The 72,089-nt window shown below is 38.4% G+C and overlaps 2 protein-coding genes across 2 annotated transcripts; one reads left to right on the top strand and one right to left on the bottom strand.

The window, feature by feature from the left end:
* Positions 1-29,753: 29,753 nt before the first annotated feature.
* Positions 29,754-49,784, top strand: LOC139719449 (alpha-N-acetylgalactosaminide alpha-2,6-sialyltransferase 5-like). Its single transcript, XM_071630863.1, has 4 exons — positions 29,754-29,999; positions 41,721-42,148; positions 43,394-43,501; positions 49,280-49,784. The coding sequence occupies exons 1-4, from the start codon at positions 29,754-29,756 to the stop codon at positions 49,782-49,784; spliced, it is 1,287 nt and encodes a 428-aa protein (XP_071486964.1).
* Positions 49,785-57,613: 7,829 nt separating this feature from the next.
* On the bottom strand, positions 57,614-60,231 carry LOC139719448 (uncharacterized). The gene is made up of 3 exons (XM_071630862.1): positions 58,922-60,231; positions 58,408-58,528; positions 57,614-57,667 (listed from the first exon to the last, which is right to left on the bottom strand). The coding sequence occupies exons 1-3, from the start codon at positions 60,229-60,231 to the stop codon at positions 57,614-57,616; spliced, it is 1,485 nt and encodes a 494-aa protein (XP_071486963.1).
* Between the last annotated feature and the right edge of the window lie 11,858 nt (positions 60,232-72,089).

Genomic DNA, 72,089 nt, shown 5'->3' with positions numbered 1-72,089 from the left:
ATCACATTAAGGATAATGACGGAAGAAGTCTGCAATGAGCATGTGTTGAATAAGAAACGGAAAAGTTTCAAAAGGACGTGGAAGCAGTTGAATGAAAATGACTGAGAAACAGAGAAGGGATCGAGCTCCAACACACAGAGAAAAGAAATGCCAGTGCACTCCCGTTATACCAAATTCCCCTGGAGAAGTTTTTGTTTGTTTGTTTATGTTTTTTATTCATCGAAATGCCGTCACAAGCGAACAAAAATCATGCAGTATACAATTGTCTGATGAAAACACACAAATCCTCCGCTTAACATCACATTGTGTTGTTTTATACTCATCAATGAAAAGCAGTATTCATTTGTAATTTTTTCAAAGATTTTTTTTTCTTCATTTCACATTTAAGAGACAGAGAGATCGTCAATTTGTTTGTGCTTTTGTGCTTACTTTGAAAACACATGTTAAAAAAATTAATGATTAAGAATAGGTTTAAGGTTGCACTTTGATACGTTCGCTCTTCCAAAGATTCGTTACTCCGATGTCCAAAGGTTTGTTATTCCAAAATGAAAAAAAAAAATGTAGTTAATTCAGGAGGTTTGTTATTAGAAATGTTCTTCGAAAAATAGATATTAAGGATCATTATTTTTAGGTCCGTTCTTCTAAAAGTGGAATGGGCCTGATATTCGTTTAGGTGAAAACGGTTATTATGAGGTTTTGAAATTGGAGGATTTTAGTTGTTAACTTGTTTCCCCACATTTGGATAAGCGAACATAATTTTTCATGTTCCAATTGATAAACCTTTCGGTTAACCTTCGGAGATTCCTATCATTTACCAAATAAAAAAGCTTCATAATTATACGAACTCTATCAATTTTCGTATTGACAAACTGTATGAATAACGAGCCTCCGAAATGACGCGCTACAAAAGGTTTGTTATAACAAACCATATTGTATAATATCGAAGTCACAAACATCCATCCAAGTTATATGGACTTATTGTGTCTTGTTATGACGAAACTTCGCAGTATCGATCCTATTATCATGTCTGACTAAAATAATAACACAAATTCTTCTCGGTAACAGTGTGTTACACAAGGAGCAAACACAGAGGGATTTCTTCCCAACGTATTCGTTTGCCCTCCCCAGCTAAACTTCGTATTTCTATATAACGGAGCACATTTCTGTTGTTTTTCTATATTAATTCTTTGTCATAACTTTAGCTGTGACCATGTTCGTTATATAAAAAGCAAATTTTGCATTGTAGACTTTATATAACAAGTTCAGGACCTGAATATTTACTTCATGATAACGAAATTTTGATAAATATATTCGTTCTCAAGGATGGACTACGTCACTGAGATTACACGTACGTTTGTACGTTCATTTACGAGAGATGGAAAAATTCTTTTCTTTGATTTCTCAGTATGAGAAGATAAACAAGCTTATATAATTGAGAATTGGTAATATCTATTCAGGATTTTGCAGAGGAGTTTGTTCTTGACATGAAATTGCTGTTTGTTGTGAGCAGAATGCGTTTCCAACTCAAGAGAGCTGCATTGTTCAATATCTTGTTTGTTCCGAACGTCCGTGAGCTACATGCGAACCTCCGTGATGAAAACTATGCTATGTTTGTTGGGTTATAGAGACTGCCCAGATGAGATACATTTTAAAAAGGTATATTATTATTTGGGAGTGAAGATTGAAGTATGGGATAGTGAAATAAGAGGTGAAAATATTGAGTTTCTGTAAAATGCGCGTAAAGTTAAGAAAGTGTTTAGCGGAAGAGCAATATTTCCACAGAAATGACGAATTTAGTTAAATCATCAGTTGTCTACCATTACGTACAGGTTAAGAGTACAAGCTTAATATTCTGCAATTACGTACACATGTCCCTTAAGATATTTCGTTAGGATTTTGAACTGAATCAGATCTTTGGAAACTATGTTAAATGGTATTCAAATGTATGTGCAGTACTATTCCTCACGGACGTTCGCTGCTCTGGACATGGTAAACTTCAGCGGTGAATAAAAACTTGTTCCTGTGGGAAAATCCTAGTATAATTGGGTTCATATTAAAGCTTGAGTTATACTCTTTTAGGTAAGATGAATGATTTGGAGAATTTCCTACTTTTTAAATTTTGCCTTGTTTTGGCTCAATTGTACATCGTTCAAAATTCTGACCCATATACGGTCATTTCACATCTACCCCAGAAGTGCTGAAAGTGGACGCATATATAGTATTATACATAGTAGTAGTAGTAGTAGTAGTAATAATAATGATAATGATGATGATAATAATAATAATAATAACAACAATAATAATAATAATAATAGTAATAATGATACTAATAATACTAATGCTAATACTAATACTAATAATACTACTAATAATGATGACAATGATATTGCTAACTATTTTAATGATGATAATAATAATAATAAGAAATATATCTCGTATGTTGTTTATTACTACACCCTATTGGAACATTATAGGTCAACGATGTCGTAAATTTGACTGAGTTTATGACGTCTTTTATCTTCCCTTTAGTGGTTACAGAGACCAACCACTGAAAACTTCTGCCAAGTAAATGTCCCAGTAAGTCTAAGATCTCAAACAATCATATCATTCCAAAGGTAAGGCAGATTTTTATAGAAGAATAGGAATAGTATGAGTCTATACTCGCTTCATTTTATGCCTACCCACGGAAGAAATAAAGGATTCTTGCCAATATGTTGCGATGAGTACACTTTCAACCTGCGCAGCCTTGATTTCATTCGGGCGTATCCCAAGCACAAACAACAATTTGTTTCATATCAAACATCGTCGCTTTCCGAAAGTTGTTTTTCGAGGATATCGCTGGAGGGAGCACGATACAAATACGAACTTCATCTACTGGAAATTGCGATTTACATCATCGCCAAACAAGTCAGAACGACAAACATGCACACAATAAGATCCAGGTGCGGAAAAGTGATGGAGCTTTCAAGAATACCTTGAGATGCGAGTCCGTGTAGTATTGCACTGAAGCAAAATCGAGCAATTTAAAGTATGCACAAAACAAAATGAGAATGTTGTGTTGCAATCTCCCGCTTCCATGGGAAATCTCTCAACTTAGCAGCCTCCTCCTCCCCCCCCCCTCCCTCTCAGTTTACATGACTTTATATCGCCTAAAGCCCCTCTCAGTTTTCATGACTTTATATCGCCTAAAGCCATTTCAAGTCCCATCGTTATATTCTTGGAGGCAGAGAAAATTACTTTCCTCCCATGAGGTTATACCGAATTCCGCCATGCTTCTAACTATGAACTACCGAGTGTTTTCTGACTATAAACATGTTGTCGTGACCTTGTGTGCATGGTACCTTCTGCAAATGGAATACGATGCGAAGAATAAAAAAAAAACGTTTACACCTAGCTAAACTGACCGTTTAGAGAGGCCAAGAGACAATCGTTATGATTTAATTACCTTTTATATGTCGTAATGAAATAATCTGTGTTTCGCAAAACCCTCACATCATCTATATGAATGCAATTCTTTAACTCCTTTTTTATGATCATAATATGAAAAATTCAATTAAGCTATCTCTTGTCGCCATCACATCCTTATTTTGGTGATTTCCAATTTCTTTTGTGGAAATTCTTTACATTTTCCCCCCGTAGTAAGTCTAACTGCCTATAGTTAGGTGTTTTACACGGCACCAAACATAGGAATGACAACAAGCATGACAAGGCTGAACTCATGCAAGGGAAAATTATCGACATAGCCAGCTATAAAAAAAGTGTAATTTTGATTCTTGAACACTTGTCATTTTCACCTTCGTTTTGTTAAGGGTCTTCTAGCTAACTTTGATGTATTACCTTTATGTCTTTATATAGAACAAACACTTTGGTCCGGAAATGGTACGCTACGTATAACCTTCAACTGGAAAGGGAAATGAATATCAATAATTTGATCGCATCACATAATGAAATGATTACCTACATTTAAGAGAAAAAATACATGAAATCACAATACCTCCGACGACGTATCTTAAAGAGAAACTCACTTATCCATCCGCTTGTTACCACTAGTTGATATAGCTTGTAATAGTATTAGATGGCAACAATTCACATTGATTGGCTGGATACACAAGATAGGGAATGTATCTCCAGTGAAGGGCTGAATCTCAGGTTGGGTAGAAATAATTACCGGCTCGAACAGCTCAGCTTACGATCTAAAAGCGAGTGAACCCTGCGACATAGCGATACGACTTGGCTTTAGACGATAAATGGAACACCTTGTGGCAAGAGCTAGAAAGATGAAGAGAATGTCTTGCTATGACCTTCATGAAGTCTTCGAACCAGCAAACACTAGTGTCTACGTCAAGGACGTGAGAACTTATATTTCTAATATCTAGATAAGAAATTGGAACTCTCTATCACGGCAGAATCATCAAATGATCAAGAGACTTAAAGTTTGCCAATTTGATTTAATGACCTCGAAAATAGACAAAAAAAGAAGAATACCTATTTTGTAGATTAGTGTGGGGGTAACAATCAGAAAAAAAAAGAAATCAAAAGATAGACTTAATCCAAGTTTGTGTGGGTGTATGTGTGTGTGTGTGTGTTTTGTTGTTGTTGTTGTTGTCGTTGTTTTGCAGTGAATGTTTGTGTGAGTAATGACTGCGATGAATAGAAATTTACAAATGAGTGAAAAAAAAAAACTTCCTAGATACAGATTCACTGATCGCATAACAAATTAGAAGACACATACGTCAGCTGACTTGATATAACATTCATCAACCAACAACAAGAGCAACAAATTGTTTTTTAAGTCCACAATAAAACTCAGATACGATCATTAACAAACAGTCTATTTATCTGTAATTTATTTGTATAAATCAATTTTAAATAATTTGTATTTATCTATATTTCCTCGATTAGGTCACACGCGACGCTTTCCCAAATAATGCCGATTTATGTCATAATCTTAAGGTTATTATGCATCTTACAATTATCGTCAAGTTTTGATCGGAAGTCAGTAAATGTTATTATAAAAGTGATTACAACTCACACCGGTAGTCGTGCTTCCTAAGATAAGTCTGTCCCCCCCCCCCCCCCTCTCTCTCTCTCTCTCTCTCTCTTTCTGCTAAAAAAAAAATGCGCAACCAATTAAATGACAAACAGTCACGGAGCTTGGAAGCTTCCACGTGCCCTTGTTGATGCAACTGATAATGAAACAATTTAGTAAGTCATTATAATGGATTATTCTCACCACAGATGTATTTCTGAGGATCCCCTCTTTCTTTGTTTCGACGGCAGACTCTTTTTTACTTTTAGAACAGTATGTCCCAGCTTGCTGAATTGAGATTAATGTTCCAAATCGCACGAAGGAGCTCACTGACGACAAAGATGATAACAATAGCTGACCGATAAACCTTCAGTAGACAAAATCTCCCAGTTCCAAAAAGCAGGGTAAATGTCTCCACCTCATTTAAGAATGGAAAACTTTACACGGCTTTCAGATCCTTCACTCTCCTGCGTCAGCTCTGTACAAACACAAGCCTCAGAATGGACGTAAGGTTTAAATGCATCCGGAGGAACCGCATTTCACAGCACGTGACAGACTGAATGCGGCAAAAAATGCCTCTGTCTTCAGGGAGTCAGCCGCCAATATGCTCGGTACATCGTACATTGCGATTTCCGTCGACTCGTGAAGGGGAGCGCCAGGTTACACGCGTGCTTCTATTGAACACGTGACGAGCTCTGGTGTACAAGCCATCGTATTTCATTATCTACTGCTGAGCTAATGACAATGTTAGCTTTTGTCTTCTTTCTTCCGAAAAGGCTCGTTTACCGACCATCTCTTTATGTTTTCATGCTGAGAATTAATCGCCTAGTCTAATAATGTACGAGTTTTTGTCTGCTTATACTTGGGAATTGATAAACGTTCGTCTTGTCAATTATGGTACCGGGGTCCCGTCATCAACGTATCACCGTATAACCGGGAAATAAGACGATTTTGTAGCTCCCAACATAAAACATCAATCTGTAACTTTGCTCTTTTTCAAATATATCATGAGAAACACAGGGACTGTTATATCACAATTCCAGTCACATGATCAAAAAGGTCATACCGACTAACTTTGTCAGGAGATCATTCATGAACTCTTTGTAGAGCAGTAATCAGTCATGGGTATAGCCAACACCGAGCTTCAATCACTAATAAACATTAAGAGGGGGAGTGATGGAGAGAAAGGGACTCAAGTCAAGTTAAGGTACCTCAAGACCTGACGATTGAAGGAACTTTGGAGAGAAAGGGACTCAAATCAAGTTAAGGTACCTCAAGGCCTGACGATTGAGGGAACTTTGGAGAGAAAGGGACTCAAATCAAGTTAAGGTACCTCAAGGCCTGACGATTGAGGGAACTTTGGAGAGAAAGGGACTCAAATCAAGTTAAGGTACCTCAAGACCTGACGATTGAGGGAACTTTGGAGAGAAAGGGACCCAAGTCAAGTTAAGGTACCTCAAGGCCTGACGATTGAGGGAACTTTGGAGAGAAAGGGACTCAAGTCAAGTTAAGGTACCTCAAGACCTGACGATTGAGGGAACTTTGGAGAGAAAGGGACCCAAATCAAGTTAAGGTACCTCAAGGCCTGACGATTGAGGGAACTTTGGAGAGAAAGGGACTCAAATCAAGTTAAGGTACCTCAAGGCCTGACGATTGAGGGAACTTTGGAGAGAAAGGGACTCAAATCAAGTTAAGGTACCTCAAGGCCTGACGATTGAGGGAACTTTGGAGAGAAAGGGACCCAAGTCAAGTTAAGGTACCTCAAGGCCTGACGATTGAGGGAACTTTGGAGAGAAAGGGACTCAAATCAAGTTAAGGTACCTCAAGACCTGACGATTGAGGGAACTTTGGAGAGAAAGGGACCCAAGTCAAGTTAAGGTACCTCAAGGCCTGACGATTGAGGGAACTTTGGAGAGAAAGGGACTCAAGTCAAGTTAAGGTACCTCAAGACCTGACGATTGAGGGAACTTTGGAGAGAAAGGGACCCAAATCAAGTTAAGGTACCTCAAGGCCTGACGATTGAGGGAACTTTGGAGAGAAAGGGACTCAAATCAAGTTAAGGTACCTCAAGGCCTGACGATTGAGGGAACTTTGGAGAGAAAGGGACTCAAATCAAGTTAAGGTACCTCAAGGCCTGACGATTGAGGGAACTTTGGAGAGAAAGGGACCCAAGTCAAGTTAAGGTACCTCAAGGCCTGACGATTGAGGGAACTTTGGAGAGAAAGGGACTCAAATCAAGTTAAGGTACCTCAAGACCTGACGATTGAGGGAACTTTGGAGAGAAAGGGACCCAAGTCAAGTTAAGGTACCTCAAGGCCTGACGATTGAGGGAACTTTGGAGAGAAAGGGACTCAAGTCAAGTTAAGGTACCTCAAGACCTGACGATTGAGGGAACTTTGGAGAGAAAGGGACCCAAATCAAGTTAAGGTACCTCAAGGCCTGACGATTGAGGGAACTTTGGAGAGAAAGGGACTCAAATCAAGTTAAGGTACCTCAAGGCCTGACGATTGAGGGAACTTTGGAGAGAAAGGGACTCAAATCAAGTTAAGGTACCTCAAGGCCTGACGATTGAGGGAACTTTGGAGAGAAAGGGACCCAAGTCAAGTTAAGGTACCTCAAGGCCTGACGATTGAGGGAACTTTGGAGAGAAAGGGACTCAAATCAAGTTAAGGTACCTCAAGACCTGACGATTGAGGGAACTTTGGAGAGAAAGGGACCCAAGTCAAGTTAAGGTACCTCAAGGCCTGACGATTGAGGGAACTTTGGAGAGAAAGGGACTCAAGTCAAGTTAAGGTACCTCAAGACCTGACGATTGAGGGAACTTTGGAGAGAAAGGGACCCAAATCAAGTTAAGGTACCTCAAGGCCTGACGATTGAGGGAACTTTGGAGAGAAAGGGACTCAAATCAAGTTAAGGTACCTCAAGGCCTGACGATTGAGGGAACTTTGGAGAGAAAGGGACTCAAATCAAGTTAAGGTACCTCAAGGCCTGACGATTGAGGGAACTTTGGAGAGAAAGGGACTCAAGTCAAGTTAAGGTACCTCAAGGCCTGACGATTGAGGGAACTTTGGAGAGAAAGGGACCCAAGTCAAGTTAAGGTACCTCAAGGCCTGACGATTGAGGGAACTTTAGAGAGAAAGGGACCCAAGTCAAGTTAAGGTACCTCAAGGCCTGACGATTGAGGGAACTTTGGAGAGAAAGGGACCCAAGTCAAGTTAAGGTACCTCAAGGCCTGACGATTGAGGGAACTTTGGAGAGAAAGGGACTCAAATCAAGTTAAGGTACCTCAAGGCCTGACGATTGAGGGAACTTTGGAGAGAAAGGGACTCAAATCAAGTTAAGGTACCTCAAGGCCTGACGATTGAGGGAACTTCGGAGAGAAAGGGACCCAAGTCAAGTTAAGGTACCTCAAGGCCTGACGATTTAGGGAACTTTGGAGAGAAAGGGACTCAAATCAAGTTAAGGTACCTCAAGGCCTGACGATTGAGGGAACTTTGGAGAGAAAGGGACTCAAATCAAGTTAAGGTACCTCAAGGCCTGACGATTGAGGGAACTTTGGAAAGAAAGGGACCCAAGTCAAGTTAAGGTACCTCAAGGCCTGACGATTGAGGGAAGTTTGGAGAGAAGGGGACCCAAGTCAAGTTAAGGTACTTCAAGGCCTGACGATTCAGCACTCATACGTGTTCAGTTACAACAACCTTAATCTTCTAACTAAAGGGAAAATATTGGGAGACAGAAACTTTATAATTATCTATTAACAAAGAAAAATGTCTGAAAATGCAAATAAAAGTCAATATTTCAGCTGCTAAGAATGCCGCTCACGAAGAACATTGCAAATGATTCCTGTGACTAACGTCAGCACTCGAATAGGAAACACTCATGGGAGTCTGCCTTTTTTTTTTTTTTTAAATCTATTCTAGAGACTCCTTTTCTCTCGGTTCTAAAATTCTGATCGTATGAATATTTTGGACAGAATTTTAGCAGCTGTTTATCACATATCAGTTCAGAAGAGAGAGGGAGAGAATGAAAAAACAAACAAACAGGATTTTGATTAGAAAACCATAATGTGGTTCTAAATGTCTTTATAGATTGCGATTCTGAGATGATTTATTGAACACATTCCTTAACAACAATATTCTGATCTGGAAAGGGCAGAGAGATACATGGAAAGCCAATCATATGATGCAGGATAGAAAAGAAATAGAAACAATATGGTGAGAGGAGGGAACCTGAGCAGAGAGAGGAGGAAGAAGAAGGTGTGAAGGGGAGTGAGAGATGGTACAAGCTGAGATTGAATGATGAATAAATGAAAAGACAAGATTAGAAAGCATGGTGGAAAGAGAGGAAAAGAACAGAGAGGAAGAAATGTTTCACTCATTTTTTTTTCTCCTTTCAATGGCAGATGAGTTAATTGATCATTGCACACTGATATTTTGCCATAACCGGGTTAGAAAACATGGATAGTAATCGAGCAGAAAAATGCATTAATGGTAACTGATTTAGCCTTTATTAGCAAAGCTGTCTGGATTGAAAATAAAATCTAACTGCATTGTGTGTGTTTGTGTGTGATATTCATTTCATTCTAATGTTTGATAAACCTCGTGTTGTATCACTGCGATTTGGCTCGGCTTATGATAATCAAAACGTTCCAAGAGTTCGTAGTGTGAACGAAACTGGACAAGTGCTTTCGGAGAGGGTATCAGTGTCAGAATAAGTAGCTTTAGTGATATCAATGGTAGACTACTGTCGCCCTGCTGGAACCCGGCCGGAACGTGTCTAGCAAGCGAATGGCCAGACTTGCTGAAAGCAGATGTAGATAGAAAAAAAAAGGGAGACACACCAAAAGAGCCAAAACCGAACAAAAAAATTCATGTGATAATAAAAGATAAAGCAAAGGAACATCACGTCGAGAAATTAATGAGAAGATAGACACACTTCACCTTTGAAATCAATCTTATTCCCACTTTCCGAAAAGAAGGTCTATGTATAGCCCCTCCTAAATGCCTATCAAATCTAGTGTAAAGATGGCAATTATTACATGACGTAAGAACAGCGTGTGTCAAAGTTCAAAGTAAACTACTGAGTACCTTAATTTTAGGCAGAACGAGCTGCTCGTAAGGTCTTCCATTGCCATTAAAATCCTGCATTCATGTCAAGAAATAAACTTCCATCCTTTAATAGAGGCATGTCTATTTGTTTTGTTTGTTAATTTCCTTGTTTGTTTTGGGTATTTCTTTTTTTTTTATGTGTCATTATGCCTACAACTGAATATACTAGAATTAGTGGAACGTTTTGATCAAGAAAATTGTGTGATTTTTTGAACGACACAAGCATAAAGGTTATTTTCGTCACCTCATGCAATTTTCCATCGCCAGTCGCTTCCAATTTTGAGCCGCATTTCCTCCAACCAATATATTTCCGGTCCAAGCTGCCATGCAGCAACTGCTTTCAGTGATGAGTAGTGAGGGTCCGCATGTTTTGAGGTTGAATTATTGAACATAGGCCCGTGCATCCCAACGAATTCTCTTGCTAGCGATTCTTAAGTCTTTTGACCCTAAAAATCTGATGCCATGAATATTGTGCACACAATCATTTTACCATAATTCATACCTACATAACGGCTTATTTTGAGAGATGAAAAAAAAAAACCAAGAAGAACAGGATTTTTGACTAGGGAACCTTAACACGGTCGTACATTACTCTTGCACTTTCAAGATTCAAGAACAACGTAATCAGGTGTCCAGGATGCGCGTACGAGCACACACAAAACACACCCACACACCCACACACACACACACACACACACACACACACACACACACACACACACACACATAACACATTCATATACATCTTGTATTATGTAGAATATAAGCAGTGTTGCATGAGAGTAATCAAAGATTCTACCTTACCTTATCACGTGTTTTCCATTGCACTCAACTCAACGAAATACGTCCTTGCCAAGCAGATTCATATACCACTTCCTTTATGCAGCACTTCCTGTGTTTAATATGCATAAAGAAAACAGTAAACCCAAATATTCATGGATCAATATGCGCATCTCTTACTGACGTCTGAAAGGCAGGGAAAAAAGAAACGCCTTCCTTAATAAGAAACAGGCGTTGTTATGTTTCGAGGCCACTATAGGGTAAGGACATTTTTATCATCATCGGGACATTCTTAAGATTAAATACTCTCTTCAGTGAAGATCTACATCGACTGTTTTGTCCAAAAACTCGAAGTGAATTAGTGACTGTGTAGCAAGCAAGGACTTTAATGAATTTCCCACCTCATAAATGTGTTACTTCACCAGGCCATTTTAAGGAATGCGCTGAAAATGCATCTCTTTCCACATTCATAATGACAGTAAGACTGTTTGCGTTCAAGTAGTCATATTTTGTTAACGCTATCACAGCTTTACTATGTAAAGTACGTGATAGATAAATGATGTTGGCGATGATGATGATAACATTAATGATGACAGTAAAATAAATGTTAAAATGACACCATTTTCCAGCTATTGCTATAACACTTTTAGTATAGTTAAATAGTACAAACGATATTTGTAATTACAATCATCCTCAGTCCCATCATGATGATGATCATCAGATTCTCTTTTTGTTAGAAGATCATCTATAACAGACAATGCGAGGACTCTTTCACCCAGAGAGAGAGATAGAAAAAAAAAGAGAAACCAAGATATTACTTTCTGCTCATTTTAGAAGGGTGGGGTGTTCGGAAGTGGCTCACCTCTTTCTCAAGTGTGAGATCTTATCTCATTTAAGGCAGACGTTTTCTATAATGGATAAAACTCTCAATATGCGTGGCACATGGAAGATCAGAGGGATGCAAACCTCCTGCCAGCTCCCATATCCCCACCCCCCCGTCTCTTTTTTTTTTTTGGGTGCACTACGCTTTTATAATCTACAATGTTGCTAACATTCGTTCTCTGTGCAAATACAACATTGTGGACGGCCTGGGATATTCACGTACTCCCTTGGCACCTGTCCCGTTCATACAGAAACAGAAATCGTCAGTGCAAAGGAATGAAAAACACTCAACACAAAATGTAATGAAATACTGCCAACATTACTGCCATAATCACTGTCCTCATCTTTAGCATCATGTTTATAGATAGACAAACAAAATGACTAAACCATGAAGACTGAAATCTTAAGACAAGTGATTTAGAAAAACAAAGGCTTGAAAAAAATGAGAATGTTGAGATAATAGAATCTCTCTATGACTCTTGGAATAGGCCTTGTCAACAAACAGCTGTGTTTTGATGACAATTGGATGTTGAGAAAGACGATGATGTACAAAGGCGAGATAAGAAGAAAAGATGAGACAAGAGAGATGAGGAGAGAGGAGAAAGAGAAGAGAGTTTGAAATAAGGAGAGAAATGAAGGGAGAGAAAGGAAAATCAAGTGTGCAGAGCATAGAAAAAAAAACAGAGAGAGCGGTGTTCCCCTGATTTAATTCACAACCCACTGATGGCACGCAGAACGATTGACAAGACCTGATCGATGTAGAATAATGTGACTCGAAGCAATGTCGCCTTCTTACAGACATAAAGGGAAAGCTTTAGCTTTAGGAATCTTTCACATTCAGGAAAGCCGCAAAAAAGGCGGTGGAGGCTTGTAGTCGTGATATGTACGGGACAAAAAAAAATAGAGAGAAAAAATGGAACAATACCCTGTGGGAGTTCGATTTTGAGCAGTTTGAGACGACCCTGCCAGCAAATTATCATCAGGGTTCACTGTGTTTTTTCCATTCCTGACTAAGCCTGTTGGTGAGATGAAAGCAAGAAAATTGATTGATAATTTGTCTACCCCTACTCTGTCCTCAACTTTCTCTTCATCTTTAATAATGTTCCTCTCTCCCCCTCTCTCTATCTTTTTCTATCCATCTCTCTCTATCTTCATATTTATGTAGTTATGTCTGTCTGTCTGTCTCTTTCTTTTTCCCTACAATTCCTTTTACATATGTATTTGTTTCTTTCTATCGCCTCTGTGTATTTCATCTCTATCTCTCTTTTTCTACGTATCTATCTTTATCTATTTTTCTACGTATCTATCTTTATCTATTTTTCTCTGTTTGTCTATCTCTTTCTATGTATGTATTTATAACTATCTCTTTATCTGTCTGTCTGTTTATCTTCCCATCGGTCTATCTATCTATTTACCTATCCATCTATCTTTCTATCTACTTATTTGTTTGTTTATCTATCAATCTATCAATCTATCTATCTGTCTATCTATCTATCTATCTACGCATCTATCTATCTATCTATCTATCTACCTCTATCTATCTATCTCTCTTAGTGTCCTCGCCGTGCTTTCATTTTATATGTCGTTGGCTGTCAATGCATACATACCTTCTTTCTACCGACACATTCATTTGTTGTATGTATCTGGTCATTTATCCATGTTCCCAAATATCTTCGTATCGATTCAAGCGTCCTGTATGTTAACTCATCTTTCTTTCTTATCAATATTCCTTTCTGTCAATATATCCATGCTGTCATCTGTTTGTTTGATATTTTTATTGTGATATGATACAACCGTTACCAATCATATTTTCGACAGTTTGGAACGATCTCGGATGCTCAGCAACTGCTCAGCGCCGATGATTTTGTCTTGCGGCTAAAACTTTACTTAGTGGTCATTAGAGTCCCGGATGTCACTTTAGATGAATTTTCACAGCAATCGACTAGAAGGAAGATGATGTCTTAAAGCTGTTAGCATGGATGGGATGTGTAGAAAACGTAAAAGAAGTTTAGTGCTTTCTCCATAGTATGTTGATGTAAAATGGAAACATCGAGGCCAAACCAACCAACAAGGAAAATGGGTTACAAAAACAAGAACAGATCACTGTGGAATTGGACTTCACTAAAAGATTTTTGCTTTATGCACTGATATATGAAATGTGCAAAATATGTACAAGATTATTGAGTGACAAAATCTAGGGGAATCCAAGCAAAATCTATTCACACAAACAAATTAATGAATATTTAAATTCCAAATCGGAGCATGAATGATCTTAAACTGAAGTGATATGGGTGGTAATGGCCAGATAGTATGTTTTTCGTAGTGCTATTCTTCAGCACTGTAACAATGCTCAATTCAAGAGTTTTACAACACCTCATCATGCTTGGGGTCACTGCAATCAAGACAGACCCGCATGTATACTTATGTAACATACCGGCACCCTTTGGTCGGTAAACTATCTGATGTATAAAATCACAATGTTTGCATTACTTTACATGTCTCGTCTTTTGGAATCAAAGCTACGAAAATCAACAGGAGATTTTTATTCTTTTTTTTTCTCTGATTGCATGTCCCGAGGTCTGACAAAGCTTCTGGTCATTCAAAATTAAATTTTGAATGACTCTTTGGAAAAGAAAAATAAAGCAACAATCTTTTAAATCGAAAACTGATTTTTTTTTTTAAATGGCATTTATACAAATTGAGACAGAAGCAAAGAAATCTGCTCTTTCGAGCCTTATTTACTGGGCAAATTGCAAGGATTCTTCTTTTCTTCTGTAACTTTTTGTACTTTTTTGTAACTTTCTGTAATTTTTGTGATATTTACGTAATTATGAATGAAGGTCATGAATTCGTGTGGTTCAAGTTAAGTCATTGATGATTACACTGCCAGTGTGCTATATGATTTCCTTTTAAACAAGGCATTAGAAAATTATCAATCAATGTCATACTTTGTGATCACAGCTCCCCTGCACATCATCCCTGTCATGTTAATTACCCTTCTCTCTCAGGTTATTATTGTTCTCTCAAAGGAGAATCACTTCTTTCTTTCTGTCCCGAGAAGCAATTTCATGTTTGTATTAAAATGTACAAAAGCAGAGATGACAAGAGTGCCCTGTCTATCCGCTCTTGGCAAGATGTCAGTCGTTATGACTCGTGACGCTGTTGGCGCGAACTCAGTCGGTGCAATAACCTCTCCATTGTCACTTCACCTTCCCTCTCCATCCCGGATGAAAAATTCATCAAGCGGTTTGAGTGACAGCTAATCTGAGAATCTTTCTCCCAGAATCGACCTCCCCCCCCCCCTCCTTTGACGAAAAAAAAAACGACACCATAAAAACAAACATTAAAGAATTTGTCAGACTGTCGATTGTACAAACATGAGGAATAACGGCAAACCCACACAAGAAACGTTCATATTTCTATCAAATAATATGAGTGAATAACCTGAAATCAACAATTGACAGTTTCCATTTAAACTAAATTTGTAAGAAAGAGAATGGAATATGTATATTTATATTGAATGATGGTGAAAGAGGACGGAGATGATAATGACAAGGAGAAGAGAAATGAATGGTGACAAGAAGACTGAAAGAGACTAAGAAACTATTCAAAGAGAAGTGTATCCATGCCTATGGTGTACCCTACACTGATCGGCGTGGACGATGATATGATTATTTTTTTCAACTGAAGTGGCCCATCGCCACACACCCTCAGTAAACGTCTAATGGAGAAGCACAACTCGACACGGACAGACGGAGGCGTCTCATTTCTCCCCTTGACCCCCCCCCCCAGCGTCTCTAGTCCCTGACGCCACATTCTCCCCTCATTCAACCTGAGTCCCGATGACATTTACGCCTAATGTCATCACTTATGTTACACACAGCACCTACAGTCTTATCCGTTTTAACTGTGTGTTCACTGTAATAACATTGAAAAACTATATTGATGTCGATGACAATGACCAGGGAGAGATATATCAGTAGTGTTTTTGTTTGTTAGTTTGTTTGTTTGTTTGTTTGTTTCTTTCTTTTCTTTTCTTTCTTTCTTTGTTTTTAATGAAGACAAGGATTATTCTAATCGGTATTTAGTCTTTAACTTTTGTACCAAATATGACTATATTCTTCGCGAAAGGTTTAGGAGTACACGTACCTCCAGGTGAGGAAAAGCTTCAACAGTTCAACATGGAATGAAAACGGGATTTTTTTTTTGTTTTGTATTTTTACCATATGACACGTGGTACAGTAAAGTGAAGCATTGTATGTTAATACAAAAATAGTTATTATCTATACCATGATCAACTGCAATATCACGAAAGAATAAACACATTTTTTCTCACTTCTCAATATGTTCTCGACGACTTTCTCATTTCCCTACAGTTAATGTCACACTATACTCGGTGTTTTCTTTCTTGTCCTTTCGGCATCACCCTTTTGGCTACAATGACCAGTTTGTCCTGTTTATTTCTTGGTTATACATGTTATTTTTTTTACTTTCCATTTCGGCAATACAAGACGATAGAGTGAAGAATCATGATTTCACTAGAATGTGACTATCATTTACAACGACCAATCAGCTAGAATTATTTCTTTGACTAGATGTAGGCTGCTAAAGTATATTTACCCATGTCAAGGTATAGATTTGGCCTATATGCATCAAGCGTGCCTCACTATTTCACCAATTCAATTTAATAACTCGATTTTGAACCGGGTACGTGCTAAAAACGGTAAGAGTGTTGAACACTGAATGTTAATACTAATCGTATTCTCTTATCTCTTTATCCCATCCCCCTCTACCCCCCCCCATGTCTCTGTCCCTCTGTCCGTCTGTCTGTCTCTCTCTAACTCTCTCTCTCTCTCTCTCTCTCTCTCTCTCTCTCTCTCTATATATATATATATATATATATATATATATATATATATATATATATATATATATATATATATATCTTTCACTCATTCTGTTATCTTCTTCCATACAGTATATATAGAGAAAACAAAGAGACAAAATTGTCATCCACGGTTAAAAGCTGGCATAGCAATCTTTGATGTGATTATGACAAAGCAGCACATGGCACGGCAGGGACCCTATATTACCACAGAGCTAGCTCCACGGCATATTACATTTTGTGGCCAATGTGAAAGGTCTACCAGACTGAAAAGGAACCTGCAGTAAGAGTCAGCTTTTTCCTCCACCTTTTTATTTCCTTCCAGTTCTCCTGATGGTGAGACTCAATACGTATTATCGATCGGACACTCGATACCTGTATCGGTCATGGACATGAAGAAGACAAAAGAGTGGTGGAGTAGATTGAGCCCTCCCTGAGTGCATTGGTAGAGCTTCGAAGGGTCATTGAGATTGGGATTATCTCTGAGGGGGTAATCGGCAGTGTAAGGCCCCGAGCAGATGTGCTCTTGTGACCGCTAAGCCCTGATCGAAAGGCTTAAGGTGACGATCAGAGAGCTGCTAGTATCCTTGACATGGAGGAGGAGCTTTGGTTGATGACAATGATGACAACATTTTTAGCGCTGACTGACCTTAAATCTTCTCAGTATTTTCGAAAATGATAATTTTAGCAAAACACGTGATATTAAGATGCAAATTTTACGAGCACGATTACGCCAAATTTAGTGATATGAAAACGATACTGTTTGCGTACTAGGAGTGTATATAGGAAATGTCTCAACACAAATATCATCAATAACCTTACTACAGCACAATACGGGATAACAATAAAAATATAAACTGTCATGTCCATGGAACTGTGATAGAACCTGGACTATCTCCAAAGAGCAAGGGGGCTTTGATTGGTCAAATGGTGGAAAATGGAAAACATGTGCACACACATGTTTTGTTTACACAGCTCTTTGTAGAACCTGGAATCAGTTTGAAATGTCCTAAACTTTATCATGAAAACGCATAATCTGCATGACATTAAAGTGATATTTACGTGAGTTTTTAAGACTTTCGGTAGAGACAACTGGTAAAGGGGAAAAATTCAACGCTGAAGAAAAAGAAAATGATTTGACGGGCATTTTCTTTCATTCCTCCCAGCAAACCTTGAGTAGAATATTTCCATGTCAAGTTTACTGCATAATTTTAACTCTGCATCAATGACCCTAAAATAGAGAGGAAAAAGAAGCTAGTGCCTCTGGAACCTTTGAATCAACATAATTACAATGCATTTGTGATAATGATAAAAAGAAGAAGAAGAAGAAGAAGAAGAAGAAGAAGAAGAAGAAGAGCAATGCAAGTGGTATATTGATATAATTACAACATCAACGATAACAAAAGTAAGGGTATTGTGTAGTTATGATAATAAGAATGATAATGACCAAGGTGGTACTAATGATGATAATGGTGATGATAACGATAAATACTATTATCATTACTGTTATCATTGGTAGTAGTTGTATTAGTAGTAGCAGTAGTAGTAGTAGTAGTAGTAGTAGTATTTGTTATTATCGTTATTATTGCAATTCTTATTACTATTGTTATATAAGTGATAATAACAACGATAATTGTGACAATCATAATTTGATCATATGCATCCAGGGTAGCCTCTTTTGTGCATCGGCAGGTACAAATAATTTATTGGCCCGCTTTTAGAGACATGGACATTAAGTTTGAATTTGGATAGGAATTCGGTACCGTCGTTGAAAAGTCGAGAGTCCTATTTACTTCATCTGAGTGTCCCAACATAAACAGAAAGGTGGATCATCTATCCTAATTATGATTTGTTGAAGTACAGGAGATGGAGCTTCATGTCGTTGGGACAGACGCATGCGCAGTTCTCTTCCCAAAATGGCGTCGAGATAATCTTCTCACCTCCCACCTTCAAGCTGGTCAATATTGCTCAAATGTAACTCGGTGTCTCGTCATCAAGGAATCCAATTCACCATCTACCCCCAACCGACACTCTCTTCCTATCGCTCCATTTCTTCGAGCTACATCTTAATCTTGGCTCTGTGTCTTCCCTCGCTCACTCACTCTCTCTCTCTCTCTCTCGTTTGTGTTTGTGTTGTGTTTTTTTTTTCTTCAAACGAATGAAGTGCTGCAATTGCTTTGCAATGCGTCAAAACTTGAAGTGAGAAGAGGACATTGGGATTACTTGAGCATGTGCCCCCAGTTCTTCGGAACTGAGAGCATAATATCTCCGAATCACCTGCCTTAAGTTACGTGACTGTATCTGATCGTTCTTCTTCCTATGTTTATCTGTTGATTTAATTTCGTTTGTTTTCAAGTATAGTTCATGTCGCTGGAGTCTGTAGAAAAAGTCACGCTGACAGGCTCAATGACAAATCAATATTAGTCTAAAGAAGATGTAGGATTTTCATCATTAGTTTCTAGAAGTAATTTCCACCAAATGTGGGGCACCTACGGCCACTGGCAAACGCTCCAAAAACCCGGTATTTCGATAGCTCCATCTCAACTACATTCTCCCTTTACTATCAGGGAGATGGGACTTTTTCCCTGATACTATTACCCGTAGCCTTGTCTAAAGTCCCAATCTTCCTGCTCCGACTTTTAATACCCAGCTCGCTGCTAGCTTTCATGATCATCATAGACATAATGTGATTAGCCAGTGTTTATGTACAGTCTTCGCAAGCTATCATTTGCTATCGTCGAATTTCACAATAAGAGTATACGAGATATCTCGTATAGTTTCCAGCGAGCAAACACGCATCAAGTAAAACATTACGGTACCTTTAACGAAATATGCCACATGCCTCGGTGTCTTACAGGACAGTGTACAGGATTGAATGGGATGGTTGCTTGATGAAGCTGGTATCAAAAGCTTCTTTCATCTTGATGAGCTACCTAGCTTTTAAGGACTTTGATAGCACCAATTAAACTGTGAAGGTTTAGGTCTATTCGATTAATTCTTTGTGCAGTGAATGGAATTTCATTCAAGAGACAATCATACTCAGTTTCCTTTTTCAGTGCTCTTCAAAATCCCCCCCCCCCAAAAAAAAAAGAATATATACGTCTGAAAATGTTACATAACATCAGTTTGATATCTACTATATTTCAGCCCTGATCACCCAGATCAATGGGTTTGGGTAGTTTTTGTTTGATAATCCTATACATTGTCCAATTAAACGTCTGCTCGCAACGTTAATTACCTGTCCATTATAGGTTAATGTGTGAAATTTGTGCACGTTTGGCTCATAGGCAAAGAAGAGTTAAAGTTTGGTGCACACATTAGAATAGTGTTATGAATGAGGGATAGCTATGAGAAAAGAATGCAAGAGTCTCACAAGTGTAAGGATGTATACCTAGTCCTTGTCGTCATTGTGCTTCAGAATATATATATATATATATATATATATATATATATATATATATATATATATGTGTATATATATGTACACATATATATATTTCTTACATCTTAGGTGACTCTATACCACGAGTAAACACTGTATGGATGCGTTTGAGTACGTCTACGCCGACACAACGGGGAAAAAGTGAACGCCTGAAAATATTTAAAGCTTTAAGATTACAACAGCAAAAATAAACACGAAACATTTTATCTGTTGTGGGTGAGATGATTACTGTTATTTTGTGCCCAAAGTAGTCCTCACTATATGTAAGCTAATACTTTGACTTACCTTGCTTAGCACCACTTGATGATGACCAAGTTAAAACGACTCCACGTAAGACCTCCTCAGTCCGCTCCGCTCTCTTTCACAAGTTACGCATACCTGTTTAGTTAATCCAGATTGTGGGTGGGTGTGTGTGTGTGTGACCGTGAATTATTTGTGGACACAATTCATAGTCGATAAAGGGTTAGTCTCAGACTCAGTCTCGTTATCTCTTCAAATGATACGTAACGAATTATCGCATTTAAGGCCCCTCATATCTTTCAAAATGATATGAAATGAACTATCGCATTTTGTGCTCCCCATCAATTATCGAAAACCGTCAAAGTAGTGTAGAGGTGTAACAACGACAACAATATTTTCTGTCCCAAGTGATGTACCTATAAAAGGTTCATAAGATGAAATTTCTTTCAAATACTCTAAATGAGACATGGAGATGTGATGATATGTCACACTGAATTCGATAGATTAAAAAAAATATTCGAAAATCTAAACGCGCTATAAAAGGTAAGACAATGGATGATAAACTAAATATTGAATATCGCAAACAGCAGAGTATCTGATGTACTATGATGAATCAACCACTACTCTAGGAGCTTGTACTGTGGCCAACCTCGTACATCGAAACATTCTTAGAGGACAAAAATACAATGTGTAAACTCATTCTCGTTTCATTCATTCCTCAGTGGAGATATCTCCAGTAGGCACAAGACAACACGAAATGGACAATAGCTGACATAACCACGGTATTAAGAAAATAACAGCGGGTTGATCAACCTCCAATTAATGACACAAACACATCCACAACAATTGCAAAAATCATTGATTTTTTCGCCCTTTATTTGACCTAGCAGTGTTGTGTGTGTGTGTGTGGGGGGGGGGGGGGGGGGGTCAGTTTTCCAGGGAGAGTGGGAGGGGTGCATGGGACCAGTCTTATTTTCCTTTCTCCAGGAAACAAGAGCTAGGATCTACCTCTTGAGAAGGATATTTCTACTCTGCCAATATACCCCAGGTCCAAGTTATCTTCCTGTTTTTTAATTGTTTGTGTTTCTAACGATAAGTGGTAATTACATAGTTTTCTGTGGTAAGTCTATCAATCTCCTGCAATTTCTGCATCACGTGGGGGGGGGGGGGGGGGGGGGCGCTGTGGCATAGTGGATACGATTCCGAACTCCCAATTGGAGAATCCGCGAATTCGATTCCCGCCCAGTGCTTACGTCCTTGGACGAGAATGATGATTTTTACCCACAATGTCCCTCTCAATCCAGGTGTATAAATGGGTACCTGGCAATGTCAGGGCAATGGTAATGGTAGTCCTCTAGCAAAACAGTGGCAACACTGAAGAGGCTACGTTGAATGTGTTAAGAAGACCATATCATTATTATTATCGATAACTTCCAGACTTTATCGTTGATTTATCGCAAACCATTGGATACTTTGGAACTAGACTTCGCTCAACAAACCCTTGAATGGTTGTAAGGCTGTAAGAAGGATTGTACCAATGATAAATTTCATCTTCCTCAACACCCCCTTCTCCTTCCAATCCTCCCTTTACCCCTCATCATACCCTCACAATCCTATCATCAACTGAAGACCATCTTACCGCCCTGAGAAACTTTCTCCTTTCACGCTGCAACACAATCCGTTGTCTCTCCCCTCTCTGTAGCCTATTTGCCTTCATACGGGATGAAATAATTCAATGTAGATCATTGTGTACAGCACAAAGCAGAAAGCTCCCCCACGAGCATTCCGCCGGAATTGAAACACTCGTGCTTGATCGATAATAACAATGGCGAAGGGGTGATGGCTAACTAAAAGCCATTATTGTCTCTGGGTAATCCACAGCTATTTCTGGGAGAACTGTTTACCTTTCCAGCACACAATGGATAGAAACACGTGGTGGCGAAGCTTGAGAACTAGATTCACGATGTCCTCGCTCGTCTCATTGATCAGATAGTAGTCTAGTACAACTCAACCTGTTTTCACTATGCTCCACTTGCACTGAATGATTCCCATCTATATTTCATTATTCATCTAAAATGATGAAAATGACCTTTTAGGATAACTTTGATTTGAAAACTTGTCGAGTAAAGCTTGTATGACCGCTGTTATCAACATTGCTATCATTTTTAAACACTATCCTTTCTACTCACATGAAAGTATGATCTGTCACCATCTTCAATATCAATTAACAGACAAAACTGCAAAACAGGTGTTTCAGCAGCGGAAATTTGATATTTGTTCAAAATCTTAACTTTCTCTTTTCCGATTTCAAATTTTAGGGTTTTACTTCGTTTTCTTGCACCTTGTTCCTGCTGTTAGAGTGCTTAATTCACACTCAAAGAGGTAAAAAACTGGTGCGTGTTGAATAAAACATAGAGTGCGTGCAGAAGAAGTTTTAATGGATGTATTTGATAAAAGCAATATTTTCTTTCTTGATATCTACGGACCACAGTGCACAAGCACACAGTCTTCATCCCTATAATTATCTGGATGAAAGGGAACCCGATACCATTATTTTTCAAACAAAGAAGCGTGGAATTGTATCACTCCATTACTATTTCAACAGAACTTGTACCAAAAGGAAGTTGGAATACTCTCTTTGCTACTTTCCTTGACGTAATGACGCTATAAACAAACATTGCCATATGATAATGGATTCATCAAACGGTTTAGCTTGGCATAGGCTTTGTGCATTAAGTTAGTATTCATAATAATGTGAAAACGCTGCAGGAATTTAATGGCATTATCTCTGTGGATCATCAATCAAACTTTCCAAAGATGAGTGCCTCACAAGAAAAGAAAAGGTGGTGAGCTAATGAACAACGTCTTCAGTCATTGAATTAACAATTTTTTAGTCGTAAGTCTTCAGTCATATTATTCATATCAGTTATAATAATGATAATGATGAGGATAGTTAGATCGCTAGCACTGAACAGGGAAAATGAGAATGATTGTAATGGAGCTTGAGCAGTTGTTACAATGTTGAATTTTCATCTTCTCTTCTTCTTTTTCACTTCTTCTTCTTCTTCTTCTTCTTCTTCTTCTAATTCTTCATAATAGCTTGAAGTTCGAAGTTATATGAAATATAATTTTAAACTTCAAACTTTAAACTAGTCTTAAAAATGTCCACTGATTTTATTTCTCTAGTAACTATTAAGTGAAAGTGAATCCCATAGCTTCGGAGTTGCACAAATGAATGTCCTATGATCACCTAGCGTATCTTTTGTTATTTAAAGGGGAAGGCTAGTAACTGATCAGTGGGAATCAGTGGAAATGCTGGGAGATGATTGTTCCAATCCTTATGGGATTAATTCAAGAGTTCATTGTATATCTATTGTTGTGTGAAAATGACTTGCTTCAGAACGGTCTCATATTCAAGTAATGTGCAGATTAATGCTCCGTCACTGACCAGGGACGCTAACCTGGAAGCATTAAACTGCACATTACTTGAATATGAGACCATTCTGAAGCAAATCATTTTCACACAACAATAGATATACAATGAACTCTTGAATGAATCCCATAAGGATTGGAACAATCATCTCCCAGTATTTCCACTGATTCCCACTGATCAGTTACTAGCCTTCCCCTTTAAGAGGGAACTCTCTAAAGTAGTTCATCATTTGAGTCCCGCATTTTTGCGTGTGAGGGATTTTTTTTTAATGGCAGTTTTTATTTTAATTATTTATTTTAGTTTAATTTCAATATTATTATTATTATCATCATTATTGTTATCATCATTATTATTATTACTATTATCATTATTATCATTATCATCATCATCATCATCATCATCATTATTATTATTATTATTATTACTTTTATTATTATTATTATTATTATCATCATCATCATCATTATTATAATGATAAGTGGTGGTAGTAGCAATGGTAGTAGTAGTATCGTCATCATCGTGGGGGCGCTGTGACATAGTGGATATGACTCCCGATTCCCAATCGGACCCGAGTTCGATTCCCGCGGCCCAATGCTTTACGTCCTTGGACAAGATGTTTGTTACCCACCATACCCCTCTCGACTCAGGTGTAAAAATGTGTATCTGGCAAAGCTAGGGAAATGATAATGGCAGGGTCCTGTGGTTACTGGTTACTGGTATCATCCATTCCATTGCCAGTTCGGCATGCATCCTCAAACCAGCGATGGACACGACCAGTCGTTGAAATCGTTAGGAGACATCTTGTCGTAGGTGGCAGCACCACAACGGCAGCGATCGACTGGATTAATCGTGAAGACAGCGGTAAGTGCTGCATGTGGTTTATTTGTTTTCCTTATCTGTACTATAAGAGAAGAACCTGTTATATCCTTGCGTATTTCTGTCTTTCCTTTTTGTTTTCTATACTTTGATCCTCTGTTGTATCCGTGTTCCTTATCTCGATCTTTACATTCGGTTCAATTATGGGACCTACACTTAATAAGCTTGCTTTAAACTTGTTCTAACTTTTTTATATTTGATACTTTTTTGAGAAAAATGAAAATAGACTGAAATTGAACATATGCATGTATATATGCATGTATGTATGTACAATGTGTGCATAGTTATAAATACAGTATTATGTTTGTTCATTTCATTTTGCCATCAAATGAAAAAGTATGGAAGATATCCAAAGAAAATTATCTCGTTCCCATGAATACTACAAGCAGGGAGGTGGAAGAGAGACACAGACTTCCACCTCCCTGCTATAAGTGATCAAATGTAACATAATCATACAAAGAAATTTTGGGCCATTTTCAAGAGATGGTGAGATTTTTTTTCTTTGTTTGCGTGAGCGCAAGTGCGGGCATGTGTAACATGACACGTGTGGCCTAAATGCAGTTTTGTGGTCTCATAACTAATGCTTAAACCTGGTAATATACGAGTATACTGACCTTATTGCAGTTATGCATTGCGTTTGGGATAGATTGATAGGCGTAACCATAGAGACACCAATTGGAAAACACTAGTTTGGTTATCACCTATAGTCGTAAGAACACTTGGAGTAATACTAACATTGAATATCTTTCGACTTAGTTTGTTTTCGCTCGTCTAACTCTACCTCACTCAATACTAGTATGTATATCTCATCCTGAGAAACTCTCGTGCGCGCATCCACACACAGATACATACACACTCACACCACACACGCACCATTACTAGTATGTGTCAATTCCTCTTTTTACAGCCCATGCTCTACCTCTTGTCATACCAATTTTACACAGCCAACACCTCTAGCAAACATTCATTCCACCCCCACGCCTCCCCCCCCCCCCCCCCACACACAAACACACATCCAGAGCCATATGTTTCAATGCACATCGCAGGGGAGGGTCCAGAAATTCCGTAAAGGGGAGGTGCCTTTACGCTTCTCCCATATTTTTCTTTTTGTTTCTTTGATTAAAGGGGGACGGGCGCCCAGTGCGCCCCGCCTTGAACCCCCACTGCACCCCATTGGAGTGCACACACCTTGATATCGTATACAATGTCATCCACATTCCTCTTATCACGTTCCCATGAACGTTTGGCTTTGAATTTTTTTTCTTGCTCTTTTTCTATTTCTTTACTTTCTGTTTCTGCATAATGTGGAAGACACGCGCGTACATTCAACTTTTATAGAAAAAAGGAAGGCTTTTTCGAACAGTTTACATTCTTGCTCTTGTTCACTTTGATATTTTCCCCATATGTACTTTGGAAAGCAGTTAACACAGTGAAACAGAGGGAATTTTTCGTTTTCGTAAACGTGTAGCTACTTTGCCATCAATGACTATCTTCTTTTACTCCTTTTCTGTGTTACAAGAGAGTTTTCACACTTTGCTAAACTGATGGAGCAGTTGTTGTTGTTTTTTTCCGTTCTATGAACATTGATGAATACCAAACGTGTAAACATGAAAGAAGTACCTCATAAGAGCTGGCGAAGATTTCCATGAAATCAATTTTATTAAACAAAGTAAAGTTGGCCAATCGAGTTCCACTGTTGGTTAAAGACTGACAATCTTCTGTCAAACAAAATGGCTACCCATATGATTTGCAGCATCTCATATTCTTCCAATGACGTCATCTCACTAAATCTAATTCAATTACTTTAAGTCTAAAGCGATTCTTTTTTCTGTTTGCAACAACATTGGGAAATATACCATGATTTAAAATGAGTCAAGTGATGGTTCTATGATTTTGTGGTAACCGAAACAGGATATCATCTAACAGAGTATGGTGATTACACTAATTGCTTTTAAGAACTCAATACCCCCTACACATTTCAATTTCAGTTTCAATTTCAGTTTCAGAGACAAACTCTTCCATATATCAAAAGTATCAATGATAGATAGACTGTGAAATCAATGTAGTATTCAGAATTTCTTTCTAACAGTTAAAAAGAGAGGTGCTCAACGGTCTTGTTTAGTATGTGTGGTGACATGGGAAAAATACCACAGTTGGTCGTTAGGTGGTAAAGAGAGTGCAAATACACGAGTTTCAATAAATGTGATTTATCATGCATACGACTTCATTTCTTTCCCATTGAGAGGAAGTCACAAAATATCGTCTCGTATTTACGGGTGAGTGGATAGCCGCAGGCTGTCGTTTATTGTCTGTGTTTACTCTGTGTGTGTGTGTGTGTGTGTGTGTGTGTGTGTGTGTGTGTGTGTGTGTGTGTGTGTGCTGATTCAACAGTGACACTGCTTAATTTAAAGTAAAAAAAAACTTTTGCTTTGGGTACGTCTGCAGTGAAAAATACAGCGTGTACTGGTTGGCGTTTGTGTATACGAGTATATGTGCATATATGTGTTGTGTGTATATATTCTGGTGTGTTGTGTGTGTCCAATGAGTAAGACGGCATGGCGCCTAGTTCTGTGATCTTTTTGCGACCAACATTGAGCAGTGTACTGCAGCTATGAAAGGGTGAATTCAGCAGGGTGTGCTTTTTACTTGATGCCCTTCTTTTCACATGACATTGATCAGTGAGTGTCATACCCGTAAGCAGTATTCTTTCTAACATTTTCTATGGCCAACGGAATATCGTCCTGACAAATTTTGGGTGACTGCATAAAGAATAAAGTTAAAGTTCTGTGAATTTTTGTCCCGCTTTCAACAAGAGTTAAACAGATGGTCCATTATAGTATTACATGTATATACATAGGGCCTACATAATGGCTCGGACAATTATCATTGTCATATTGACTGATGGTGTCTATAGTAATGATAATGATGACAATAAGTTGTGGCAAATTTGTATAGCGCTTATGACTAAAATATGACCAAAAATAAGAGAAACAAACACATAAATCGACTACGAGTACAAGTAAATCATAATTACACAATCAGCGGTATCTGTTCTTGAAATAAATGAGTTTTGAGTTTCTCTTTGAAAATATAGGTAGAGGGCTGGGTATGAGTATCATAAGGAGGTTGTTCCAGAGAAGGGGGCACGAATGGAGAAAGCACGATAATTGGTGCGAGGGCCAAGCTGAGATCCATGAGTGTATCCTTTTTTCCTCTGTGTTTGTATTATCTGGTCTCTTCATGGCTGGTATAGTAATACTAAGACAGTGGACGTGTACAGCATACACGTGTGTCACATGTATGCATACAGCTGCAATACTCACTTGACTGTTAGCCTGCAAATATTCAAGATTCAAGATTCAAACTTATTTTCATTTCTATCAAACAAACAGAGAAATTATATACAATGTATAAGCAGAACATATTAGTGATAATTGCCTGCAAATATATCCAAGATTATTGGCAAATTTTACAGATAGACACGTCTGTGCTTTATTGCTATTTTTTTTTTTTTTTTGGGGGGGGGGGGTATTTGCAGGCCATCAACCTAGATACGTCCCTTACAGTTTACTGATGACGTCAGAGTTAGCCGTGAAATTAATGATCATGCAATTTCTAATCTTAGATTCACTCCAATAGGCTTTAGCCCAGCTCAAAGGCGCGCATGCATATAATTATGATAGTATACGCTGTTATGAGATATTTGTGTGTGTGTGTGTGTGTGTGCTTGTGTGTGTATGTGTGTAATATATCTGAGACATACACACATACGTATATGTAAGAGTATAACACACTATGAGTATAATAAGTGAAGAGGTGTTCCGTGTCGATTTGATAAATTTAACTTGAAAGTACATCTACATTCCATCAATGGAATAAAAACCGACAAACAATTTTATTTTCTAAAATTCCCAGTCATAGGCCTTTGTCATGGAATATTATACATAAGCTTGTATAAAGAGTATAATTATTTGTGCATATGCATGTACTAATTGAATGAAATGAAAAAAAAGATAAATTGTTTATTTGTTTGTTTGTCTACTCTCCATTTCACATTGAAAATACACAGAGCAATACAAAGATCATGTATGAATCAAAGAAAGGTTACAAAATGGATGGATTGCCCATTTCAGATTCATTATTATAATGCTTCTGTACTTCCATAATGGGGTCCAATATACATACACATAAAATGCTGAAAATTATGATATGAATAGTAAATCTATATCTTCAAACATACACACTAATAAGACATACCTCACCCCCTCATAACTAAAAACTGAAAACACACACACACACACACACACACACACACACACATACACTATGAATATATTCAATATTATATATATTCATATATTGAATATTACCCACACCCAAACACCCCAGCCCCGTATCATTTACCTTCACATTGTTACCTGCAAGAATAGATATCCATACCAATCTGTGAAACTAAACATATAACTTTATATGATTTGTTGTTGTTGTTGTTGTTGTTGCTGTTGTTGTTGTTGTTGTTCCTGTTGTTTTAGCGTTGTTTTGTTCTACATCATTGAGTAGTGACCGACATTCCGGTATTAAAGAAAGGTGCACATCGTTCACTTTCTCATTCAAGTCTACTGAGTCTATCATCTATACACACCATTCAAGCATGGTTGATTATCTAACGAAGGGTCGCAACTCATCACCCTGAACGACATTTGAAGGGAGAAGGAGGTTCCGGTAGAGGTGAATGAGAGTCCTGAGCGCTTAAGGGTTTGGCGTTAAACGATGTATAAAGTGTGTGAATATCACTGGGAAACAGGCAAGAGTAACAAGCGACCAAGATGGTTACTGACAGAGGTAGAGAGACCACACTTTGGAAGATAGGTGCCTCATGCATCAAGTTCATATGACCCGATTCGAATCCGCACATGATCTGGGGTGGGTCGGCAGCTGTAGTCAATATTCGGTGATCTTGTTCTCATGGACGGTAACATGGATAACGCCAAATATCGGGAGATTTTGGACTCTTACCTGCTTCCATTCATTGGTAACATCTTTGCGACACGCAACACCCTTTCATTTCCCAGATGACAATGCAACGGCACACAAGGGCTGCCCAGATGGACGAGTGGTATGACGAAAATATCATCCACAAAGTGCAGTATCCTGGTGGAAATCACCAGAGGCCAAGACGGAAGAGAACATTTTGGTATGACATCAAGGGAGCTCTCACCGAGGACCGATCAGCCACCAAGAAGGGTTTGATCTTCAGAGACTTGGGGCAGCATCAACCAAGAAAGACTGCACGGCGGTCTCTAGGCGACTCTGCCCAGGAGGATGTGCACCATCAGCATAAGAAATTATTTTAAATGCTGAATTACTTTTGACATGTGTCTGAAAATGATGTCAGAAATCTTGGCTTATATTTACTGGCCTCATGTTACGTGATATTAAGTGGGAGAATGATTAGTGCGCATAGACGTGATAGAGGACGAAGAGGCTACTGACAGGAGAGACTAGACGAGTCTTAGTATGAGAAACGATAACATTAAAAGTGTGCTCTTGATAAATGGTCCACAGTCTGTCTGAAATAATAAACCACATTGATTATTACACAATGGAAACTACGCTGGTGTAAATGGCTCTGAATATAAACAGACACCATTTACACTTTGGTGTGCTTTACAAAAGTGTCTCCTCCGCCAGAAAGGACTAGTGGAACATAGTTTGTAGTGGGATAATGTACAACGAAGAAACATTTTTCAGGGAACAGAATGATTAGATGAGGTCATCTGAGGAATGTTGGTTTGGAAGGATTTTTTGTGGGCGTTCCCAACTAATCTGAAGAAAAATAGAAGAAAAAAAATCGTTAAAAATACATGCATGGAATGTTTCTAGATGTTTGTTTCACCGCAAAAGTGATGTGGAGCGTATCATAAATCAACACAAATCAACATGCATTTGGATTTCAATGGCCCTGTAAGGCTTTCTATAAGCTGAAGAGTGTGTCAAAATCCTTCTAACATCAGAGTACATGACATGCATCGTTGTATACTTCCTCGTCACTGGATTATACAAGCTAATAGTCCTTGCGCCTAATGTGGTGTGTCGAAACGATAGGATATCCACTTTAGGTTGACTGCCCCGTCTGATTCTGCCTTATACAGGTGAATGATAAAGATATTTTTCCCATCTGTAAGTCTTTGTAACTCTTTTAAAGCTAAAACCACAAGTTTATTTAGAATTTCCACGATTTCAAAATCATTGTATTGTATAGACTTGTTTAAATTTGACAATTGACACATCGCACATCCTTTTCATAATACATCTCGGGTAAAACAAACAATCCTAACACAAAAACGGGATTTTTAGACTTTGTTATACTTATCATGGATCGGTGCGTATCAGTACACACCGATGAAAAGGAAATGCGGGGTAGAAAACAAACAGCTACAGTTTTAGAAATATTTACAGCGTTCCAATGTTTCAACAGTGAAGTATACAAAACATGAAACGTTATAAAAGCTTGTAGCACACACCGTGTGCCATAATCGTGAAGCATGATGGGTAAAATAACAAGTTTGATAACCTGACATGACGTCACTTCATTTTAATCCTTGATGCATTAGTCCCGAGGATGCATGATGATCAATTACTGACCAGTATTTATGTTGACCATTTTCATATTTGAAGTGTCTGTCATGTCGGCCGGAATTCACTGTAGCCAGTTTAAAGGCATCAATTATCATTTGCGGATGAAGCAAAACCCCAGCTTTAGTGCTGCAAAATAGTTCTAAAATGTGAGTTAGGGATAGAAACATCCAATGTGAAAATGTTCATCAGTATAATAAATATTAGGTATTGCTAAATAAAAAAAAAGGTAATCAATAGTTATTATAAAATTGTTTCTAAACCGTCTACAGTTATGGTTTATTGAGAAAAAATATTGATATCTCCTTGTACTTTAGGATTTACTGCGAAATTTTTATATGATAGGATGTTTTGTGATACAACTGAGCTACAATTATGCATCAAATGTGATAACTCGAACATTTTTCAAATCACTGCACCCAGCGGTAAACAGTACCTTTAAATCTAATCCAGGATCAACGGTCAGTATTCCGTTTTCGTTGGGTAATAATGCGCGCGACACATAGCGTATACGGCAACAGACATCCAAAAATAACAACGTGCATGAATAGAAAAGGACGTCTATTTAGCCTTTTCTTTCGTCCATGGACTAGGCCTTTATTCTAAACACAGTGGATTCGAGCTAAACTACATAATTAAGTGAATTCATCTTATTTACTTCAGAATGTTTATCTTGTAGAGGGAAAATACCAGTACATGATTGTAATGGTAATGCATCTACAAACACGAACACATTGTTCACGCTTAATGTATACACATAATGTATTTCAAATATTGATTACTGAGTATTGGATTGTACATCTTCTTCTGTCTCATTCCATAACTATGAGTGTTGTTTGGCAGATTGACTCCGCTTTTGATGATTGTGGGATTGGTCTAAACAAAATGGTACGACTTTAAAACATCAACTCTAAAGTCATAAAAATGACAAGGAAGCACGGGGTTCACATCCCAGTACATGTATATCGGCATGGAGGTGAACCACGCTACAAAGTGTACCCTCTTGAAGATATCTTGGTTTCATTGGAAAACTCTTGACCTGGGTCTCCTTTGCCTTGTTAATCAGGTGCTTGGGTTTATCATGGTTGTAGCTCAAAGAGCCAGCTTTGGCTTGAACGGTCTGCCCACGTGAAGCTCCTTGGTGGTATCCGTCTGTTTATAGTCCTACCAAGGAAATTCAACGCTCCTTAGTCAGTTAGTCCTACCAAGGAGTTACAGTATCCCTATACCTCCTTGGTCAGACTGCATGAAGGTGTGCTACGGACAGCTACCCGCAGAGCGAGCAGACAATCGCTGGGTGGTCGTCCTGTCCTGAGCGATATGAAGTCATCCAAAGGAGAGAATCTGTTGTCATTATTTTCTGTTAAGTGTCTCTCTGATGTTTGTGATGACATTAAACTAACGGAATTAATCACATTCATAAGCCCACAACGGCTGTTAATGAGTTACGGAAGTCAAGATCTTTCCTTTACCCCTTCGTATCTTTTTCCAATTAATCCTAGGGGACAGATTTTAGAGAAATTGGATTGCGTGAATTAGATATTTATCATTGTTTAAGTTGCATGCGCGAGGAAATAGATCAGGATCATGCCTGTATCTACGTTCCGTCAATCATAGCGTTTTAGTGGCAAAGGAGAATCTTGAATTATTATCGCATTCAGAGTAATGCTTAGGTATAAGTTAATCAGATGACCGTTACCCCTCATGATGATATATGTCTACAGTTAACATCCGAGACAAAGGGGAATTTTAATATTTAGCTTTAACAATTCACCACCATTAATATAACCGCAAAAGGTGTACCATCCGGCTGAGGAAAACTCGAGTTTGTATTAAGTCCAGTAAATTCAGCAAAAGGTCAGGATTGAATGGAGTGCATTGATTCGCGAGGACGACGTCGGCGAAGAAACCTGACCAGGCGAGTGCTAAGGACGCGAGCGCGGGTTGTAACCGTAATACAGCCTAAAGTGCTTACTTATACTGATATGAAAATCTTTAATATTCAAAGATATCTACTCACTATTCATCATACTTTACTATTAAATATGAGAGGGGGATCACTACAATAATATATTAGCTTCATGCAGTGTCATTCGTAAATCTAGGTGGGTGTAGTCATATCTTTTCAGTACATTATTATTTGTATATCATTCTTCTCCATATAATTTAACTGATCTCAAAATGGTAACCTCGGGGTACCTTGGATAGTCTCTGCAGTAATTGGGATTGAAATCAGCTGGATGATATGGAGTCTCCATTTGATCATTAACTGACCATTACATTTTTTTTCTTCGTTCCTCTTGACCAATATACGTCAACACGTATGTAGATATGTAAATGAGTTTGTGGGACAACAGACACTTCCTGTTAATCATGTTGCCCCATCCACTCAATCTGCATAATATGTGTTATTGTTCCATATACATACAGCGTATACTCTGTAATAGTACTGCAGTTTATCTGCTGCGTTTGTATGTTCTTTGACCAAATGAATAATATAATGTTAAGAAACACTAATAAATACAGTGTGTCTCTAAAAAAAGTAAAGCCAACTTCAACAGCAAATTTTCAGAAAACTATAAAATATTTACACATTATTTTTTCATGGTTAGATAGTCCAATAAGTCCTCTGTCCAATGATACCACGTAGGTTATGTAACTCTCATGCATGACTAAGCATGATTCAACTTAGTGAATGGGTGTGAAATCATCACTGTGGCAAGTTCCGTGATCAGCATACATTGTACTTTCTCACATTGTACCAGATGGCTCTTTTTGTTGGAGGCTGCCTGTCGGGGAACTGCACCCGAAAAGCCTCTTGAACTTCCACGAAACTTCTTGTTTCCTGGTATCGAGTTACCAGGAATACTCTCTGCTCAATTGTCAACTGTACCATGTTTGGAAAGCATGTGAAGTGTGAATGTGTCAGGAACAACCTTTGCTGAAGTTGTTGTGTAATCATAGGCCTAACATGTGACAAAAATTTAACTTCAAATATGCCCTGAATGCATGACAATAGCAAGAAATAACTTGCCACAATGATGATTTCACACCCATTCACTAAGTTGAATCATGCTCAGTCATGCATGAGAATTACATAACCTGCGTGGTATCATTGGATAGAGGACTTATTGGACTATCTAACCATGAAAAAATAATGTGCAAATATTTTATTGTTTTCTGAAAATTTGCTGTTGAAGTTGGGTTTACTTTTTTTAGAGACACACTGTACAGTGAGAACGATAATAATGTATGCATGTATGTGGGCTCTATTAGGTATGTATGAACATTATGTCAATGTATGCGTGTATGTATGTATCATAAGTCACGAAACATATTAAGCTGGTGGTCTGATCAAGTGGGACACTGATTCTCTAAAGGGTGATTTTGTAAGAAGTTCAGAATCTTTCCTGACAATATCGCTTGGAACAAATAAAAAGGTTTCGTACAATATTGTGACTGCAGAGTACTACACCAGGCCTGCATAAGTCATATATGTTTGTTTAGCCTGTATAAAACCTCTCCCCTACAACTTTCATTCCATTGTTTGAAGACGTCATCCTCGTCATCGAGAGACTATGGATACATAAATAGTGAGAATGGCACAGACGCAGAGAAAAAGACAGAGAGTAAAATATACCATCGTGCAGTTATGTGGCTCTGCTTCATCGCGAAAACACGAAAGGTGGGAACAATATTTTTTCTTTTGTAGTCTGGCTTCCAATCTTTTGTTAGCTATATGGTTGATTTGTCAGGGTGGAGTCGTGCTATTATATTCTGGGTTTTTTTTCCCCATGTCAATGTCAGCCGGAGTGAGTGTGCATTCGCGATAGGGTGTTGGACCTCTATGCCTTGCAGTATGATATTTTACAGTGATCGCTACAACTAAGAAATGACATGGCTGTGCACCTCCCTCGATGCTATAGTCTTATATTCCATCTATTCCCGGCAGAATACGAATAACTTATGATGACAGCTTTGCGTTACGAAATAAAGACGGAAATAACCATGGCAACACCGCTGCAGAGAGGGCTTTGGCAGATGATCAAAGTAAGTACGAACCCTTGAAAACCCCCTTTTCTCTTGAAAGAAACCATGTTCCACATAGCTTTGAAAAGGTTTAAAGACTTTATTGGTCCTATCGTTCAACTTGAATAAATCTTATAAATCCTGGCTTGCGTGGATTGCAGGATACTGTCAATGTTTAGTTAGTATTCCGAAGTAATATCTTAAACAAAGTCATACTATTTCCGTAGGAAGCCTTCGAACGCTGGTATTGCATTTCGTTTTTATTCATAATCTTGGGGAACTTAAAACAGGCAAATTTCACTGTAACTGTCTGGTCACTTTCAGTATACGCGATTAGAACTCTAACTGCTAGAACAGTTCCATTATGTTGCCTATATGCAGCACAACCTATGCAGGACTTTACACCAGGAACTGATCCTTTTGTGAGATGTACTATATTTATGAAAGTTAACTTTAATATAACAGGTAACGTAAGGCTCGCAGTGACAGAAGCTAGGAGGAGTGGGTGCCACCTGTTACCAAAGACTCCAATAGGCAAAAAGGTCCTCATTTCTGAATTAAGAGTAAATTGATTTAGTCTCTTTTGTTTCTGGCATTAATTTTCTTTACTTATGACATTCACACACTCGAACACACACACACACACACACACACATAATTTATCATATTATATGCACACACACACACACACTGACACACACACACGCGCGCGCGCACACACACACTGACGCAGAGACACACCGACAAAGTCACGTACAGCACACTGCATCAAGGCCAAGAAAGTTGAAAGTTTGGCGAATAATGGTGGTGCATATAAAGCAGCATTACTGCATGTACCGGCCTTTTCCATTCGTTAGCTCTTACTATGCACATAATTATATGTAATTATAATAATTATAAGTTATATGTATCGCCCGTAAAACCCACAGCGCTTTACAGCTTAATCACGGCCATAACACGTCAAAAAGTGGTCTCCCGTGAAGTAGACGGTGTTGTTCGCATTGATGTCGAGTTTAAGACGAGCTACGGTCGATTTATAGACGTGGTAGGACGCGGTAAAAGTTTTGAACTGCTCAAAATTTTATTCCGCGGACAACCACGGGCGGTACACGTGGTAAAGACGTGCAACACACGTGAAATACACGTGATAATCCGTGTTCCGGCAGTGATTAAAACTTGGGGAGACGCGGTAAAGACGCGGAAGTTTAGCGATCTGTCGCGGGCAGAGCACGGTCATCTGACTCGTGTTACACGTTGGTATCACTGGAAATACGTAGCGTGTGTTTAGCGGTTTATCACTGACAAATTGATTTTTCCGCGTACACACACGTTGCTGGACGTGGTTAGCCGTGCTTAGGCAGTGCTTCAGCAGTGGAACAGCCGCTAACGGCCATACCCCGTACAAAGCACGGCCAAACCAAAATTGACCAAAAAATTACCACTTACGACCACGTCCACCAGATTTTCATAACTTTTTGTACGTGATTTGGACGTGGAGTGTTGTGTGACCGGGGCTTGATGGGACACGTAAGCCATGTTGAGACAACACAAATAGTTCCATATCTTTCCACGAAGATTTAAAATCAGTGCACAAACAGTTCATTTTGACTCACAGCTTATGCCTGCCCAAAATAATCCACATGTAAAACATGCCCCTTTTCATGGCGTATTATGTATAAATGAATCTGTTTATTCCTCTTTCTCCCTCTCTCTCTCTCTCTCTCTGAATATCTTGTCAATGGGAGGATTTTGAATGTTGATATCAAACATTCATGTATTTCACGCAAGGTGAACGAGGAACTGAAATGGTCAAAGTCGGCCTTGTGGGGAAAAAGAAATACAATTTTTAGAGCTCGCTATATAGCTCCGTTCGTTGTCTGAACCCACTTGGGAAATACGATATCAAATGAGGCCTAAAAAGACTTGTTAAAATCAAAATCATGAATAAGTTCGAAGAACTTCGTAGCTGCTCAGTGGGTCGACGTTTCGGAGCAGATCGACAACTTTGAAAGAATGCAAACGGTCCCTTTCAGGACGATCACACAGTGACGTCACAAACCCTTCACACATTTCATACATCACGATGCGCATCCACTCTTTCAAACAACACAGATACAAGGTTTATGTTCCGTCAGCGATGGCCTTTATGCTGAGTTCTAGTTTCTTTGCTCTTTGCTTCTGAATTAAGTTCTTTTCATGCAGGGACTGCAGGGACTCCACAGTGATATAACAGTTGCTTCCTTATGCCTCTTCCTGAATTTAATTAAGTATCTGTTTATTCCTCTTTCTCCCTCTCTCTCTCTCTCTCTCTGAATATCTTGTCAATGGGAGGATTTTGAATGTTGATATCAAACATTCATGTATTTCACGCAAGGTGAACGAGGAACTGAAATGGTCAAAGTCGGCCTTGTGGGGAAAAAGAAATACAATTTTTAGAGCTCGCTATATAGCTCCGTTCGTTGTCTGAACCCACTTGGGAAATACGATATCAAATGAGGCCTAAAAAGACTTGTTAAAATCAAAATCATGAATAAGTTCGAAGAACTTCGTAGCTGCTCAGTGGGTCGACGTTTCGGAGCAGATCGACAACTTTGAAAGAATGCAAACGGTCCCTTTCAGGACGATCACACAGTGACGTCACAAACCCTTCACACATTTCATACATCACGATGCGCATCCACTCTTTCAAACAACACAGATACAAGGTTTATGTTCCGTCAGCGATGGCCTTTATGCTGAGTTCTAGTTTCTTTGCTCTTTGCTTCTGAATTAAGTTCTTTTCATGCAGGGACTGCAGGGACTCCACAGTGATATAACAGTTGCTTCCTTGTGCCTCTTCCTGAATTTAATTAAGTATCTGTTTATTCCTCTTTCTCCCTCTCTCTCTCTCTCTCTCTGAATATCTTGTCAATGGGAGGATTTTGAATGTTGATATCAAACATTCATGTATTTCACGCAAGGTGAACGAGGAACTGAAATGGTCAAAGTCGGCCTTGTGGGGAAAAAGAAATACAATTTTTAGAGCTCGCTATATAGCTCCGTTCGTTGTCTGAACCCACTTGGGAAATACGATATCAAATGAGGCCTAAAAAGACTTGTTAAAATCAAAATCATGAATAAGTTCGAAGAACTTCGTAGCTGCTCAGTGGGTCGACGTTTCGGAGCAGATCGACAACTTTGAAAGAATGCAAACGGTCCCTTTCAGGACGATCACACAGTGACGTCACAAACCCTTCACACATTTCATACATCACGATGCGCATCCACTCTTTCAAACAACACAGATACAAGGTTTATGTTCCGTCAGCGATGGCCTTTATGCTGAGTTCTAGTTTCTTTGCTCTTTGCTTCTGAATTAAGTTCTTTTCATGCAGGGACTGCAGGGACTCCACAGTGATATAACAGTTGCTTCCTTATGCCTCTTCCTGAATTTAATTAAGTATCTGTTTATTCCTCTTTCTCCCCCTCTCTCTCTCTCTCTGAATATCTTGTCAATGGGAGGATTTTGAATGTTGATATCAAACATTCATGTATTTCACGCAAGGTGAACGAGGAACTGAAATGGTCAAAGTCGGCCTTGTGGGGAAAAAGAAATACAATTTTTAGAGCTCGCTATATAGCTCCGTTCGTTGTCTGAACCCACTTGGGAAATACGATAACAAATGAGGCCTAAAAAGACTTGTTAAAATCAAAATCATGAATAAGTTCGAAGAACTTCGTAGCTGCTCAGTGGGTCGACGTTTCGGAGCAGATCGACAACTTTGAAAGAATGCAAACGGTCCCTTTCAGGACGATCACACAGTGACGTCACAAACCCTTCACACATTTCATACATCACGATGCGCATCCACTCTTTCAAACAACACAGATACAAGGTTTATGTTCCGTCAGCGATGGCCTTTATGCCGAGTTCTAGTTTCTTTGCTCTTTGCTTCTGAATTTAGTTCTTTTCATGCAGGGACTGCAGGGACTCCACAGTGAAAAATGGTTGTCAAAAATGTGTCAATTCTTGAGAGAATGTCGAAAGATAATTGAAAGAGTAGTTAAACCATTGAGCACTTATCGAGAGATTGCTGAAGTCTGGTGGAAGACCACTGAAAGACCATTTTCTTGAAAGACTGCCCAAAAAGTATTTCAAACCATTACAAAAATGGAGACCATGGAGACCACAAAATTCACTGAAAGAAAGTTGGCACTCGAAATAACGGAGACGCCATAGAGACCAATTATTGGCAAAATCCTTAAATAGTCTTTAAGATCAGATATAGATACTCTTGATGTGGAATGACTTTGAACAAAAAAACTTAGAAAGACCACTGAAAGGCCAAAAAAAAAAATAGTTTTCCAGCTAATTTCTTAGAAATCTCTGTGGGATTTTGAACATTGCTGAACGTTAACGGAGAGCCCGATAAGACAATTGAGAGATCACTGAAAGATCATCGGCCAAACTCCTTGAGACATTTCAGAGATCAATCAAGATCTCTAAGAGACTAGTCGTCCTATGATCTCTTAGAACTTGACAGTGATATCTTCTCCGAAAAAAAAATGTGGCACATCTTGAGAAAGACACTAGTAATTTAAAGACTCGTAAAACAATTGAACACTCGTTGAGAGACCGTGGAAAGAAAATGTTACTGAAACACTGCCGAATGGAGATCATGACGTTCACTGAAAGATTGCTTAGGATTCATGAAGGACCTCGGAGAACATTGAATGTTCACTAAAATATCATTAAGAAATCTTCTAATTTGTACGATCTTTCTCTGGTCTTTCAGAGGTCTTGCCATATTTGGAATGGGAATGTAAAAATTGCAGGCTACACACTCAGTAACGATAATCCACAGTGCTGAACTGATACCACGAAGGGACGAAAGCATGAGTAACACAATTCTTCAGGGTGAAAAGCAAGAGGCAATCAAGCAGGATGTTGTCCTTCTCATTTCAGGAAAGATTTGGTGATCAACAGCGAATACCAAAGAGTTGGCATTATAAATCTCCCCCTGTCACTACCTTTATTGGGGCTGTATCCATACTTATATAGCTTAAGGCAAACTTCCGAGTATAAGGTTCAATATTTGGATGCTTACTATTGATACCCATTTTACTTTATTGTAAGACATTCTGGGGCTTTACTCTCGTATAGTCGTAATATGCAAAATCTGCTGTGTAATTTTATGTGGAATTCAAACGATTTGCATTTTATTTGTACCTTTGACATGCTTGTTACTCATTTCTCATTTCATTCAGAGAGTATGAACAAAAGTTGAATAAACTCAACTCAATTCTCTGATTCAATTCGCTGCGTCTATATTTTCTAAATCAGCATTATAACTGCATCAGTCTTTTGCCTTCTTTTCATGTTGTGTTATTTTCGAGGAAATCATTCAAAAGAATGTGAAAGGGTCCGTGAGGGAAAGTACTGGATAATGTACAACATTCTTTTGTTTCAATTATTTTCTCAGTTGAAGGAAGTTGCCCTCATCATAACGTGTGTGTATTCCCTGGCGATGTCCATTCTTCTGTGCTACGTGCTCTCTCAACACACAGCAGGCAACCAGACTGGTCTCGATTCTGTTGCTCACAATATTATAGCCAAGCAATTCCTTTCCGATGATTCTGCCCTCAACAACCCTACGTCCGCCTCAGTCAATCGTAATGTCGGCATGTCAAACAGCTCGCTGCTACGTCAAAAGACACCACCACCACCAGCATCAGTTCTCAGGCCCAGTTCACCACCTATAAACGCATCCATAGCACCTGGGTATTTTCTTTTGGATTCGAGTGAGGTGTGTACACGATAAAGGAATATTCGTTTTGTCCAAATAGGTTATCGTCGTAAGCTGGAATGAGGTATTGTACTTATAGAGAATTTTCGAGCTTTTCAATGTTTGTTTTATTTTAGGAAACATTCATTCCATTTAATTTAAAATGGAGAGCAAAATATCTTGTTAAATTTTTAACTCTAAGACACGCGTAAACGCACCATAAAGTCGCATTAGTTGACTATATATACAGACAGAGCCACATTATTTTCATCATTAAGAAGTCATAAGAATGCATTTCAGTAAATGAAGAAAGCTATTTTCCCAACAGAGTTGATATGAACAGATGTGTTTCTTACCTTCGTCCTTTAACTGAGCTCCTCTAGATCATGTTTGCTATAACTCCTCATTTTCATGTCAGTTCTAGCTCAATGTAATTTTGCTATAATTATATACACAACTCTGAGCATTGTGATGGTGATCATAATGATAATATTGATAATTTTCCTCATTCGTATTGTAAGATGTACGCAGCTGAAGATTACTGTCACGATTCGGCTTCCTATTTGTATATCTCGGTAATCTTTCTGCTCAATTTGTCCTATGCTTCCCATTTAGCCATTTTTAGGTCGCTGCCACAAATGCGCTTTAGTCTCGAGTTCGGGTCATCTCCGTAACTCCGGAGCCGGAGCCGACATCGAAAGAGCGGACTGCGTCCTCCGGATGAACACGGCCACGGTCAAAGGTTACGCTGAAGACGTCGGGACACGAACCGACATCCGCATCATCGGCCACGTCAACCTACCTCGTGGTCTAGTGAAGAGTGGGAGTCTTAGGGCAGAGATATTGTCACAAGAAAAGACTCGGGCAAAGTACATCGTTGTACCATGGCTGTACGAAGAGAATGTGAATATGAAGACTAACAAAATTGTCCGGCTTGCACGGAGTTTAAAGAGGAGATATCGTCACCCAAAGTTCGTCTTTTTGACTAAGGAGAAGCACAAAGAGTCGGAAAATAGATACCTCATGGAAACCGGATTTAAAAGGTAAAGTAACAACAACAACAAAAAAAACACAATTTCTTTTTTTCTCTGCTTACTGTTCAGAAATCTTTTAGAGATCAACCAAATGACTGGTTGAAATGAAGCGCTTGAACAGACCCTGTACTTCAGAGCCTCTTATCATATTTGGGCAATTCCCCAGAGGGCAATTACCCCCCCCCCCCCCCCCCCCTGCTACATACTGGTTAGTAGTACGGTTAGAGGAAAGATTATGGTTAGGCTTAGGGTTAGGAGTTTGGGTTAGGGTTATAGGATTAGGTTCAGAATTAGGATTAGGATTAGGGCCAAGGGAAGGGTCCGGGGTAATTGCCGAGGGGGTAATTGCCTTAGACCCCTTTTCTCAGTTCACACTTTTCCAGAGTGTTTGCTTCTTTCCTATATTTAGATAGGTTAGGAGAGTCCATTGAATTGAGTTATACATCATTTTTAAAGCTTAGAGTCTGCTCTTTCAGAATCTACCCTCAAGTAAAAATCCATATCTGGCGACTTTTTGTTCGTTTTGTGATGCAAGGTGTAAGTTCTCTTAAGCCCCATTGAAGTATTGAGCAATTTTGTTGATAACTATTATGCATTCGTGGAAACTCTCAAATAAAATGTGCATCTGCTGTTGCTTAATGGGAAGTGATTAACTGATCTGAGACATTGGTTGTGGTGTTTATTAGTAATAAACCTGGAATATTTGGAAATTGTTCTGTATTGCCGCAATGACGACCTCGATGCAACCATGGTAACGACGTTAGTGATTTCACGTAATAATATGCAATTACACTCAGCAGCAGCAAATTGAAGGGAAAATGACCAGGTGTGTGTGTGTTAGTGTTATTAATGCATATAATATATATATATATATATATATATATATATGTGTATATATATATATATATATATGTTCAACATGTATTTCATTCATTTTGATATTTCTCGGTGAAAAAATACATCAAATATAATAAAATGAAGTAACACATGATATCCAGCAAGGAGGCATAACAGAAAATTGCAAATATATAGTGGTAGATTTATGAATATTGGAATCTGAGAACAAATGCTAAAGAAATATAATGGAACCTACTTTAATAGAAGCAAGCTTGTCGAGCGTAGGTCCTAGTATCAAAATCAAGATTAATATATATATATATATATATATATATATATATATATATAATATGTATATATATATATATATATATATATATATATATAACTTCATTTTTCTGTCGTCAACACTTGCAGGGCCTCTCTGAACACGTGGTTCAGCACAGGATTCGTTTCAATGATGTTCGCACTTGATGTGTGTGACGAAGTTGAAGTCTTTGGATTGTCCAACAGCGACTATTGCAAGTGAGCATCCCAGGCCTATATAATTTTCAGGAACCTTGTCCTGAAAGCAAGAGATCATTAAGCAGAGGGGTGAAGATAAAGTAACAGTTCGTTATTCCGAAGATTTGTTCTTCCGAAGATTCGTTATTCCGAAGGTTCGTTAATCCGAAAATGTAATAAGCTTTGTTATTCCGAAGGTTAATTAATCCGAAAATGAAATAAGGTTCGTTATTCCGAAGGTTCGTTTATCCGAAAATGAAACAAAGCACGTTATTCCAAAGGTTCATTACGGACCATATTTTATTGTCGGATCAACGAACCTTCGGAATAACGAACCCTATTTCTTTTTCGGATTAACGATCCTTTGAATAATGAACCCTATTTCATTTTCGGATAAACGATCCTTCGGAATAACGAACCTTCGGAATAACGCCACTAATGATCGGATTAACGAACCTTTTTTCATTTTCGTATTAACAAACCTCTAATGTATAGGCATATGCATAGGCGTACCCAGGATTTTTTAGAGGGGGGTGTTCAGTGGCGTACCGTGGGTCAAGACATTGGGGGGGGGGGCGCACCTCATGGCCGGAAGCAACATCAGAATTGCATAATTGTACAATTAAATGCGAGCGAGCGGAGCGAGCGAGCTTGAAAATTTTGATATTTTACAGTCCCCAAACTGCCGTTTGTAGCTATGTATAATAATATATGTATATATATATATATATACATATATATATATTTGCTTTGGAAATTAAGGGGGTTGCACCGGGTGCAACTGCTGGCAGTTGCTGGCAGTAACATCAGGAGAATGGCATAACGATTAAATGCGAGCGAGCGAAGCGAGCGAGCTTGAAAATTTTGACATTTTAAGTCCCCAAACTGCCGTTGGCAGCTATATTTTTTTGCTTTAGAAATTAAGGGGAGGGGGCGCACTGGGCGCAACTGCTGGTAATTACTGACAGCAACATCAGGAGAATTGCATATGCGAGCGAGCGAAGCGAGCGAGCTTGAAAATTTTGACATTTTACAGTCCCAAAACTGCCGTTTGTAGCTATATTTTTTCGCCTTAGAAATTAAGGGGAGGGGAAGCACCGGGCGCAACTGCTGGCAATTACTGACAGCAACATCAGGAGAATTGCATAACGATAAAATGCGAGCGAGCGAAGCGAGCGAGCTTAAAAATTTTGACATTTTACAGTCCCAAAACTGCCCTTTGTAGCTACATTTTTTCGCTTTGGAAATTAAGGGGAGGGGGCGCACCGGGCGCAACTGCTGGCAATTGCTGACAGCAACATCAGGAGAATTGCATAACGATTAAATGCGAGCGAACGAAGCGAGCGAGCTTGAAAATTTTGACATTTTACAGTCCTCAAACTGCCGTTTGTAGCTATATTTTTTCGCTTTAGAAATTAATGTGAGGGGCGCACCGGGCGCAACTGCTGGCAATTACTGACAGCAACATCAGGAGAATTGCATAACGATTAAATGCGACCGAGCGAAGCAAGCGAGCTTGAAAATTTTGATATTTTACAGTCCCAAAACTGCCGTTTGTAGCTATGTATAATAATATATGTATATATATATATATTTATATATATATATATATATATATATATATATATATATTTGCTTTGGACATTAAGGGGGTTGCACCGGGTGCAACTGCTGGCAGTTGCTGGCAGTAACATCAGGAGAATGGCATAACGATTAAATGCGAGCGAGCGAAGCGAGCGAGCTTGAAAATTTTGACATTTTAAGTCCCCAAACTGCCGTTGGCAGCTATATTTTTTCGCTTTAGAAATTAAGGGGAGGGGGCGCACCGGGCGCAACTGCTGGTAATTACTGACAGCAACATCAGGAGAATTGCATAACGATTAAATGCGAGCGAGCGAAGCGAGCGAGCTTGAAAATTTTGACATTTTACAGTCCCAAAACTGCCGTTTGTAGCTATATTTTTTCGCCTTAGAAATTAAGGGGAGGGGGCGCACCGGGCGCAACTGCTGGCAATTACTGACAGCAACATCAGGAGAATTGCATAACGATAAAATGCGAGCGAGCGAAGCGAGCGAGCTTGAAAATTTTGACATTTTTACAGTCCCCAAACTGCCGTTTGTAGCTATATTTTTTCGCTTTGGAAATTCGGGGGGGGGGGGGGGGGCGGGGGCGCACCGGGCGCAACTGCTGGCAATTACTGGCAGTAACATCAGGAGAATGGAATATAACGGTTAAATGCGAGCGAGGGAAGCGAGCGAGCTTTAAAATTTTGACATTTTACCGTCCAAAAACTGTCGTTTGTGGCTACATGTATATATATATTTTTTTTTTCGCATTGGAGGGAGGGGGCGCCCGGTGCGCCCCCTGGATCCGCCACTGGTCGTCAAGGGTGTCGGTTTATGTTCATGATTGGGGGAGGTATGACCAGCGAGCTTGAAAATTTTGACATTTTACATTCCCAAAACTGCCGTTTGTAGCTATATTTTTTCGCTTTGGAAATTAAGGGGAGGGGGCGCACCGGGCGCAACTGCTGGCAATTACTGACAGCAACATCAGGAGAATTGCATAACGATTAAATGCGAGCGAGCGAAGCGAGCGAGCTTGAAAATTTTGACATTTTTACAGTCCCCAAATTGCCGTTTGTAGCTATATTTTTTCGCTTTGGAAATTCGGGGGGGGGGGGGCGCACCGGGCGCAACTGCTGGCAATTACTGGCAGTAACATCAGGAGAATGGAATATAACGGTTAAATGCGAGCGAGGGAAGCGAGCGAGCTTTAAAATTTTGACATTTTACCGTCCAAAAACTGTCGTTTGTGGCTACATGTATATATATATTTTTTTCGCATTGGAGGGAGGGGGCGCCCGGTGCGCCCCCTGGATCCGCCACTGGTCGTCAAGGGTGTCGGTTTATGTTCATGATTGGGGGAGGTATGACCAGCGAGCTTGAAAATTTTGACAGTTTACAGTCCCCAAACTGCCGTTTGTAGCTATGTATAATAATATATGTATTTATATTTGCTTTGGACATTAAGGGGGTTGCACCGGGTGCAACTGCTGGCAGTTGCTGGCAGTAACATCAGGAGAATGGCATAACGATTAAATGCGAGCGAGCGAAGCGAGCGAGCTTGAAAATTTTGACATTTTAAGTCCCCAAACTGCCGTTGGCAGCTATATTTTTTCGCTTTAGAAATTAAGGGGAGGGGGTGCACCGGGTGCAACTGCTGGCAGTTGCTGGCAGTAACATCAGGAGAATGGCATAACGATTAAATGCGAGCGAAAGTCCACTTGATATGCTTTTTCGAGCACTTAAAAGGTTTTCTTTTTGAGGGTGATATAAAATCTGATAAATTTAAGAGGGGTCTTTTGAGGGTGATTTAAATGTATAAATAGGCAACCCTAAATTTTGATATATTTTGGCGAGCGAGCGCAGCAAGCGAGCCGAAAATTTTTATATTTCAGCTTTATACATAACATGGAATTCTTGTCATTTTTGGTTATTAAATCTTCAAATTACAATTCTCATCATAGTGACGGCCTTATAGATAACGATTTGTTCCAACAGTGTCCAACCCCATCCCGGTAGGGACTTAAAAAAAGTCCACATGATGTGCTTTTTCAAGTACTTATAGAAGGGGTCTTTTTGAGGGTGTTTTAAATGTAATAGATATTGAAGAATTTTGGCGAGCGAGTGCAGCGAGCGAGCCGAAAATTTTTGTATTTCAGCTTACAAAACATGGAATTCTTGTCATGTTTGGTTATTAAATCTTCGAATGACAATAATTCTAATCAAGATATAGTGACGGTCTTATAGATAACGATTTATACCAACAGTGTTCAACCCCAATCCCATCCCGGTAGGGACTTTAAAAAAGTCCACTTGATGTGCTTTTTCGAGCACTTAAAAGGTTTTTTTTTTGAGGGTGATATAAAATCTGATAAATTTTGATAAATTTTGGCGAGCGAGCGCAGCGAGCGAGCCGACAATTTTTGTATTTCACCTTACAAAACATGGAATTCTTGTCATTTTTTGGTTATTAAATCTTACAATTCTAATCAAGATGGGATAGTGACGGCTTCATAGATAACGATTTATGCCAACAAACTAAGGACTTGGAAAAATACTCTAAATTACTACGAGTGAGTGACCCGAAATTTTTATATTTCCACGTCATCATTACGTTTTGTTCTTCTTTTTTTTTTTGGATAAAATTTGGCGAGCGGGCGCAGCGAGCGAGCCGAAAATTTGTATATTTCAGCGTTACAAAACATGGAATTCATGTTTTGTTTTTATCTTGTTTGATTTGGTTTTCTGTTTGCGCGTCAGCTTCGCGCGCGGTGCAGTAACGTAGTATTAACACGTACTGTACACGAGTTCTTTAGTGCGTATGATATTATGTAACTCCATAATGTATCATCATCCACACAAACATTAAAACAAGGAAGAGAGAGAGAAAAAAAATGAACGCAAAAGAAAGGAAATGCGGAATTCAAAACGGAAATAAAAGCGGTAAAGACAGCTTTTGTTTCATTTGTCAACATCTAAGCATTGCTGAAGAGGGGTGTTGAATAGCTCAAACACCTCCCTCTTGCCCAAGGGGGGTGTTTGAACACCTTAAACACCCCCCTTTTTGCAAAGGGGGGTGTTTGAACACCCAAAACACCCCCCCTCGGTACGCCCTTGGGCATATGAAATTTGTGTGTTTCGCATTAACGAACCTTCGTAATAACGAACTTTCGGAAAAACGAATAACGATAACGAACAGCACCCGAAGATAGAGGTATACATATATATATATTTTTTTTTCAATTTGTCTGCCCTCTTTACAAATGATATTGTAAGATCGCAACTGCTGATCTAAATTCAAATTCTATTTCCAGGTTTCTTCTGCTGACAAGCAGGAAAAAAAAAAAGTCTTCAGTTTCAGTGGAAAAACAACTACGCTCACACTGCAAAATCTCTTATCTCTTTCTATCATAGTGCCACTTATGTACTTCCGGGTTAAAAAAAGAGCCATGGGGGCCCAAAGTGATGACACCTTATGTATTCATTTGTATGGTGCACAAAAAGTGTGGGGGCCCCGAGTCCCCACGGCCCTCATGGTTCCGTCGGCCATGAAATTGAAGAAGACTTATACATCATATTATCTACACCCCTCTTGCTTTCATTTTTTTTTTTTTGCTTTGTCTGCCTTGGACTACTTAACATAACAATATCGGAATTTTGGAACTTAGGGTATTTGTTCCAAGTCCATCGTGTCACTGTCGGCAACCAGGGATAGCCTGTATGGTGATAGTGTTGAGTCGCTGAAAGCAGAAGATGACCGGTTCGATCGATTCCCGCTGGTTCCTTACAAATTTCATTTGTACGGAGGGCAGGCAGCCAAATTGAAGGAAACACACCTCAAACCTATATCCTTTCAATGAGAGTAGGAAAAGAGGGAATTCCTATTTACCCTTGTTGAGATTTCATCTCTATGTGTCTTTGTACACATTGTCTTTGTCATTGATATGCTATCAAAGTGTTCACTTGTATGATATATGAAGATAACCATCGGAATTTAAACGGAAATATGGAAACTGTTCAAATTTATAAGTGTTGTGATGCAATGTGGTTTCTTATCGTAAGCCGTCTTGCCCAAAATCAATTCTGTTAGTTTAATGGTTATGCTAGTACATGTGATGGACTTGAATTGAAAATAATCACGATCATAATAATATAATACTGAACAATATTGAAGTTGTTTCTCCTCTTGACGATCCCTTTCTAATCTGTCTACGTTTTTGTACTTCACATGCAGATTACATCCGAAATCACGTGTACCTTACCACTACTACGGACCGCCCACGCATAGGCAATGTACGATGTACAATCAACACGAGAACCTGAAGAAATCTGGGCATAAATTCATAACAGAGCGCGTCATGTTCGCGCGATGGTCACTAGTGTACAATCTCACCTTCCACTATCCATCTTGGAGAGCAACCATTCAGAACACCACAGCGCTCGTCAACACGGAGTTTTTGAGCAAGTACAAGTCGGCGCTGAAAAACAAAAGCGCGGACCACTCACCGCGAACTGTGATAAAGAACGGACGTAAAGTGTTGATAATGCACAGGCGTATCATAAAGAAGCGAGTCAAGCACGTTGCGCAAAAAAACAAGACAACAAATCTAAAACCAGACGATGGAGCGAAGTCAAATAGAGCTGATGATAAACATAGCTCTGGTGGGCGAGAGCAAGTGTTGGAGAACAACGTTAAAAGAATCGAAACTAAAAAGATAGTGAGAAGACGGGTTAAATAAACAGGTCGATTTCACGAAAAACATAAAAGGCAGTAATTAATTTGTCTTTGCAATAATATCATAAGCGTTGCTAAATGTAAAAATGATTTTTTTTTTTACATAACATGTCCATATGTCTAGGCAACTGGAATGATTTTTTTATTCATTTACAATGTATAATGTAACCGTGGTTGAATAAGGGAAATGTAGTATCTTCCCACTGTACTGCGACATAAAGACACAGTTCCTGCACATGTGATGAACATCTTTAATACTAGAGGTACATGAAAATAAGGCAACCAACATAAAAATTCTTTGCTACTTGTCCTGATCACTCATCGTGTGCCATCTACTCCACGGGCTTGCTTTTGCTGTTCCACGACATTTGCTCCTGCGAATTGTTCCCGTGAAATATCTGCACGCTAAGCCAAGTACATGTATAAATTCTACCCACCAACATAACCCTATCCTAAACTTCACATCAAAATAAAATTAAAACCCTAACACAACCCTTACTCTAACCCTTAGTCCTAAGTACAAAGTTGTTTGTTTTTTACATGCGTTTGAAAAAGGAGAGAAGTAGATACATGTAGTTTGTTTTTTGGACGGCCAAGAATAAATGCTTTCAAATGAAGGGTGAGAATCTCAGAGGAGATTATGAATAATATAGAACAAAACGACTTAATCACTTACTTGGTTTGTAACTACGGGTTTTCTTTGATCAAATCCTTTATACACCTTTATATTCATTGATGGATAGCAATAATCATGATACAATGTATTATGAGTAAAAGTAGTAATTATCAATATAATTATCAGTATCAGTATTCATCATAATGGTCATTGGTGTTATTGTTGTTAGTATTATAATGTATTATTATCATTGTTATTATTATTATCATTATCGCATTTCAACAATAACATCACAGGCAGTACATTATCATTCCACATCTTGTTTCAAATGCCATAAACCAAAATGTGAGTATAACGTGGTATGTACCAGGCAGGGGTTATCACTCGTATTACAAGGTATAAAAGGGTATTCATTCCGTGAGCACGACTTGCTTGTGTGAAGGACGTACAGTAGCAAAGTTAAACTGCGTAGCTTTGGACATTGCGATTTTCATTTTACTTGAGTTTCTTTGTTTCCGTCACCTTTTTGGGGGGCGAAGAAAAGTTTACATGTGAAGAAAAATTCAGTAGAAATATTCCAAATGTTCTTTCCCCCAGCAAACACATAAAGTTTTCAGAACATTTCCTAAACGTTTTTTTTTTTTTTTTGGAGGTTCCGTACGTCTTCGTACAAAATGGACGTTTTTAAAACTTACATACAACGTCAAAGCTGGGACTTAGCATTTACCGCAAAGTACAGGTTTTTGGAAAAAGTTTTAAAAACGTCAATGGATGTTACAAAACGTTTTTATTATGTCTGCTACGTCTTCGTCCTTTATAAGCGTCCACAAAACGTTTTTTAAAAGTCTGCTACGTCGACTTTGTCTTTACTGAACGTTTAAAAAAACATTTTTGTTTGGTCCGCTGCGTGTTCGTCATTGATTTCTTTATCATGAATATTCATGCATATTTCTGAATGTTCAAATAAGAAAACATAAGATTTGAAAACTAGTGGAATTAGATAAAAAACATTGAAATCTAAAGATTTATGCCGGGTTCAAACTTTCTGTGTTAAAGATTGTACCTTATACGTTATTGTTCACTTATTCACAATTTCAATTTGTGTTATGAAGAGGTATTTTCATATGCTAACAGGCCTAATTAAGGTGTGTGTGATTCAATTTTAGTAACCATGTCTTCATGCATTACAACATTTTGCTGGTATATAAAAGAATGTGATACAGATTCACCAATTGGGAAAAGGATGTAGTATAGGTATAGGTGGTAGGACATCAGGAACAGTTAGGATAGTATTAGGAACAAGTTAGGATACGATTAGAATTAGGGCACATTAATCCCAGATTGTGCCTGTATAATCTCATAACTATATATCTTTTTAATACCCAATAAGAAATAAACATTAGACGCTCTTAAAAGGTTTTCTGGACGTTCTAGACGGATATGAAAAGTTCTCTAAACGTTCTGGAACGGGTCATAAGACTTTTTTAGACGTACTTAAAACGTTGTTTGAACGTTCTAGACGGTTTTCAAAGGCTTCCTGGACGTCCGCAGAACGTTTTGAATATTCTTAAAAGGTTTTACTGACGATTATAACGTCCAAAAGGTTTTATGCAGGTCCTTAAAAATTCCGAAATGTTTAATGATTATTTTTTTTTAAACGTTTAAAAAGTGTTTTTATAACGTCCATTTGAAACGTTTTAAATACGTCGAAAACCTTCCACAAAAAGATGTTCTGAAAACGTTTTGACAAAACGTCCAAATGACGAACTTGGAACGTGTCAAGAACGTTCAGAAAACGTCCAAATGTTAGCTGGGCCGTTGCTTGTTGGATATCGAGCTGGGGTTTTGAATACTTTTCAGCTTGAATCATTGTAGCCTCACTGGTCGGGAGTGACGGTAGTAAATGAATCCTTTAATTCCTATACAAGTTGGTGCTTGTTCTTTAACACAGTGAATGTCTCGTAACACATGGTTTGTAAAGCGCCCTCTTTGCTAGAGTATGCGCCGTAAGTAAATTTTTTATTCATCATTCTATCAACATCCTGTTTGCTGAGCAAACAATAACAGCCAAGATGGGCGAGTTCTTAAAAATCGGTATGAACTGACTCATCTGTGTATTTAACTATAAGTTTGTTTGTTTTTTCAAACTTGTTAATTTCCATTTAGGCTGTACTTGGGTATCACTTACAGTATGTCCAAAGCAGTATTGGTGCCAGCTAAGGCTCCTTTCTCGATTTTACGCGATTTTCAGCCTCAGTTTCTCCTAATAGGTGCAGCACTCACTAACACACAAACATACCCTATACGTGTACCAATCTTACGCAAGCTCGTATGCGTGAGAGTAACATAATGTTATCACTCTTTTCATAAAACGAGCATCATATTGGTCTACCCTTGTTTTATTGTTTTGATGTTATATATTATTGGTTACCAAACACTCAGACTTTTTGCTTATTCTTGACATCTGTTCTGTATGGAAATTGGTATACCGTCCAGATGATTATATCAGGAAAATTGTTGAAATTGTACAAAATAACCAAAACTTGTAATATCGTAATTTGCACAAGTACATTATAATATTATATGAAACCGGTGAAAACTAATTGAATTGTAAGGCAATATCATGTACAGGGAATCGAATCAAATCAAGTCAAATATATAAAAAACAAACAAAAATCTGGAAAAAACGGTTCATGGTTGATAGCATTTTTTTTGCAACAGAATTATGTACCACTTTTAATTAAGCTTTCAATGGACTTTCTGAACAAATATTGACTTGTTTCACAGCACTTCCGGATACATCGACACTTCCTTCTAATATCCCGGTTATCTTTTGTATTCAATGGGATTATCGAATTGATATGTCATTGGTAATGGAGGAAAAAAACACGCCCACACACATACATACCTCCTTCGTATATGAACGTACCAGGATATCACTGTGGGCAAGGGCAGAAAGTGAAGGAGAGCTCCTTTACATTGGCCTCATTTAACCTCAAGGTGAGAAAATACCAAATTCTAAGAAATTCATTAATTCTACACAGAAATTCGGAAAAATAACATTGATTATTGGTTTGAAATACACGCAGCAAAACCAATACAGTGGGCATTCTAGATACTCCAGTAAGCTGATGATTAAATCAATAAAAAAAAATTGATGACCGCCTTATTGTGTATACTCTTATTTTGTTCGGAAAAAAAATCACTTTGAATAAAAAATAATTATGTTCAATGCCGAAAAAAAAAATTGGTATGCTTTGAACTAAATTTAATGAAAGGATGGTCGTCGGCCATGGTACAAAAAAAAAAAAAAAAAAAAACCAGCAACAAAAGAAATTGCGTTTTTTTTTAAATTCTTTCATTTTTTGTCTTCGATGCGCCAAGCACAGGAACACATCACCCTCGTCCGTCTGGCATTTGATCGAATGGAATGCGGAGTTCCCTTTACTTACCTACAAAGCGAACCATCCACTTTACACCAGGACCTCATACCATCGAACTCTTGGTACACAAGATGCACACCTTCTCCGTCCGTCTTATAGTTCAAACATCGCACCTGTATCCTGCTACCGATCATAGAGATGTACTACCATACAATCTCTATGCTACCGATACTGTACCACGCCCCCCTACGGCAAAAGAGCCTTCACTCTCTGTGCCTGATTAAAAAGACACTAATAGAAACGTCTAAAACAGACTCAGTCAACCATTTCATTCAATGTTATTGTATAGTAGTCATGATTGTATATTATGATGAAAATTATTATTTGATTTATTGATTTATTATTAAGTGTTTTGTCTAGTATTATTTTGATAGAGCTAGATGACTCCAGTTTATTGGATCATCCACACGAAATCAGCTATTATCATTCAAAAAAATGCATTGGGTGTCTCAAAACAATGCTTGAAACTGAAATTTCATTGTAGACAACTAGAAATTTGATTTTGTAAATAAAAAGAAAATGCTCCCGTGATATCCGCATTAATGCGTCTTTGGGAAGCATACTTAGAAATAATTTGACCTTTGTACAAATCTACGTTAGACTAGCAGAAACAATGGCCAACAACAGCCGTGTGAATGGCAGGGATTATAGGTTTTCGCGCTCTGTTTCATACTTTTGTCACTCAAATCAATTAAAGTGCATTTAAATTCATGCACTGACGTCAAACGATCGATGTCGGTCTTTCAAGATTAAAATTTGGGCAATGGAATTCATTTGGCGGCACGCGATTTAACTTATGAGCATTCAAATAAATTAATCTGCAAATTAGTTTCATATCAGAGCATTTGATTTTTTTTTTATTATTATTCAATTTATTTTTAGAGCAAAACAATTAATTAACATGCATACGAAATCGTGAACGTACTAACAATTTCAGATGCTATGTATTGGATTTCGATACTCGTGCATTCAAATTAAAAAAGTAGGCCTGAGGAGCCTGTTTGGGCGCTCAATTTCATTTTGGAGGATTCAGTTTAATGATTCGTTATTTGATTTTAATGATTTTTTCATTTTTAATTTGTTTTTTTTTTCTATTATCTATATATTTAATCATGTCTATATTTCTCTTAAAAAGCTTTGCCATTATATATTTTCATTTTGTTAACGGCAGTTCATTTTACCTCAAATCAATCAAATTTCAAACCATTTCACAACTTTAGAATTGTATATTTATTCATATGTGTGTTTATATTGATAACATGGCTGTTATGTATATTTTTATATTTATTCATATTTTCCATTGCATCTTTAATTAGATGCACTTATTTAAGACTTGCTTGCCCTTTCATGATTTTGAATGACTGAAGAAACACCTGTGCTACTGCCGTCTGATTTTGAATGCCCCTTTTCTAATCTTTATGCTCCTAGTTTAAATGTGAATGACTCTCTTGAAAATTGTGTTGCAAGAATAATTATTTCGAACGAAGGAAAACTATTTTGAATGGCCATTCCTTAAGCTGCATGCTCTTGAGCTAAATTGCAGGTGACTCATTTGAATTTTTGTTTTGCACAAAGAGCAAATTCCAACGAGAGAAAATGAAATGAAATAACCATTCGTTAAATCGCGTGCTCTTTCTATAGATTTGATTTGATTGATTGATTGATTGATTTGATTGATTAAAAGGTCTTTATTCAAATAAAATCTGAGTCGGCGACTAAAAGTCGAATTACACAGATATACAGAGATTATACCGCAAAACAGATAAAATAATAACATAATCATAATACATAAGAAAATACATTACATTCAAACATTCTGTATACACAACTAATACATTTTTAACGTTACAGATTGTTATATAAATACAAAAAGAAAAAAAATGAATGCACATTTTATAAACAGTAGCGGTACACTCCTAATTTTTTTTTCACAGAAAAAAAAAGAAAAGAAAGAAACACTCAGGGCTACACAACTCATTGTCGAAAGAAGAAGAAGAAAAAAATGTAAGCTCTTCTACAGATACAAAAGGGAGTACACGAGTTTGCAGTGTGGTTGGAAAGACGCGTCAACAACCTACACTATACATTCCACAAATACTTGCAGTAACATTATTTTGTTGGTGAGGTGATCATCCCCCTCCCCCGTAATGTACACACATTCACTACACACACATACCTAAAGCATTTCTCACTGGCATACTCTCTCTGTCTCTCTCTCTCTCTCTCTCTCACACACACACACACACACACATGCACACATACAGTACTGTACATTGATGTGTAGATCGCATATCTGTACAACACTCACAAACGCGCATGAGCATAAACACAGTGCACATGCTCAATGTACAATACAACGTATGTACACACTCACATTCACGCGCATACATTTAGATACATATACGTACACACAGGGAAAACACGCACACACATATTGCAGCTACAAACACACACACACATACACATACACACACATACATAACTCACACACACACACAAGCACCGTCATGTCCACAAGACCACACCCAACACACGCCCATACAATGTACCTGTGCCAAGTGCACGTTTAAAGACAGGCCCACCTATACATGTATTGTACATTGTGTAAATGTCTAACAACTATCCCAAAAACTACAAAAAATACAATATATCGCCTCATTACCGCTGTAAACAGAAAATCTGCACTCTTTACAGTCGGGTAAACCTTAAAATACCGCAACCTTTTAACAATATAACATAATTATAATAAAATTACCCCCCCAAAAAAAAAAAAAAAAAAATTAACTTTGGGTGCAGTATGGAAAAAGTGGGGTTTCCTAGCATGCATAAAATACATAAAAATTTCCTAATCAAATGTATCATTTGTCTTATCTACCCACCACGCTGCAAACTCCTATACATACTCTCTAAAAAATTTCGAGTGAATAATTCACTCCTCGGAAGGAGTGAATAAAATTTCACTCAATTAAGAGTGACTTTCACTCGTTGTCGAGTGAATTTCACTCTTGTAACGAGTGAAATTTGTGTGAAACCCATTCGCCGAGTGAATTCCGAGTGAAAATTACGCCGAGTGAATTCCGAGTGAATACATAATTAAACGCATTTGGCTAGGCCAATAGAAATTGAGAATTCCCCTGTCATGTGTTTACTCTAAGCCAATCACCAGCCGCAATTTCCCCTGGCTTGGGCGCGGGCAGGTTTACCTGAACAGCGACGCGTCGCCTGTGCGTGGACTGTGTGCAATTGCGTGCTGTGTGCTAGCTGTGCGTGTATTATGCATAGGATCACAGATTTACGTGCGTGTAAGTGCAATCGTGAGAATCTGAGCCTGGATGTCGTGATGGACGTGAGAAAATGTCTGTCTTCAAATTGAGTGGGGCGGAGATATTATTCACATTTTTGAAGGTAAGCAAACCATAGATCGATCTAATTATAACTTGTTGAGTTTTTTCAGCATTACGGGCTAGTCTAACGTTATACCTCTCCGTAAACGACCATAAGTAAGTTACCTTTAGGGTTCTATACGAATAACCCCGGGCCGCCCGTGGCACAGTTAGCTAAGTGGGGCTTGATCTTGATCTTGATGGTGTACGTTGATCAGCCCTGGTAGAGCAACACTCAACTTTGGTTCATAGGTCATGGTAGAAGGGACATTACTCAAAATGTTTGAATAATGTATCTTTAAATAAACGTGGATCAGCTGTATTGGTTATTGCTTGTGGTAAGGAATTCCAGTATCTGGTGGTTCTTGGGAAGAATGAGTGTAGATGGAGATCAGTTCTGGAAGTAGGGAGCTTGATTTGGAGAGGCTTCCAACTCCTGGTCCTTCTAAGTGGTTCAGGGTTGAATTCACCATGTCTTTCGAAGGGCAAATCAACCAGGCCATAGATTATTTTATGCATGGATATGATGCTGTTCATGTGACGCCTATGTTCCAGGGTAGGTAGTTTGATATTCTGGAGCATGGTTGTTACAGAGCTTCCATAATTGTAATCGTTGGTTATGAAACGGGCAGCTTTCCTTTGTATAGCCTCTACTTTTTGGATAAGCCTCAAAGTGTGCGGGTCCCAAACAGGGCTACAGTACTCCAGGTGAGGGCGAACTAAACTCTTATATGCTTGTACTTTGACATTAAGAGGGGCTCTATGGAGGTTACGCCGTAGAAATCCGAGCATACTGCTTGCTTTGTTGGTGATGTTGTCAATATGTGTATTCCATTTTAGATCCGATGACAGGGTTATTCCCAAGTACTTATGTTGTGACACCTCTGCAAGGCGATGGCCGTAGAGTGTATATGAAGTTGGGATAATGGTACGCCTTTTTGTGAAGTGGATCATCTGGCATTTTGGCAATTTAAATGACATTAGCCACGTTTTCGCCCACTTTTCTAGGCGCTGGAGGTCATTTTGGAGAACAACACTATCTGACGGTGAGCGGATTTCATGGTATAGAATACAGTCATCGGCATAAAGACATACTTTGGACTCAATTCCAGATGGAAGATCATTGATGTATATTAGGAATAATAGGGGTCCAAGGACTGTCCCCTGTGGGACACCTGAAGTTACCTGAGCAGGACTGGACTTTGCCCCTTCGATAACTACTGATTGCTCTCGTTTTGTGAGAAATGCGGATATCCACTTGTGCAGACTCCCTGTGATTCCATAGTGGGTGATCTTCTTCAATAATCTACGGTGTGGCACAGTGTCAAAAGCTCTAGCGAAATCCAGTAAGATGGCATCCACTTGCTTGACACTTGGGTTATCACAGGCATCCGAGATGCTTTGGATGGTGGTAATCAGTTGGGTTTCACAGGATCTTTTGGATCTAAATCCGTGTTGATAATCAGATAAAACATTATGGTCCTCAAGATGATTTATAACATGACTATATACTATATGTTCCAGAATTTTACAGCAGACTGATGTCAGTGATATCGGTCTGTAATTTGTTGGATCTGAGCGCTTCCCATGTTTAAATACTGGGGTGATGTTGGCCCTCAGCCATCCGCTGGGAAGTGTACCTCTTTGGATGCTAGTATTATACAATTTTGTGAGTATGGGTGTTAATTCTGGAGCACACTGTTTCAGCACGAAGGGTAGGATTCCGTCAGGACCAGGGGCCTTGTGTGGTGATAATCCCTCTAGTAGCTTCAAGACTCCATCAGGATTGATCAGGAGAGTTGTGATGGGTGGTAGATTCACACCTCTTAGTCCAGGGATGGGTCCACGGCCTTCTTTTGTGAATACTGATTGGTATTCTTTATTCAGTAGTTCAGCTTTGCCAGCAGGGTGTGTGACCAGATTCTCTCCTTTTTGCAAGGCAGGGATTCCACAACGATTGCCACGTTTCGTTTTGATATACGACCAGAATTTCTTAGGGTTGGAACGCAGTGACTCATAGATGGTGTTCGACATATACTGTGCTTCTGCCTTGCGAAGAGCCTTACGGACATCTGATCTCAATGTTCTGTAACGTTTCCAATTGACGAGAAGATCTGTTCTTTTAGCTGTATGGAAAGCTCTTTCCTTTCTGCGGATGAGGCGTTTAAGTTGAGAGTTCATCCAGGGGAGATTATATCTTGAAGAAGATAGTTTGGAAGGTATGTATTTGTCAGTGATATTCTGAATAAATTTTTCGAGGCTTTGCCAGCTTTCCTCAATGGAGTTAACTTCACAGTTTTGGATGAAGAGATCTTGGAAGTTTTTGATATCCTGCTTCATACTGGTAACATCTGCCTTGTGGTAAAGGTAGACCTTGTGTCTGGTATGGCGTTGTGGAGAATGATCCACATCCGCTTCTGCAAGGAGGATGGAGTGGTCACATAAACCAGGGGCTGTGAGAAGTGGCACAAAGATGTCTGGGTTGGAGACTAAAAATAGCTGAAGAATGTTTGATACATGATGCACTTCTGTCTGATGAACATGGTTGACTTCTTTAGCCATTTGGTGCAGTGAAAAGTCATTGATGATGTCCAACAGGGAGGTGGATATGTCTCTGGGATACGTGCAGGCATTTGCAGATTTCCGACACATACTGTCCCAGTCTATATCAGGGATGTTAAAGTCACCCCCCAACCAAATAGTAGGGTTTTTAGAGAAATCAATCTTTTCGAGTGAGGCACGCAGCTGTTGCAATGGTTCAGTACCAGAGCTTGGGGGTCGATAGAAGACTCCAATATAAATTGGCTTCCTATTAAATATCTGTATTTTTATCCAGAGGATTTCAGCATCTACATTCAGCTCTTCGATTTCGATGGCGATTAGGTCGTTTCTGACCGCAATCAAGACTCCACCACCTTTCCCCGCTCTCCTGTCTTTTCTGTAAGCAGTGTAGTCAGCGGGAAGAAACTCACTTGTGTTGATACTAGGTGTCAACCAGGTTTCAGTCATGATGATAATGTGTGGTTTGTGAGTAATCAGGCTTTCATGTAAAATACATGACTTATTAACTACACTCTGACAATTTAAAATCATAACTTTTAATTTCTTAGAGGAGTTGGTGTTCCCTTTTCCAGCATGCCCAGGTCTTCCATGACATTGGTTGAACAGGGGACTACTTGGTTGATTAAACACTGGCGATGAAGTATGGAGTGGGTTACCAATGAAGGACGAGTCAGAGGAGCTGGTCGACTCATTACTGCTAATGCTTGGCTGTGATGTGTGCTCACTCTCATCAGATAAAGAAGAAAATCTGTTACTGTCTTCAAAGGACTTTGATAAGAGAAACAGGCTGGAAGCAAAATTTGGGAGGCCACAGTTATCACAACACCAGGAATATGATTGATGATTGGAGAGGATGCGAAACATGTCCTCATTCATACCTATACACGACCTATGCATCCATGTTTCACAGTGGTCACATACGATGCAGTCTTGGTTCCATCTAGCTGCTCTGGAGCACACGCCGCAAGGATACTTGGGTTGACGGGGACCAGGATTTAATTGTACATCACCTGACATGTTGATTAGAGTCATTGTAAGGAAGACTTGCGAGGCCAGGACGGTTTTGTAGGCAAAAATAGTGTTGTCAGAACTCACGAGAAGTACCATTGATGTGCAGTAGATTGAATTACACACTGAAATTTTTTTCTTGTGTGTAGATGAAGAGCCTGGCAGGTGTTCAAAATAATGCCAAGATTCAGTAGGCTGAGATGAGTACTGACCCATGCCAATGTACGAAGATAATATCAGACTCGACATTGTGTATGATGAAGGGTGTGCATAATGATAAGTGTGTACATTGCAGCCACTAGAAGATGGCATACCTCTGTACAGCAGAGATTGATTGAGCTCACTGGTTACATTTGGATTTCCTTTCTCCATACTCGGTGGTGAGGAGTAAACATTTCTTGGTTCCGCCTGGCTATCTGACATGCGCAGGGAAACCTCGTGTATGAACAGTGATGTAGACACAAGGAGGATGACGTGTAAACAGTTTGACTTTGCCATGTCTAGAACACAGTAGAGCTTATCATACACTCAAATAATATTTCCGTTGAAGCTTCAAACAGTAACAATGAGATTCAAAAATTACTGAAGGAGGATGATTCCATGGGTACTCCAATCATACAGACTCACTATATCACAATTACTTCACTACGTCACTTATTTGCTACCTTTTTCAAATAATAATATATCGAAATTTCAAAACCAAAATCAAAAGAAATTGTCAAAAACAAAAGAAAAAGAAAAACAAAAATAAGCTCCAAACTATACTATGAATGTGTGCACACGTGGGAGACAGCAAAACGATGAGTATCGTGGGTGCGCAGGTGGGTGACCAGCAGCAAGAATCAGGATGTAGGGAGACTTATTTTGTCGGCACTTCTGGTTTCTTCTTATCAGTTAATGCACGTAAATGAGATGAAAAAAATGTACAAAGCATACACTTCAGAGGGAAAAACGGTGATAGCACACAGCAGTAGTGGTGTAACACTCACAGTGTCAATGAGAACAGTTAATACGTGGTGTAAATTTGTGCGTAATCTAAGCCAGGATATCTAAACTGTAAACATCGATGACGATGCCGAGGAGAGATTTTAAAATCTCTGAGAAGCTCTGGGTTCATGCAGCAGAAGTGGATATCGAGATGGATTTATAAGGAAGAGTTTATACTTGCGGTTTTCCTAAAAGGAGTGATGTAGAGTGACTGTCCGCTTGTTCAATCAAGATTGCAGGCATGCCTTGGCATGGGTCCACTCCCAGTACAAGTATGTTGAGCAAGGTTGGAGCGTACAGTAGGTAGGCTTGCGAGTTGTAGTTGTAGTGTACACATGTACCGTCGGACACAGCACATGCACATGTGCAAATCCAGTTGCTTCCAGTAGCAAAGTACACAAATTTCAATCGATGAAATCTTGCTCAATCCTCCAGAAAAATCTGCTCCATCACAAAGAATCCTCTGAAGTGACATCAAAACTAATATCTTAAACCATTTTTGTAAAACAAAAATCGAAAATAAAGGAAAATCAACAAAATAAAAATTAAAACTCAGGGAGCGACTGAGAGGTACGTCCCTTCTCGACCGTGACCTATTGACCTATTCGTGGTCATACCATGGAACACCTTACGAACAGCTAGAATCCGAGGCCGAAACTCAACTGGTACACACTAGGTGTTGGGATCTAATAATACGTCGAGTCTTTAGACTTTAGTTTGATTGTACACGTTGGGATCTATAGGGCTTGAACTATTCAAAAAAAAAAAAAAGAGTGATGAATGAAACGTTGGTCGCTAGCCATTGAATTGACATTCGTAAGCATAATATCATCACATAACTATATACACAGCAACAATTGAGGGACATTATTTAGCTGCTGCTGCCTCATAAGCAAGAAGAAGAAGAACAGCCCAGTCGCTGTACGTAGGTACGTCTTAATGTACAGCGACTGGGCTGTGCATAGTTAATCATCACACAGAGATTACTGTGGTCGAGTGTAGAGATCGAACTGTTACTAAGCTGTGCTAATTAAAGCAACAGATTAGAAGCGCCTAGCGCCAGACACGTACTCTACATTGCTATTGTTGAGTTGACAGCCGAATCACTGACACTGGTCTGTGTTGCCAGATGAGATGGTGATCTCGATCAGTACGGTAATAAAGAATGGTGAAATTTGGTGATTTATGATTATTGTTCATTATATACACTGTATGTAGTAAAAAGGACTTTTATTTGCCGCTACATTCGAGCATCCAAACAGCTGGGAGAATACCACGTACACTAGCTCCCACGTCATGTGTCATGATCATCTACTACTGTACTAGGTAAGAAGTATGATGTGTGTACTGTTCGTGTTAAGTGTTGGTCCACTGTGACATCACACTTCTAGCTGAAGATCAGCGTGCTCACACATCATGGAGATCGATCCCCCTTGTAGCAGACGATGACTGGTACTATTTTCAACATTGTTTTTTTATGAAAGTTACAGGTGACCTTAGGTACCGGTATTGAAATTTGGCAGAGATCATCTTTGGGTCTTTAATTCTAACATTAAATATGCTGATGTAGCTAAAAAAGTAATTAGGCCTAGGTCTACTAGCTTTTGTATTGGTGCTCACTTAGTATTTGTGTGGACAAAACAACTGCATAAGTATTGTCTTGTGGAAATGAGTTCTAAATCCATTTCTGAACCTTGTGTTTTCTCCTCCAGATAAAGACGTATCATGACAGCTCTTTGGGAGTGATGGTGATTTAAAGGAACTCGGTGTAGGGGGTCATCATTTGGAGAACAAAGACAGATATTGATAGCTGTACAGTCTCTGTCACACGAAGAGGGTGCAGATCACCAGATTGCAAAGTACCAGATGTGGTCAACGACTAGCCATTGAATTCAGGGTTGACGAATTATGGAAACACCGGGCCAACATCAGCGAAGGAGCCTCTGAGATATGGACTTCCATTGCATTAACTCTGCTGTAAGCTTTTCTGTTGTTTTCCACTATGATTAATGAAGGGAGACTAGTTTGAAATTGATTTATATTTATTTTACATTCTAGAGTCTTAGTAATTACATAAGAGGCTACATTAATGAGACTGGATGCTTGGTTGGTTTTATTTTGTTTGAAGAAATGATTTTCAAGATACTTCATGGAGCAGTTTTGGAGCTGTCCTTCCCTCTGAAAATGAATGTCTTGACAGGTTAGTACTTGTATTTAAGAAAAATGTGTACCGTGTACTTGTCGTATCGACAGAAGTGAAAACCATGTTATGGTCAGTCTTGAGTTGTGTAAGTAGAGCTGTTGCTTATGTCAAATATGTATGTTAAATGATTTTGCTCTTCAAGTTTATAATGTAAACTGGAGGAACCTACTATCCTCATGCCATTTGTATTATTCATAGAACCATTAAATTTTACTTATTTGCCCAGGAATTCAACACACACATCACTTCAAGGGGGAAGAGATACTTCAAAAGCTGAGGGAAGGAGTTCTGACTGTTCCGAGGAGACATCTGCACACCCAGATCATTGCAGCATATTTGTTGTTGCAAATGGAAGCAGAAAACTGTACAGCGTAAGTTCAGTTATTTAAAATATTATTATTCATATATTATATTATATTATATCATAATTATTGAAAATTGGTCTGGAATACCAGTTTCCCATTGTCATGTCTTGTACGACATTTCCATCCAATATATAACCATGTAATTTGCCTGTTCATTTTTTTTTCTCAAGTATAGAGAAAAGCAGACTAAAATTTGCCCCCCCCCCCCAAAAAAAAAAAAAAAGAAAAAAAGAAAAAAAAAGAAAGTAAAAGGGACCGGTAAGTATAACATTGTTAATGAAGTGATGGTTATAGATTTAAAAATAAAGACTGGTATACTTGTATGAGACATGTAAACAGAGTGTACGTACAAGACTCCACGCTGACTTATTTTCTTGGTAGCCCCATCGGGCCACATGTATATTGATTTGATAATAGTCCTAATACTTATGATTTAATCATCACAATGATTAATAAAAAAGTGGGAGTTGATGTGCCATGAAGTTCAATGGATAATCACATCTTGTATAAATTTTTCTACTGTTAAACTGTGCACATTCACACTTATAACCTATCTGCATGAAATTTTCATATGTATTAACTGATATCTGGCTCAAGTAGCAATAAATGTACTTGAAACAGTGGTACTGAATAGCAATAGAAATTAATGCCAAGAAAAAAAAAACATGAAAATAGTTCAGCCCCTTAAAAGATTAAAATGAGGGCCAAATTTTTGATGTTATATATTTGCGTCCTAGAATATGATCAACATTCGTCTTGCTTTCTTTTTAAATTCAGATACCAAGTAGTGAGCAGAGGATGTTGTAGCCAAGGCTGTTGCGATGCAGTACCCCACTTTGTGAGACACCACACAAGGTGCAAAAGGACATGTGAGTTTATACTCGTAAGTTTATGTGATCTACAACTTTTTTTAGCCCTCTTTAGCAGAAAGCTTAAGTGACATACCTTGTAACATGGTATCTTATTCATCTAGCTTGCAAAAACTTCAACATTTTCAACTTTTCTCAAGAGCTAGTGGACAGAATTAAGCAACCAAACGAGGAGTTCATCATCCTTGTTTAGTTAGGGGGCAAGGACCCAAAGTTTTTCAGGTTATGGGCATGACCCCTCCCCCCCCCCCCAAAAAAAAAAAAAAAAAAAAATGGCCTTTACAGGGAAATTGCATCTATTTCTTAATTAACTCATTGTGCAAATATACAGGCAATGTGGGGACTTTTTATAATCTTTGATGTACCTTCTCATAGATGTCTAATAAAGTTGTGTGCAGATTGGCCTGATTCCCTGACTTAGGTTCGATAAACGTTAACTTCAACGTAACGTAACGTAACTTAAGTTCCAACATGCCAGTTGCGCCGTTCATTTATAATAAACCTATTCTCGTTTTCTTCCATAAGAATGCCACTACATGTATTTCTACTGCTATCAGATCTTCATCAGTTATAGTCAACTCTGTGCCAAAGTCAAATTTGTTGAGACTCAAGAGAAAGCTTTGATTTACAATGCATTCTTATATTTCAGGAGTATAACTGTATGGCAAGGATCATGGATTCATTGAGTATCGTTTGAAGACCTTGAGGAGCTATGACACCACTCATCACCTCAGGCAGAGAGAGAGAGTAGTTGCAGCTCCCACCAAGCCCCTGACCGAGCACCATTCCATCGTTAGATTAGAAGCCCAATGAGAAGAGACAGCTACCATCGGTATATAGGTCTAAATACCCTTGCTTTTTCCTCTTTTGAGATACAGTATATGCTCCTCTGACGTTGGAACTTACATTCTTGTTGAAGAGTCAGCCTCATCAGGCTCAGCGGTACTTCAGCATGAAGCTGTTTCCAGGATGTACTGCAGCACTTCAACATTAAAAGTAGAACAGGGCTCGCCGATGAAAAGAGTTTGTTGCATAGAATGTGTGATTGTTAATGCTTTAAATTGTTGATTGTTGTATATACTAGTAACTGAAAATAGTTTTGACTTATATAGTCAAGAAAAAAATCTCCTCTTCATGGCCACATGTCAATCAATACATTCATCTGTAAGGTGTTCCAAGCATGTGAAAGAATGTTTGGCCACACACAGCTTGGCATTCCGCATGATACGAATCTGGCTGCGTTCATGATTAAGCACCCCCTTCTCTCCAGGCAATTCTTTAATAAAACCTTTTTGTGGTCTAATATTCAAGAGAGAAAACTGTTGACAGACACTCATATGTATTTTTTTTTCTTTCTCTCATTTTTTTTTTTTTTTTTTTGGGGGGGGGGAATGCTACAAATAGCAGCTAAATAGTAGAATCTTCCAATGGTCATCCATGCTCTTGGGATGAAGATCATGTCTCCATGTTGTGATTAAGTTACCACATACATTTGTCACCCCTTTGATTAACAGTGATGCAGTACAATATGCATGTGCTCAAATTTATTGCATCCATCTTCTTTGGAGTAGAGGGAAAAAATCTTTTAAAAAAAATAAAACAAAATTGATGGGAATCATTGATCCCTAGGGTTACGGGACCCAGAGTTATTTTGTACATTTTCACCTTTATGTAATTGATGTACTGTACTTTGACAAACTTGTGGGTAGAAGCTCAATTGGTTCAACTTCTTTTTCCACGAAACATCTGCAGCCCATCATTGATAAATCCATGGCATTAGAGTAGATGGAGCCAAATAGATTAGTTCACTAATGTGCCAAGTCAAACTTATGGATAATTCTTCCCTTGACCTCATAACAAATTATTAAGATAACTTGCAACTGACAATCATATTTTATTATAGAGTGTTAGCAGTGATGTCACAATTGCCCACCATAAGGCTGCGTTCACATAGAAGTATACTATTTGGGTATTCGGGGCTCGTTTTCGAGGGCACGCAAATAGCTTGAATCGAACGATAGGATTTCCTAACACCGGTTCACATAAGAGGGCACTATTTGAATGTACCGAATAGCATGGAATAGTGTAGCAAAGTGGGAATCGAGCTTGTTCGATTTTCCCGCAGCGTATACCATCTCACGTTTATGAAATAATGACAATTTTGGTCTGGATTTGCCCTTTAGCAAAAATAAGCATGTAGACTGACATTCTGATGCAGTTTAGAAATTGTTAATAAGATTTGCTGGGATGTAGGAGGAAGAAATCCTCACTGCATGGGATGGCAAGTTGACGGTGAGGGTGATGGTGTACTGGGTGCCCGAATAGCGAATAGCGAATAGCGAATACCGTATACCGTATACTTCTATGTGAACGCAGCCTAATGAAGTCAATTGCCTAAACTGACTAGAAATCAAGACTGCATACAAAAGCTGCAGCAATGTTTACTTCAGGGAAACCTAAGACAAAAAAAAACACCTTTGTTAGAGAGGCATGCATGAATGAATATTGATCGCCTTTGCTATGGAAGCCTCCATTATGGTGGCCAACATGACGTCACATGAAATCACTCTATAAGAAATTCAGTTTGCATGCATTAGTCGTTGCTACATCTGGCAAAACTCGGAAGGATTACAAGTGTTCAATATTGTACAATGATGCCTTATTTAGGTGAAGAAGATCAATGATATGATACATGTTGTGTGAACTGTATTGATTGCAATTCTTTTTCCATAAATAGTAGGCCCGGTTGAGGGGGGGGGGGGGGCTACGAGCCCTCCTCCCCTTTGACATTCCATGCCAAATTTCATGAAGGCATGATTATTTTGTTTGGGGGGTTATTGATTGTAATCAATAACATAAATATTTTCATGCTGGACGTGTCGCTGACAAATTTCATTGAAAAGGCAATGAAGAAACAAAAAGTACGAAACAAAGAAATACATGAGTAAATAGAAAGAAATAGATACTTCAGAATTTTTTGATGGACAGTTTTTTTCTCTTTCATTTGCTATGGACGCTAGAAAGAATATTTACACAAAAAAACAAAAAATGTGCCTTTTTGGAACTTTAATTATGGCAAATGGTCTGATTTCATGCTCAAATTAGCATAATTTAGCCAAGTGACTTTTGTTGTTGTTGAAAATCAACATTACCGTTTTATAGATTATGTCACAGGCAATTTGTGTGTGGATTTTGTAATGATCGCACGGTTGATGGCCGAGGTCTGGGGGTTTCAGGGAGGCCCCCCTCTGGCTCTATCATCTACATAAATACCCCACCTAAAGCCTACTTGAAGTCAAGACCATGCTTCTCTGATCGAGTATGTTTAGATATTTGTGCAATGTACTCAATACTTGTAGAGCATCACTGTGTTACATGACAGAGGATCCAAACTTGATTAACCATGCGGTATTGAAAATTTCTGTATTTTTGTCAATTTTTCAAAGCAATCACAATTCCTGGTACATGTGTAATTGTTTTTGTATTATAATATAGATAATGGTGACTATACTTTGCAAGTCTTTTGTAGCTTATCATTGAACATGCAATAATTATATTCACTTGTAGTCGAAAATTAAACATGTTCAGGAAGGGTACTTGTAAAATTTTTCACTTTTGCACAAACTTTATGAATTTGGCATATTTTCGGGGAAATGTGTGATGCTAATATTTGAAGAGTTTGTTCGCAAAAACCGATATGTCCATTTTTGAAGATTTTGAAGTACGGTCTCTGTCATAAAGTACAAAATGATACCTTTTGAATTATATATTGGTCACTACATATAAAGGTACATTTTTGAAGTTATGATCAAAAGAAGCAAACATTTTCTTATTATTCTCTGTCTTTTTCTTGACCTTTATTCGCAAATATCTCCATTTGGCACATATGGACTTATCAGTTTTTGCAAACAAACTCTTCATTTGTAGAGCTTTGGGAATGACAGCTAGAATAGCATATTTACAAGGACCTTGTGATGATTATGGTGACAGTTGTTCTTAAATGATAAAAATATGTATAATCATTATTGGCCACATAATTCATGGAAAACCAGATACTTAGCACATGAAGACTGTTTGTAATGGTGTACTGCTCTGTAGTTGAAGTTTAAGAGGTATATTCTTTTTTTTTATTTCAGGTGATCCAGTGGACATCACACATTTATTTAATATAGAGAATCAGCTCATAAAAAAAAACATATCATGCGTAGCATTTAGTACATTATCTTCTTATATCCCCCTCAATGCTACTTAAAGAAAGAATAAATTAATAAGAAAGAATGAAACAACAGCCAATTGGATTACTAGCTTATATTTATTCAGTTTCATGTATTGATCCAGCTCGGGTATAAATGACTTTCAAAACTGGAACACAAAGTTGGCAATGCACTGGGCTACCAGTGGTGGATCCTTGGCTTCAAAATACATGCATTGATATTAACAAATATCTATATTATGAACGTTGCTTGCTGTTTTTGTTTGTATTAGTTTGATTGGTATTCATTATTCCAGAAATGGCTACAGACCACCCAGATTATTCCCAAATTCATCACCATTGTCACTTTTTCTTCCAGGGTTGAATAACTAGAGCACTGAGTGCTGTGATAGAGATGTGTGCTCATGTAGAGTGTAATTCCGTTTGGGATTGAAAAAAGATTGAAAAAGGATTGAAAAAAGATTGAAAAAGGAGTGAAAAACCTCCGGAGTTAAAGAAGAGTGAAATGAATAGGAGTGAATTGAGAGTGAGAAAGGAGTGAAAAACGACTGACAAAAGAGTGAAATACGTCAGGAGTGAATTTAGAGTGAGAAAGGAGTGGACATCCCACCAAAAACATTTCCGTCTTTTTTCACTCTCTTTTGGAGTGAAATTTCTGTTCACTCGAAATTCACTCCACTTCTAGTGATCCTTGACGTCACTACCAAGGGGAGTGAAAATCGAGTGAAAATTCACTCTTTCTTTTTTAGAGAGTATAACTATATAAAAATGACTCATTTGAAAAGCGTTTTGAAAGATTAACTAAATCAAATGAACTATCGCGAATTTTAGTGATGTTATCATTAAACTGAGCGATACAATTTTGAAATTGAGCGGGAAAACCTATATTAATAACAATGATAATAATACATTACATTTGTAATTCGCTTAATACAATGTTTCTAAGCGCACAGGGAAAAGACGAAAGGAAAGATGAAAAATGAGGGAAAACAGACACATGAAAACACAAGTGAGAATAGCACGACATAAATCAATGTGTACCAGTCATTAAACACATACAATAATTGAATTACACTCACCACATTAACTTAGGGAAGCAATCAATATGGGAAAAGATGAGTTTTAAGAAGTGCCTTGAATAATTCTAAGACTATTCTACTGATGGGGCTTGTCGTATATGAATGGGTAGATTGTTCTAAAGCTTGGGTGCAATAACTGCGAATGAGCGTTCTCCATAGCGTGTCTTAGTGCGAGGTCCGGGTAACAGTTGAAGATGGGCAGTAGCATGGGAGCGCAGGCGTCTATAGATGCAGAAGAAGTTGATGAGGATCGGAGAGAGATTAGGTTCTGTAAGTATGAAGGGGGCTTGGTTATGGATAGCTTTGTAGACAAGGAGAAGAACTTTGAAGATAACACGTTCCTTTATTGGCAACCAATGAAGTGACTGGATAATTGGGGTAATGTGTTCAAACTTCTTGGAACGTGTGACTGCTCTGGTGGCGGTGTTCTGGATGCGTTGAAGGGGTGCAATATGGGATTGGGGTAAACCGGCTAGGAGACTGTTACAGTGTACAATAATCAAGGTGAGATGACACGAATGCATGGATAAGCTTTTCTGTGGCAGAAGCGTCGAGGTACTTGCGGATCCTGTTAATCCTAGCTATCCCCCACGAAGCATAATCAATTTATTATAATTAGTTATTATTATTATTATTATTATTATTATTATCATTATTATCATCATTATTACTACTGCTACTACTACCACTATTATATATATATATATATATATATATATATATGTATATATATATATGTATATATATATATGTACATATATATATATATATATATATATATATATATATATATATCCGAAAGCCATCATACTAAACAAGCCCATAAGATTCACTCAAATAGAATTCATAAGAATTATATCTGCATTCTACAATAGCGATCTTTGAAGCTTATCTCTTTTTATCTCGTAGAAGCAATTTAAACTTTTCTTGTTCTTTATGGCCTTCTGCCCTGAGCCAACATAATTGCTCAAGCAAAAGGTCAACAACTATTTAATTCTCAAAACAACAGCGAGTGTGTGTTTTCTGCTGCATAACATTTGCTCCGGCGAAAATTGCTTCCATAAAAATCTACAAGCTTAGCCAAACACTTAAAAACCTACCCACAAACATAACCTTAACCCTAATCCAGTCCTCACATCAAACTAAACCTAAAACCCTATCACAACCCTAACTCTAACCCTAAGCTGGGAAGTCAGAAGATTAGACCGAGCAATTGTCGCAGGAGCAAATTTTGTGTCACCTAATTTTCTAATGGTTTCTCGACCTCTTCCCAACTGTCGTCCACAAGATGAGACCTGAAAACGTGTATGAAAATATAGAACATTTCTGGAATGTTTCACAATTTATGGATGTTACTTACTCTTACATACAATAGTAACGAAAGAGTCCAGTCACCTCCTTCTTGCCAGTAAGTTCCACAGGCAGGAATTCACTGAGTTAATGCTAGGTAGGGCAAGCCTTATGGCTGTTACGAGCAACTTTTGTTAACAAAGCATGCATAACATTTTGGTACATTATTTATGGAATTACTGAAACTGTATGCCAAACTGCCATGAGCGAGGGAGCTAGCTGCTTTTTTTA

Source organism: Diadema antillarum, unplaced genomic scaffold (genome assembly GCF_040938485.1).
Source record: "Diadema antillarum isolate AM-2024a unplaced genomic scaffold, OU_Dant_1.0 scf00000110, whole genome shotgun sequence".
In the NCBI taxonomy this organism is placed as follows: domain Eukaryota; kingdom Metazoa; phylum Echinodermata; class Echinoidea; order Diadematoida; family Diadematidae; genus Diadema; species Diadema antillarum.
Note: the sequence above shows the minus strand (reverse complement) of the source record. Positions and strands in the feature narration are given on the sequence as shown.

What these genes read in the sequence shown, in the direction of transcription:
- LOC139719449 (XM_071630863.1), top strand. Translation starts at nt 29,754, where the DNA reads ATGCAACGGCACACAAGGGCTGCCCAGATGGACGAGTGGTATGACGAA. An exon ending in GCGACTCTGCCCAGGAGGAT is followed by an intron (nt 30,000 to 41,720) that starts GTGCACCATCAG and finishes CTTCCCATTTAG; the next exon opens with CCATTTTTAGGTCGCTGCCA. An exon ending in TCCAACAGCGACTATTGCAA is followed by an intron (nt 43,502 to 49,279) that starts GTGAGCATCCCA and finishes CTTCACATGCAG; the next exon opens with ATTACATCCGAAATCACGTG.
- LOC139719448 (XM_071630862.1), bottom strand. Translation starts at nt 60,231, where the DNA reads ATGACTGAAACCTGGTTGACACCTAGTATCAACACAAGTGAGTTTCTT. An exon ending in CTACCCTTCGTGCTGAAACA is followed by an intron (nt 58,529 to 58,921) that starts GTGTGCTCCAGA and finishes GCCACACCGTAG; the next exon opens with ATTATTGAAGAAGATCACCC. An exon ending in CAAAGTCCAGTCCTGCTCAG is followed by an intron (nt 57,668 to 58,407) that starts GTAACTTCAGGT and finishes TGAACCACTTAG; the next exon opens with AAGGACCAGGAGTTGGAAGC.